Below are 72,089 nucleotides of genomic sequence, written 5' to 3' on the forward strand. Positions count from 1 at the left end.
CGTGGGTGGCGGCGCAATGGGCGGTAGAAGACCAAAATACCCAAATCGGAAATGTAGATGGTGGAGCTTCACCGGTGGCGGATCGGAGCTGGGGTTGGGTCCAATGGGTTGCCAAGAGGTCGAGGATGAAGTGGTAGGAAGATGGTGGCCAATGGTGGTGCGACGGCGGCGCAACGGGGCAAAGAATGCCGCGGCTTCGTGGGGTGCGTGCGGGCTACCGGCGGAGAGGTAGGGGCTGGGATTTTGGGGTTGAGGTCGCCGGAGGGAGGGGGAGCTGGTCGGTCGGGCGGTGTCGACCACTGCCGGCGCACGACGGCTGGCTGGGTGAAGGTGACAGACACGGGGAGAGAGAGGGAGAGAGAGGGAGCTGGGTCGCGCGCACGTGGAGGGGGAAAATAAGGAAGAAAAAAGAAAAGAAAGAAAAGAAAAGAGAGGAAAGAAAAATGGAGGGAAAAGAAATTAGGTCCAATCCTCATAACTTGGCTCACAAAAATGATCCAACGGAGATGATTTTAAAACCATAAGTTAAATAAAATAACTTAAACGTAATGGTAAAGTCAAATTGAAATAATTAAATCCCACAGTAATTAATTAAATATGAAAAACAATTTAAATGCACAACAATAAATAAATATTAAGAAAGCACATAAAAATTAATTTTCACCAATTAAAAATCCTAAAAATAATCCAATTAAAATCCAATAATTTTAAAACAAGAGAATAATTTTTTGAATAAAATAAAAATAATTCTTCAATAAAAATACACTAAAATACGGGGTGTTACATGCACCCATCCTCAGCCCCGATCTGCCACCGGTGAAGCACATTCATCAACATTTCCGATTTGGGCATTTAAGCCTTCAATCACCCTTTACGCCGCCACCCAAGGCCAACCACTACCACCATTAGCTTCACCGACATCCCTAAGCCATTTCCTATCAATCTCGGGTCTTGGTTTGTCACCATTCAAAAGTGAGATTTTGAGACCCATAACCATAATGCATTTTGCACTGTTACTTTGCTGTGCCGCCACTTCTTGCAACTCCGTGATCCTTTGAAAATTATTAGATAGCGCTGTAAGTATTTTTTCAAAAAACTATCGTGATTTAAATATATTTTTGCACTAACTCATTTTATTATGATATGGTTGGTTATGCCGGACTCAGTTTGAAGAGTAAGGGGGTGGGATGGATTGGAGGATGGAGTTATTTGTGTGTTTGGTTTGGGTTGTGAGTTGTTCGTTGTTGGATAATGCATCGTTTCGTGTACATGGCATATTTGCACACGTGATCATGTTTGTAAATGAAAATGGATTTTCGTGTAGTTGTATTCATGTTCATGTGTTTATTGAAAACTGGGTTTTCATGTGATAAATGATTTTTGGGTGCGTGCGTATCACGACCCCAAGCCGAGATGGGGCACTATCTCGATGGAGCATCTCTGGACACTCGGGAGCGGAATATACTGAGTGATGTCCCCTGGGTTGTCCCTGGGCGACAACGGGATCGGACTGGATGGTAACGCTCTCGTGCCAACTCCGTGGCTCCTTTGCTGGCGGGGGCTAAAGGATGCTTGGCCATGTACACGTTGGGCACGGAACTGGGCATCGCTCGTTATGAAGTCACACACACGGTCGTTACCCATGGTGTGGCGAAGGGAGCTAGGATGTGCGGATGGTCCCTAGAAGAGATCATGGTGCATACAGTAAAATTGGTTAATGGGCCATTTTCTGGGAAAATGGCGAGTTTTTGGATAAACGGTTATTTGAGCTATTTTCTGGGAAAATAGTATGTTGGATAAAATGGTTTCATGTGAGTCAATTTCTGGAAAAATGACGGATTATTATTTTTGGGCCAAATGGGATTTTGGCGTGTGTTGGAAAAATATCCATTTTCGGAAAAAAAATGATATTTTGGGTTTAACGCATATTTCATCATATGCATGCATGTTGATTGCATCGATATATTTTTATCTCGTGGTTGTTTGGTTTATACTTACTTGCGGTACCGTTTTATGGTAACGCAGATTTTGATCCAGAGGAAGATGAAGGTGAGCTTGAGGATTCGGCTCCGCCTGAGGAGTGATTGGGATCACTCGTATTTGTTTTAGACATGTATTATATTTTATTTTTGGATGATTGTATAACTCTTTTTAATCGTTTTACTTATATTAGTTTGTATTAAAAATTCTGGTACTTAGTTGACTTACTAAATTTATCCGCTGCGTTGTTTGTTGTACACTGTTGCATGCACACACACTTGGCACTATCATTGGGATGTTTGACCTTGTTGTCATCATCCTGGCATCTCGATTCCCATGTTTCGTTACGTGGGGGTCGGGGGCGCCAAAATTCACGAGTCACTACGGTGTTGGCTCTAACAATAGAGCTGAATTAAAGGTTTTGTTTGATGGAATTCGGCTATGCAAGAGGTTATCTTTCTTTAATGTAATTATTGAGAGTGACTCCAAAATTGTTGTGGACTAGTTTCGAGCAAGTAAATGCAATCTATGGTATTTAAGGGACTTTTGGGATGAATGTATTAAAGAGATGCAAGGGATGAATGTTAGGATTGCTCATCAATTTCTTGAGGGGAACCAAGCGGTAGATTTCTTAGCTAAGCTAGGCGAAAGTGGCAGTAATGTTATTTGAAGATTTCCAAGAGTGGCCGAGATTATTACAGCCTATTGTTCGAATTGATAAGTCGAGATTGCCGGCTATTAGACATTAATTTTGGTCAAATTTATCTTGGTTGGTTGCTCTTTTTGTTTATGTTCTTTGATTGTCGTTTTTTAAGGCTTGTTTAATGGTTATTGGTTTTATTATATAGGCTTGTTTAGTCTTGGTCTTATTATAGGCTTGTTTAGTTTGTTTACCTGCTTTATGTTTGTTGATTTGTATTTGGGAGGTTATTTGCTTATTTGTAATCTCGTAGATGCTTCGCTTGTAACCACAGTATTCTTTGGCCATAAGTGAGGGCATATTGATAAATTTAAGACGGGGCCGCTATGTGTGTGGCTATCGGCTCTTCAAAAAAAAAAAAACAATACTCTCCACTATTGTAGAACATAAACTATTACCAAGGATCAACATGTCTTTATTAAGCTTGTAAGATAAGGCTAGGGTGAGGGTGAGGGCTACAAAGAAAAGGTAAGATTCAAACAAAGCAAGAGAACTTAAGTTTAAACACCAACAGACAAATAGAGTATTCTCATTTCTAATATCTCTTCTCAATCATTGTAAATCTTTTAACATATCGCATTTTATTGTTCTTTCAAGTATCAATATATTTACCCCTTTACCCCTCTATTCGGCATGTTGGACCCTTTCTTTTCTTTTTTTCTTTTTTTTTTTTCATCTTGGAAATATTTCATACCTTTTCGACTAACTTTGTGGATGAATCTCGTCGGCCTTTTCTTGTTGGCCACATAGTAGACGAGTTGACTTTTCACACCCCTAAACTTATGACTTTGATAATATTGTTATAATTAACTTTACTTGCAGACCTTCTACTTCTCTTGCCTTTCATGCTCTTGTGAGTCCATGACTTTGTGTAAATTTAGTTCTCTTGAAAGGTAAGGAAATCAGTGTTTAAGCTCAAATAGGGTAGGGAATATGAGGTTTGCAAGAAAGAAAAATATAAGGTTAAAATATAATTCAATAAAGCTCAAAGGGGTGGCTAGGGATAATGATAATAAACAGGCAAACTTGAAAGGCCCAATCAGTCCAAAGAAATGCCTTAATCATTTATCCAGTAACATTCTGTCCAGGATTTCGCCTCGAGTGTAATCAAACAAATTCTAGAGTAAGTTGAGATCATACAAATTCACATAAAATTTATCTAGGTATGCAAAACGACTAATGATCATGAGAAGCATTAATTGAACATAGAAAACATCAAATTAAGTAAGATCAAGTAAATAATTAACAACTAGACTTAAGTAATGAGAATTTATCTTAAAAATTATATTCAATTTCAATCATATTCTTATCATAGGCTTTTTATTCATCAAACCATACTTTCTTCATCATCATCATCAATTATTATTATTATTTTAAATAAAGAAACTAATATCCTTTCCCCCCAAACTTAAATAACAAATTACCCTCAATGCAAAAAATGAAAAAAAACTAAAGTAAAGAATGAGAGAAGGTAAGAGATGCTCCCCTGATTTATTTTTTTTGTTGGTCTTCTAATTGAATATTTTTCTTGAAGGTGCAGCCGTATACACGTTGGAGATCTCCCCAGCCTCTTCGTTCCTTAAATTTGATGGAAGTGGTTTGAGTTATAGCTTGGGTGGTGCCTTAAGTGATAGCTTTGGAAATTCAGGTCTATAAGTCTCGTTAGTTATGACCACATCTCGGTCTCTTATTTGAAAACAAGAATGTACCTCGGAAGGGAATTCCACAAATTTAAATACGTCAAAAGTGACTTTCTCTTTGTCGACCCTCAAAATGAGTTTCCCTTGCTGGGCATCAATTAAAGTTCTCCCCGTCGCAAGGAAATGTCAGCCCAGTATCAAAGGGATCTCCTCGTTCTCCTCCATATCGAGTACAATGAAGTCAGCTGGGAAGATGAACTTATCAACTTTCACCAGTACGTCCTCAATGAGTCCTCTCGGGTATTTAATAGACCTGTCTGCCAATTGTAGATAGATGATGGTCGGCTTTGCTTCTCTAAGGCCTAGTTCCTTAGGCGGCAATTTCTTTTGTAAAATTGCATTGCTCTCCTCGGTCAGCATTACAGTCTTATGCTCCAACTTCTGGTTGTTTGATAATATATCCTTAAAAAATTTTGCATATTTAAACATTTGCTCTAAAGCTTCTCTAAGCGGAATATTAATATGCAGTTGGTTAAATATACTCAGTAATTTAGAGGACTGATTATCAATCTTATTTTTTGTTAATCTTTGTGGAAAATGAATTGGTGGATCATAAATTGAAGGAGAATAAGTTTCAGATATATGAGTGGGCATTAATAACATTCTAACAATATTTACTGTTCGTGGCTGGTCATATGTCCGCCCACTTCTCAATGTTATGGCTTTGACATGTTCCTTTGGATTGGTCACAGTGTTGCTTGGTAATATCCCTCTTGTCCTCTCGATAAATATGTTTGAGAGCTGACTGATTTGTGCCTCAAGATTACGGATTGAAGCCGAGTTGTTTTGAATCACCATATCAGTCTTTTGCATGTAAGCCAAGTTGTTTTGGATCACCATATCAGTCTTTTGCACGTACTGCATAATCATATCTTCAAGTGTCGACTTCTTCGTCTATTGTGGAAACTGTTGGGGTGGTTTAGCCAGCACTTTGTTATTGTTCCATAAAAAGTTAGGGTGATTTCTCCATCCGGGATTGAACGTATTTGAGTACGGATTATTTTGTCGTTGGAAACGAGATACATAATGGGCTTGTTCATTACTCGGTTGGGCAAACGGATTCCCCACATGGCAATCTACACTTGAATGATTTTCTGTGCAATGATCGCAAACAACATTAGTTTGAATAGCATTAACGTTTATCTTACCTAGTTGTTGTGATAGATTTGCCATCTGCGCCGCCAATGTGATAATAGAATCAAGTTCAAAAACTCCAGCCGTCTTTCTTGGCACTACTCTCTCCGTAGACCATTGATAGTTGTTGGATGTCAATTCTTCCAAAAGTTCATATATAGCTTCATGGGTCTTACTCCTTAATGCTCCTCCTGCAGCCACATCAACCATAGATCAATTTGTGGGTCCTAAACTATTGTAAAATGTTGGTACTTAAAGCCAAGATAGGAAGTAGTTGTAACACCCCGTATTTTTTTTAGTATATATATATTTTTTTAATTGAATGATTATTTGTTATTAATTTAAAATTTGATTATCTTGTTTTAAATTTTCAGATTTTAGTGGGTTTATTTTTTATGATTTTTTTAATTTGTGAAAATTAAATTTGACATCTTTCCTTAATATTAATAATTGTTATGCATTTAAATTCTCTTAATTTAATTAGTTTGTAGGTTTTAAAAATTAATGTGTTGTTGGATTTAATTATTTTATTTTACTTAGTCACTGTATTTAAATTTATTTTATTTAAAACTGTGGTGTTGAAATAATTTTTTTTGTTGGAATTTTGTGACCCAAGTTGTGAATTTTGGACCTCATTTCTTTTCTCTCTATTTTTTCTTTTTCTTTTCTTCTTTTCTTTTTTTTTCTCCCCTGGGTTCCCTTCCCGCGCAGACGTCTCTCTCTCTCTCTCTCTCTCTCTCGCCGTGCAACCGTCCCTCACCCAGCCCGCCGCCGTGTGCGACACCGCCCACCCCATCGTGCTCCCCACCGGCCGGCGACCTCACCCCTCCAATTTCAGCCCTCCTCGCGCCGCACCACACCAAGCCGCGGCACTCCTTGCGCCGCTGCGCCGCCGTCGCACCACCTCCGGCCACCATCTTCTCACCACATCATCATCGACCTTCTAGCAACCTAATGCACCCATCCTTGGCTCCGATCTGTCACCGGTGAAGCTCATCTATCTCCATCTTCGATTTGAGCTTTTTGGCATTAAACTGCCGCCCACGCCGCCACCCACGACCAACCACCACCACCACCACTAGCTTCACCGACATCCCTAAGTCCTACCCTATCAATCTCGGGTCTTCGTTTACACCCGTTCAAAAGTGAGTTTCTGAGACCCACGGCCACAGTGCATTTGGCACTGTTTTGTTGCTGCGTTGCCGCTTCTAGCACCTCCGTGATCTTTCAAAAATTATATTATAGCATTGTAAGTATTTTTTCTCGAAGAACTTTTGAGATTTAAATGTATTTTTGTGCTAATTTATATTTACTGTGAATTTGTTGCTTGTGCTGGACTGAGTCCGAGGAGTAAGGGGGTCGGTTGGATTGGATGATGGAGTTGTTTGTGTGATTGGTTTATGCTATGAAATTTATTGGCTGTTTCGGATTTAAATATTGGTGTTTTGAGTTTGACGTTGGTCATGGTGGATATTGGTGATTTTTTTAGGAAGTGGTGATATATTTTGGGATTATGAGGGTTTTAAGTTTTGAGAAATTAAGAAAGATTATTTTAGAAGCTTAGGCTTAAATATGGAAATCCGTGATTGGTTGAAAACTTAAGGAAATTGTGTGATTATTTTTTTGATAGGTGACAATTGTTAATTATCGACATTTTGAGGAAATTTCTGAAAAGTTAAGAAGTCCAGGTAAGCGGGGTTCATATACTAGTTTTGCATAAAAAAAATAAAATGAGGTTGACTTTGAGAATAAATGTATTTATTTTTTTTGAAAAGAGATGATCTGAAAACAACCTCATATGTTTATTCTGCATATGCATAAATTCTACATAAGAGAAAGTGTTGTTCTGTCATGACTGGTGTAGACATGAGCTAGTTTTGTGCACTTTGTTTCTGAACTATGTAAAAGAACGAATAAGGAATTCTAAAAGTTTTGTTATGAACAAATGAGAATATTTTGTTTATGTTTATCTCGAACATGTGAAATGATTTGAAGCTCTTCAGTGTTTTGTTTTGATTGATGTGTCATCTGAAATCCTTGGCATGAAGTTCTGATTCTGTATATGATTATAATCGGATTTTCGATGAAATCCGTTCTGTTTCTGTTAAGGCCCAGCCACGGGTATAATGGTGGTTTATAACCCTACCATGGGAGTGAAACATGGTATACGGCCCATCCACGGGTATAATGGTGGTTTATAACCCTACCACGGGGGTTAAACATGGTATTGTCCCGATGTGATATTAAACGATGATAAGATTATAATGTTTCAGTTTAGAAATACCAAAGGATTCTCTTTTTTGGAATAAGTATATTTTTCTGAAAATTTCGCTCTAATGTTTTTGTACAAGTTTTGTTTCTGCATTCTGAAAGTAAATGTTTTGTTCGGCTTATCTAATGTTATAAATGCTCATGTTTACATGCTAGTATATGCTCTCTGCTTACTGAGTTGTTGATAACTCACCCCTTTAACTCCATAATATTTCAGATGACATTGATGGTTCAGTTGAGGATCAGTATTAGAGTTTGTGGAGAAGATTAACAGTGAATGGTTGTTGGGTATCTCGTGGTATTAGTGTTGATGTTGGAAGTTATTTATATTTCTTAAGTTTGCTTCAATGGTTTTAGACGGTTTTTGGAGACTTATGTTAATGTTTCATTATTTCTAGTTTGTTATTTGAGACATGAAGATGAGTTGTTTTTATTTCAGTTGCTGGATTGAAAATTGGATAGATGAGTTTATATGATTTATTTAATTGAAGTATTTACGTTTGATTTGAGGTTTAGGAAAATATATATTCTTGAATTTGGAAGTACTCTAGCCTTATTAGAGTTGATTATCAGGGTATATGAGTTAACTCTCCGGACCCTCGGGGATGGGGCGTTACAGTTGGTATCAGAGACAGGTTTGAATTCTGCATACTATAAACCTTGGAGGTTTAGATTTCTGTGGGATCATAGGGTGTAAAGATTTCAGTGTAGGAACTTGATGAATTTAAGAATGATCATGTGGATATTTAAGTTCGAGATTCTAAAAACCTTATGATTGATTTTGATGGGATTTGAAGATTTAGATCTGGTAAGTTTATTCTGTAGGATGTAGGACATGACTTGGAAATAATCTTTATAAGATTTATGGTTTAGATTTTTGTGGTTTGGATTCTAAAGATGTACTAGAGTTTAGAGCGATGTTGGGTTTACAATATAAGATGATAGGAATGACTATATCTGCTGGTTAAAGATATGGCTAAGAATGGGTAAAACCATGTGTGCAGTACTAGAAAAGTTTAAAGGATTAATTGTAAATTATCGTTTTTATTTAAATTGAATTTATTGGTTTTGTTTAATTTTATTTTATTTGAATTGGAATTATGTTATTTTTATTTATTAAGTTTATTTTATTTTGTTCGTTTCGTTCGAAGCTGAAAAACGGGTTAAGGATTAAGTTATGGCAGGAAGATGGTACGACTGAGAACGCTATTGTTATATTTAGCAGAGTAGGCTTGAACTTTTATCGACTTGGTGTGCTTTTATAATATCAAGGTTTGAAAGGAACAGCATGGTCTGGGTGATCTGTTCGGGGAGTAAGATATTTGAGGTTTTCGATTTTATGGAAGTATGACACGAGGCTTTAGAATAGAAGATTGTAAGTTCAACAAACTTTAAGGATAGATTTATGGAAATTTCACCAAAATTTATTGATGATTAACTTTAGAAGTGACCATTACAAACTTTAAGGATTGATATGGAGTCAGAAATTCGTTGTACTGAAAATATCTGCAAGTGCACAGAATTGTAACAAGTAGTAAAATGTTTTTAAAGAAAACTGTAACACCTCGCTTCCCAAAAAGACATTTTAGAATTTTTGGGAAGACAGTGTGCTACTACTAACTTAAACTTTAAAGCTTTTCTTTTTAACAAATCGCCAAATGCGAAAGATTTTCATAAATAACAAACTTCAATAAATACTGAAAATCCAAAATAAAGTCTCCGGAAGCACTTATTTAAAAAAAAAATACGGAAGTCTCATGTGCTTATCAAAATAACTTATTTAAACTATAAACCATAGAAATAATCATGGTATAATCTATCTAGGCCTCTGCCTCGCCTCCTGGGGTCAAGTTCTATTCTGCAGTCTCATCCTCATAAATGTCATCACCTGGGTAGTTTCAAAACATAAAAACAACTAAAATGAGTCGAATACTCAATAAGCAACACATTATATAGTAAACATAATAAACATAAGATTTCTTAAAAAACGTGCATACTCACAAATACATATATAATTAATATGAACATGAACATGGACTTATATTTTCATTTATCATAGGACGTTACCCACTGTTGACCCCCGTGAGTTAGGGTTAGTGAATCTAAGTAGATTCCGATTTAGCCAGTGGCCACGGGTTGTGGAATCCATACATAAGGAAGACATACTGGGTGCACTACCAGCATGCACGACCTGGCAATGCAATATGCCCATAACATAGGTACCGTCTTCATATCATAACATAGGCCATTCCATATTTTATCAAAATCATACTTGCATACTTGTCATTTCAAAGATTTCAAAAGAAATCACATACATACTTGTCATATCGTATCATAAATTTCAAATGAAATCGCATTCTTTCATAAATATCGTGATACATGTTCCCTCACATAAATTCATGACTTTCATAGAAAATTTTATGCATAACTCTCACATAAAATAATTTTGTGCATAACTCTTACGTAAAATCATGCATTTCATAAATAATTTTATGAATAATCTCTCACATAAAATCATGTATGACTTCCCATAATTATTTTAATGCATAAATTATCACATGAGATCATCAATATTCATAAACTTTCACATAAAATCTTGGATTTTAATAAATAATTAAATGCATATATCTTCATATAAAATCATAGATTTTCATAGATATATCATGATTGGGTACGTAAAGAGGAGCTTCCAAAGAAGGGCATACACGCAAAATATTTTTATAAAAGACTTGCCGTTTACCATACATACGTGGGTATGATCATGCTACTTACCTTGCAGTGCTAATCCACTATTTTCGGCACGTAATCGGTCGCCTATAGAATAAACACGTAATTTGCATAAATTTCTAATTAAATATGTGATTTTATTTAAAACCTAAAATACTAAAATAGTCTATATTTCCTAAACCTAGATTCTTTCTAGCACTAAAATATTTTCATCTTTTAAATCCTAAATAGGCATGGGTATTTTTGGAAAACAATACAAAGGGCATTTTTGTAATTTAACTAACCCACTTAAAAAATGATTTTAGGGGCTGCATGCATTCGGGTTGGGTTTTACGCGAGTTGCATTTATTCGGGCAGGGGCTTACCGAGAGCTAGGCATGAGGCTTTCGAGCTTGGTGGTGCTGAACGACGGAGCTGGGTGGTTCCTCGATGGCTCAAGGCTGGAGAGATAGAGAGAACCAAAAGCTTGAGAGAGAAAGAGAGAGAGACCAAGTGAGAGAGACTAGATGAATGGGAGAGGGAGGACACAACATGGAAAAAAAAACAGAAACTTACCGTGAGACGAAGAGGAGGCGTGCGACGGTCTGGGGTGGCTTGAGGTGCTCGCCGGCTCTTTCTGTGCTGGTGGCGACGAGGTGGAGGGGCTAGAGAGGTGGAGTGGGGTGGCTGGGGTGTGAGAAGACTGGTGGTTCTTGGTGCTGCTGCGCGGATGTGGTGTGGAGGCCGTGAGATGTGAGGGAGAAAGGGATGGTTTCCGGCATGCGGGAGTCTTGTTTTCGTGGTAGTTCACGGCAGAGGGAGGAGCGGCTCGGAGGAAGAGGCTCACGGTGGAGGGCTGAGCTAGGAAACACGGTTGTTTTCAGTATTCACGGTGGAGAGAAAACGGCGTGATAGATTGGGGACGGGCTGAGCATTCGATGAGTTCGTGAAAGGTACTCTGCGTGCGTGCGTTTACTTTGATGTTGGCGGCAGTGGACTATAATTTTCATGCAGGAGGGCTAAAGCATCTTTATAAACATAGGTGGATGAGAAACAAAAGAGAAAAGAAAACTCTAGAGGTGATAAACGTGTATGCGGAGGAAGCGGTACGATGGAGCCGTGTATGCAGTGATAGACAGATAGCAACTAAACCGTGCATGAAGAGAAATCTACCCATGTGAGGAGTCTAGGTGATGGAGGGTTGTTGCGGCAACCATAGTTCGATAGCAATCAATAAGGAAGTTCTCGTATGTATATAAAAAACATGGTGGAAAACCCTAGAGAAAACAAAGGGAGAGACGTGCATGTGCATGCGAGTGGATTGTTTGAAATTTATAAAATAAAATCTGGTAGCTAGGAGTTTTATTATGAAGAGGAAATAAGAATAGTAATAGTGTTTGGACTCTAACACACACGTGCTTCGAGTAAAAATAAAAAATATGGAGCCTTAACTCTAGGTTTAAAAAAAACTACCTAATAATTCTCATATGGGCTCTAACTCATTTATTGAGCCTAAAAAGTTATCTGTACTTTATCACTAAAAATATAGGATCGGGTCGTTACAATCTCCCCTCCTTATAGAAATTTTGTCCTTGGAATTTGCTAGACCTCAAAAACCAGAGTACTTATTCTCCCCATTCTTTCGTCGTCTTTATTCTAAATCCTTGATCATTTAGTTGAACCTATTATTCTCATACTTTTAATCCTTCGATATTTATTCTTAAACCTAGCTAATTCTTCAAAATTGTAAACCTAAATAATGGATTCGATTACAAGCCTAAAATGATAAGCTCATTAGATGATTTTCTTAACTCCATATGAAGTAATTAAATTCTCCACATACAAAAATAAAACTCTCTACATGTAAAAATAATCTCAAATAAATCGTAACCTAAGACTCTCCAAATTCATATTCTAACTCCTATAATTCATGCTGAGATAGAATCGTGCAACCTATAGCACATGAAATATTTCCAATAGTCATCATGAATATTACAACCTACTTACCTAATATCCCAACAAAAATCATTATTTCTAGTTGAGGAAATTAGTTACCTGTGTTCTCATTGACGGGCGTATCAGTGTCACGCAAATGTGTCAGGGAGAAAACTCGAGCTGGTGCCATATTCTTTTGTTCGTCTCTTGTAGCTTGATTAGTAGCTATGTTCTTCCCAGGACAGTCTCGAAGATGATGTCCTTCCTTCCCACACTTGAAACATGTTCCGGTCCCCATCAAACATTTTCCTGCAAGCCTCTTACTACACTTCCCACACACGGGGAGCCATCCTGACTGACCCTGTTGTGGGCGTTGTCCGTTATCCTGAAAAGGCCTCTTATCCCTATGTGATGCTGGTTGGAGTTGTTGCTGCTGCTGTCACTTCCTTTGATTATTGTAGTCGATACTTTCTTGAATGTCTTCTTCAACAATGGTAGCATGGGTGACCAGTTCCGTGAAACTCCGATTCCTGAGAGTATGTACAAGCTCCCTAATCCTGCGATTTAGACCACGCTCAAACTTTTCAGCTTTCTTTTCCTTATTAGGAATTAAGTAACTGGCGAAACGGGACAATTCTATGAATTTGGTAGCATATTGGTCTACTGTCATTGTTCCCTGGGTAAGATCTGCAAACTGACGGGCCCTAGACTCGCGAAGAGTCTGAGGAAAGAAACGCTCCAAAAATATCTTCCTAAAACACTCCCATGTGATTGAGACTCCATCTCCTAGTTCCATCTGCAAAAGTGCTAGTGTTGACTTGCACCACTTGTTTGCCGCATCTGTTAAGTTAAAGGCAGCATAAGTCACCTTCTGATCGTCTGTGCAATAAAGTGCCTTGAAGATCTGCTCCAATCGTTCAATCCAGCTCTCTGCATCCATGGCATTTGATCTGCCGTTGAAAGTAGGTGGGTGCTGGCAGGAGAACTATTCTAATGTGCATCCTATATGTGGGGTTCTACCTACCACCATATCACCATTGACCATCATTTGAAAGAAACGTGTCGTTGCGGCAGCGAGTACTTCTGAATTACCATCTTGTAAGGTATCGTTCTCAGAGGGGGTACATGTGGTCTTCTTCCACGGGGTGCCATTCTAACATGCATGTTTCAACAATGTCAATCAAAATGCATTCAACTACTAAAACAAAAATTTATAACATACTTACTACAGAGTAGAACCCTGCCTTAGGGAGACCTTGGCCTAGACATTTCTTCCCTTCCTTTTTTATTTTCCATTTTGTTTTCTTTTTTTTTTCTTTTTTTTTTTTTTTTGCAAAATTTTTCTTTTCTTCATTTTGAAAAGTCTACAGAATCTTTCGAACCTGGCTCTGATACCAATTGTAACACCCCGCTTCCCAAAAAGACATTTTAGAATTTTCGAAAGATAGTGTGCTACTACTAACTTAAACTTAAAAGCTTTTCTTTTTAACAAAGCGCCAGATGCGAAAGATTTCCATAAATGACAAACTTCAATAAATGCTGAAAATCCATAATAAAGTCTGCGGAAGCACTTATTTAAAAAAATACGGAAGTCTCATGTGCTTATCAAAATAATTTATTTAAACTATAAACCATAGAAATAATCATAGCATAATCTATCTAGGCCTCTGCCTCGCCTCCCGGGGTCAAGTTCTGTTCTACAGTCTCATCCCCATAAATGTCATCACCTGGGTAGTTTAAAAACATAAAAACAACTAAAATGAGTCGAATACTCAATAAGCAAGACATCATACAGTAAACATAATAAACATAAGATTTATTGAAAAACGTGCATACTCACAAATACATATGTAATTAACATGAACATGGACTTATATTTTCATTTATCATATGCCGTTACCCACTGTTAATCCCCATAAGTTAGGGTTAGCGAATCTAAGTAGATTATGATTCCTCCCGTGGCCACGGGTTGTGGAATCCATACATAAGAAAGACATACTGGGTGCACTACCAGCATGCACGACCTGGCAATGCAATATGCCCATAACATAGGTACCGTTTTCATATCATAAGATAGGCCGTTACATATTTAATTAAAATCATACTTGCATACTTGTCATTTCATAGATTTCAAAAGAAATCACATACATACTTGTCATATCGTGTCATAGATTTCAAATGAAATCGCATTCTTTCATAAATATCGTGATACAAGTTCCCTCACATATATTCATGACTTTCATAGAAAATTTTATGCATAACTCTCACATAAAATAATTTTGTGCATAACTTTTACGTAAAATCTTGCATTTCATAAATAATTTTATGAATAATCTCTCACATAAAATCATGTATGACTTCCCATAATTATTTTAATGCATAAATTATCACATGAGATCATCAATATTCATAAACTTTCACATAAAAGCATGGATTTTAATAAATAATTAAATGCATAAATCTTCATATAAAATCATAGATTTTCATAAATATATCATGATTGGGTACATAAAGAGGAGCTTCCAAAGAAGGGCATACACGCAAAATATTTTTATAAAAGACATGCCGTTTACCGTACATACGTGAGTATGATCATGCTACTTATCTTGCAGTGCTAATCTACTATTTTCGGCACGTAATCGGTCGCCTATAAAATAAACACGCAATTGGCATAAATTTCTAATTAAACATGTGATTTTATTTGCAGACTTTATTTTGGATTTTCAGTATTTATTGAAGTTTGTTATTTATGGAAATCTTTCACATCTGGCGCTTTGTTAAAAAGAAAAGCTTTTAAGTTTAAGTTAGTAGTAGCATAGTGTCTTCCCGAAAATTCTAAAATGTCTTTTTGGGAAGCGGGGTGTTACAATTGGTATCAGAGCCCAGGTTCGAAAGATTCTGTAGACTCTTCAAAATAAAGAAAAGAAAACTTTTGCAAAAAAAAAAAAATAATAATAATAATAATGGAGCCTTAACTCTAGGTTTAAAAAAAACTACCTAATAATTCTCATATGGGCTTTAACTCATTTATTGGGCCTAAAAATTTATCTGTACTTTATCCCTAAAAATATAGGATCGGGTCGTTACAAAAATGGATGTTGAGCCCATAGGGATTAATTATGCTATCGAATACTGAAATTTACTAAATTAATTACTATTTGGAAAATCAAAATTTAAAGAATAGATTATCTAAACTAAACTGAAGAAAAGAGCATTAAAACTAAGATTTTAAAGATAATAAGAATAAATCTAGAGCGTTTAATTTCACCTAACAAATCCAACACAATTTATTTTTCCTCATTACAGAATTCTAATTATACCAAGTTGATAAAAATCCCGTAACTATTCAACATTTTCTCTTGAACAATACCAAAAATATCTCCGACTAATAACTTCATATCTCTATGTGAATTTAACTAATTGGAGACTCATTAAGTTTTTTAGATTTTTCTTGAAAATACACTAGTTGCACTAAAGTATCTCTTCTTTCGCTCAACTAATAGTGTTTAATCTTAGAGCTTTAATCACAAATTACCTATCGGTCTCATTGCGATTCAATAGATCGAACAATAATTAGCCAAAAAATTGTAAGCATTAAGAATAAGGAATAAACACTCAATTATAGAAATATTGAAAATGCAATAACTTAGAATATAAATTGTGTGTTCAATGCTAGACTGCATCAAAGCTCTAGAAAATAAAATTAATTCATAATGAAATTGAAAAGAACAAGAATAAAACTGGTGTTATTCGTTGGAGTCGGTTGACGAAGCATGCGACTCTCTCCTTTATCCTCCAGATCCGTCTCCTCGAAAGAAACTCAAAGAATAAACTTTAGAATATTTTTACTCTAAACTCAAACTCTCCTAAAAACTAACTACCCTATTCATCCCATAAGACGGGATTAAATAGATATCAAAACTTAAATCTGAAAACAAGATAAATGCAGCTACAATCTAGCCTAAAGATCTGGAAAATAGTTTCTAAAGATAAATGTTAACATAAAAGAAATTATCTCAAGAATAACGGGATTATCTAAAATGGAAAATTCAGTATTATGCGGTTTGATTTATGGAGTTCGGGAGGATTTGGTTGTCAACTAATTATTGTGGAACTCAGAAGGGTCCCACCAGGTAGATGCCGTGTGCATTGAATATAATTGGTCTTTTCGCCTACCGAGTGGAAAGACTCTGACTGGGATGATAGAACTCTCTCGCCAACCTACCGAGTGGTAAAGCTGCTCGCATTTGCTAGTTGGTTCCCTCGATGTCGTTTAGGTTGGTTGCTTAAGTTGATCGTTTAGACTGGTCGCCCAATCTAGTCACCTGGAGCCATACACTAAGTCTTCTCTCCCAGAAGGTAAAATATCTCTCTTGTCGCCTAACTCTTGTTGCACCTTCTGGTTGCGAATTCTAGTCGCAAATTTCCTAGTCCAAATCTCCTCGACTCTTTTTAGATCTTGCTGCCTCTCATTGGTCTGAATCCATAGTCTCTTCTTTTATACCAAAATGCTCTTCTTTCGTACTAAATCTTCACAATCTTTCAAATCTTAGAGAATAAAGAAAAATATATAGAAATAAAATAAAATCAATAGTATTGAAGAAAAAATGAAACTTTACATAAATAAAAGAGTAATAAAAATCACACTTATTTAACTACAATAGCGACAATATTCCTGATTCTTGGAACGAAGGTGATGAGGGCTCACGTTTTCAAGTGACTCTAGTTGAGAAGATGATGAACTAGAAGATGTGGTAGATTAGATTGAATTGGTATGATGGGAATGCAATGTCTAGAAGTGAGCCTCTTCTTGAACAAGGCTAAAAACAACCGAGTCCTATGATATAAGAGGCGTCCGATGCAAACGTTTCACTCAAAGTGGTTTTAAATCATCACGTAGTGCCATAAAAAACTGTTGTAGTCAAGTATGTTCTCTCTATGTATCATATAGTTTAGCATCCTCTGGATCCCTCCAAGTTGGATTTGAGAGAGAAAGCCGGTCAAATAAGAATTGCATATGGGCAAAACAGTCATTGATACTCTAGCATGGTTCTTTAGTTGATAGAGATCAAGTATCAGTAAGTAATCTTGGGAACAATCAACCGATAAGTAGGGAGTGACAAGCATATCCTAGGAAGACTATGACTCATCAAAAGGGCCAAACAAGAAACAATTCATGGAGTGGTAGTATTATGAAACTATGTGAGAATATGATAATGATTACTTTCCGAATCAATGAAACGAGTCCAAAAGGGGTCATCAGACTCAGTAGAGCCCTTTGTGGATGTCAATATATCTCCAATTACATAGAGCCAAAGTTTAAGACCCTTGAGAAAGCTACGCATAAATTAAGCCCAAATAGTGTAGTTTGTACCATCCAAAATAATGGGAATTGGACATGAAATACAATTTTGAGTCATTGCTAGAGATATTATGATAACATAGACTAGAAATATGAAATCAGGGCAAACATTTGAGTGGAAAACATCTGATTGACTGTTAGAGTCAATGGTCAAAAATCGACGATCAATGGTGCTGATGGAGGTCATGTGGATGCTTAGGTGATAGAGGGACATGTGCACATGGGTGAAGCAGACGTTCGGACGAACATGGAGGTGCAGGAAGGCATGGTAGAACTTCTTGCAATGCGTGAAGACTCTGGCAAGAGATCTGGATGCACCTTTGAGTAGTTCTTTGTTGGAGGATTCCAACAGTATGTTGAAACCTCTGAAAAAATACTAGAAAGAAGCTTAAAAGATCATTGGAATGACAAGTGGCACTGGAAAAAAGTTAAACAGAATAGCTCCCCCAGAAAAAATAAAATAGGTAGAATTTTGACTAGGTGATTAAGAAGCAATTCTTTGATACCATGTTGGGATCAATATTAATCAATCACAAAATGAATATTCTATACAAGGTGGCCTATATAAAGGAGACTAAAGGTTATACTAGAGACATTATCAAGGAAGATGATTCTATATATTTGTGGAGGGGACTTTCCCTTTTCAATATCTAGGGGTGCCTATAATTCCGTGGCGTCTTAAGCAATCTCATCTTGAAGGCATGGTGAATAAGTGAGGCAAAAAATCAATGTTTTGAAGATGAGGCTTTTGTCTACTGGAGAAAAACTTATTCTGTTAAGGCATGTTATATCTAGCATGGCCCTTCACCTTTTTGTTGTTTTACAAGTCCCTCAAGCTACTATCAACACGATTCATAGGTTGATAAGTTCTTTCTTTTGGGGAGAATCCAATGGGTAAGATAGAAAGAAATGAGTGGCTTGGAAACATATTTGCAACCTGGTGGAAGAAGGGGGACTCGGTTTACGGCATCTCCAGGATTCTTTGTGACCCTTGCATATGCGGTTTGCTTGGAACCTTCTACAAGGTACTTCTCTATGGGCTAATTTTTTCAAAGCTAAATATGTGGGATCGAAACCTTGGTTTCTAATAGATGCTACTAAAGGGTCAAGATTTTGGAGAACGGCTGCTAATTGTATTCCGTTGCTATTGAATAATTCCAAATGGAAGATTAGAGAAGGAGAGATTTTTTACTGGTATAATAAATGGAGGGATAATGGTCCTCTAATTAATGAGATGCCATTAGTGGGTTCAGCTCTGCTAAAAGTTAAAGAGTGTAGGTTGTCGGATAGTTGAGATGTGGATCTTCTTGAGAACTTAGTAGGTCAAGAAAATGTGGATGATAATATAGTCGCTTTATCTGGGCCTAATTCCGGAAACGATGTACTAGTTTGGACTCCTACAGAGATAGATATATTCTCTACCAAATCTGCATGCCATTATTTTCGTTTCAGAGGTTCCTCTCTTGATTGGCACGCTTGGATTTGGCATAAAAGCCTTCTGTTAAGAATGTCTATCCATTTTTGGATGGCTTGGCATATGGCCTTGAGTGTGGATGATAGATTGCGCCGTATTGGTATTCCCCTTGTTTCCAAATGTGACTATTATATTGTAGGCCATCATGAAGATATTAACCATGTTCTATTTGAGGGTGAATTTCCTCAAAAAGTCTGGTCTTTTTTTGGCAACATTTTTGGTATTCCTCTTGGTAAATCTTCGAAATCTAATTCTATCACTTGGTTCAGGCATGCTAGCTCTTCCTCCCAGGTGGGTTTTATAATCGGCATCATGCCCATCATTGTTACTTGGAGTCTTTGGAGGAGAGGATGTCTTGCTCGAATGGAAGGTAATTTGGAAACTCATGAAGCTGTTGTTCATTCTATTTGTGTGTGGATAGGCTCCCTTTATCATGCGGCTAAGAACCCCAATAGGTTGTTCTGCTGGGATAGCATGATCCTAGAGGCCAGTGGATTAAACTGGTTGCACCAAAAGCTAACTGTTGCAAAGTGGTAAAGTGGCTTAAGCCGCTGCCGGGGTGGTGCAAGTTGAACATTGATGGTAGTAGTCTCGGTAACCCGATCTCTTGTGGCATTGGTGGTGTTATTCATAATGATTTAGGTCGGCTTGCCTAGGCCTTTGCCTATCCTATTGGTTTTTGATCTAACAATAGAGCGGAACTCCTGGCGCTCCTTAAAGGTTTGAGGCTTTGCAAATCACTAAATATTTCAAATGTGATAGTAGAGATTGATTTGATGGTGGTTATTTCTTGGTGGAATAGAGGACGATGTGGTGTTTGGTACCTAAAGGATTTTTGGGAAGAGCTTGTTTGTTTGACTCGTACTCTCAATTGTCGTTTCCAGCATGTGTTCCGTGAAGATAATAAGGTGGTGGATTGGCTAAGCCAAGGAGGGTGCCTCAGGCGTAGAATTGGTCTACTCTAATAACTATAACATGCCTTGGATTCGTGGAGGATTGCTCCGGTTGGACTTCTCCGGCATTCCCTCTTTAAGGTGTTAGTAGCATTTTTTTGTGGTTTTGGTTACCTTATTTTGATATATAGGCTTGTTTAGTTTGTTTTCTTGGTTGTGGTCTTTTTGTGTTTTTTCTCCCATGGGCCTTGATTGTTTCCACGGTATTCATTCACCATAAGTGAGGGCTTTATGAATAAATTTGAGAGGGGGTAACTATTGGTCATTACTGTTGCAACTAATCTGTATACCGTTCTAGTCATTCAGGACACCTATATGGACCATGCTGAACTGAAGATCTATTTGTTCAAATATATAAATCACGTCGGATCTAGATTCAAAGTTTCAAGCACTACACCTATATGGATCATGTTTAAATTCAAACATTCAAAAACAAATATCCAACCCCATCAATAATGCTGTGACACCTATATTGACCAATGCAAGCAGGCAGGACAGAACATATTGTGGAAACATCGTAGTTAGAACAGAACTAAAATACTAATATTTTTTCATCACTTTGGGACCCAATCCAATAATGTGTACGGTGTATCAAAAAATAGACTTTCAATCAGATATTTCCTTGACAAAATCCTCATTTTCTTGCTAAAACTGTAACAAAAGCTCTAGTCGTGTAATTGGCCGATTTGGACTGGAACGCTGGGTAGTGATTTAAGGTTAAAAGAAAGTGCTTGGTTTTGCTGGTTGGTAATTCTGAAGTATTCCTATAGTACTCATGTAATGGTACCAATTAATTTTGATTTGATGACTCTTATTATATATACCTTCCTCACATAAGTTTGGGGATTAAATAGGTACTTAAACCGGTAAGAGACGACTGGAAGAAAGGACTAGAAAATTTGAACCCAAGGAATTATTTAAATGATGTGCCGCCAATACGAGTCTAATTTAAGAAGTTTATGTCACGGCCTCTACGTACCTATTTAAATATTATAGTAACGAAAAATCCACATTATAAAGAATAAAATACTCGATTCAAGATTAAAAACGGAATATGCTATTAAATTTTAATTATTCATCAAGGCCCATGAATTTATTACAACTTCATGGGAAATTATTTAGATCTCAACATACAAACATTACGATTGAGACCCATAGATACGCTTAAAACATGCTTGGAAAAAAGATGACTATAATGTTTTTGTTCTTAGGTGAAGAACTTTTGTATGGTCTCTGTAAAAGCTACATTGGTTGTGCTATAACCCCCATCCACGACTAGGTTGAGCCCACTCACGTACTTGGACTCCTCGCTCGCCAAGAACAACGCTGCCTCTGCCAAATCTCCTGCTTCCAAAACTGGCCCTTTCAAATTTGCCGCGGAGGATAAAATCTCTTCCGCCTTTTCCTTCTTGTCTATTCCCATCCCTTTTAGGAATATAGGGGTGGCCGCACCATATGGTGATATGCAATTGACTCTAATTCCGTACTGACCCAACTCAACACATAAATTCTTTGTTAGTCCCACAACGGCATGCTTGGACGCCGTGTAGCTGTGTGAGGCCAATCCATGTGACTGACTTGCACAGCTTGAGGTGAATAGAATGGTTCCCCTTTTCGCTGGAATCATTACTTTGGCCGCGTGTTTTGCCCCCAGAAATGACCCCAAGACATTCACATCAAAAACAGTCTTGTAATCCTGCTGCTCGTGGTCTAAGATGCTTACTTTGTTTTGGCCAGTACAGCCTGCATTGTTGAACATTATGTCGAGTTTTCCATGCTTCGACACCGCAGTATTGACAGCATTCTGGACATCAGACTCGCTAGTGACATCGCAGTGGACGTAGGAAATGGCACCATTGTTGCTTTTGTCTTGGGAAACTGAGAAACCAAGCTCGTCTTGGACGTCAGCAATGATGACCTTAGCACCATGTTCAGCGAATAGTCTTGCCGTACTCTCGCCAATGCCACTTGCACCTCCGGTTATCAAAGCAACCTTGCCTGCTAATCTGCATATTCCAAATTCTATTACGGGAGATTTCGAAATATCACAACGAATGATATAAACTATGGAGAGAAAGAGAATAATTATATAAAAGCTAGGAAATTAACTCAAATAGGTACCAAAAGCTTTGCTTTTTATTATTACCTCTTGGCAATGGGAGCTAGCAAGGACGATGCGCCGTTCATGATATTTGTTATTGGTTGTGTTGTCGTGGGGAATGCTAGCTAATTTGATGTAAGGATATGATTTTGTGATGATCTGGTGATGTTTTATAAGGAGAGAACTCAATTGTAGCGGTTCAGAAACGTTACCTATATGCTGTGTGAATCTCTATAAAAGTATTGTTGCATGACATCAAGCGTTTGAATTAGAAGTACTCTATTTGATTTTGTTTTATTAATTAAAAAATAAAAGGACTCTGACTATATCAGATTTGCGATTAATGTAACTTATATAGAAGTCAAACTCCAGACCGCGTCAAGAATCAAAAAAGAAAACTAGAACAACTTAATAGCAAGGCCAGACTCATTCCAACAATATACTTGTATATACAAAAACACGTACAAGAAAAATTATATCCTTCCAAAATATTACATCAAGATTGAGATCAAAGTAAAAATTATTCAAAACACGTGTGTTGTGATAATAATTTCTTTCACACAATTTTTTTTTTTAATACTTCGATGTTTATCTTTATCCCACTCTAGCTCCTAAAGTTTGAATAGAAATGCTAGAAGATTTGAATCCCCAAACTACTATTCCCTTGCTACCGCTCGGTCTTGCAATTCTATTTTAATGAAATAGGTCCTACACACAAGGATGATGAAAAATGGACCCTATCTTTTTCATTTCTGGTAATCGAAAATCCGATTACAGTGATTGTAGTGCTTAGAGGAAAAGGGGATAGACTAAAAATAAAACAGGCAATGAACCATGGCTCTCAGCCAATGTTCCTTGGCTTAGCCTAAAGGGGGTTCGCTTGATCCAACGAGTGAATGATCAGTCACTTGTGGTTTGACCGTAGGAAGATATTACGAGCGTCTATTTTGGCACATTTCTTAGGAGAACTCCGGTTCCAGTACTATCTCAATGTTCTTATTCAAGGAAAACAAAAATATACTAGGATAGCTAGAAACGAAAGGACTCGATCTTTGGCAAAAACCAATGAAAACCAGCGACTATACCAGCAAGCAAGGCTCAGGAACAGACCGGAATGGGCTAGCTAGGGCGGGATGTAGTTTGAAGCTTTGAGGTCAAGAATCTGCTGGTGCTGCACGTGCAACTAGGAAGTACACGTAGCAGTGCGTGGATCTAACTTGCGTGAGGCTCACTGTTGTTCTGATGGCAGCGGTTGATGCTTCGTTTGTAGATCCGCATTTGGAAATGCTATGAAATGACGCGTATAATCATTTGGTGATTGGAAAGTAATGGAATGAATATTTTCCGACCTATTAGAGAGAGGAAAAAGAAAAAAAAAAGGCAAAAAAAGGCAGTATCAATGTGTAATGAACCTTGCTCACAACTTACCAGAATCTGATGTAATTCGAGGTTATCAGCCTCCAGAATTCACAATAAATTAGGAATAGAAGAGAGTAAGAGAAGAATTAGAAGAAATATAGAGAAAGAGAACGAATTGCACTTGCATGCCGAAGTTGGCCTCCTTCCCAACTTACGGCATTTATAGATGACAAATTCAGTTACATGAAACGGTTATGGAAACTACACAGCTTGACTCAAACGACAACCACAACACGACACCGTTCTATTTATTCCTTCTTAGCACTAAACGACACCATTACAGACAGTTAAACAACCAACACTTAAACAAAACACTGCGTTTTGATCATTCCCTCTTTATGAATGTAAGACTTCAACCTTTGTTTATGCAAAACTCAGCCCTTCATCACGTTATTCTCGATCTACTATCTCATTCAACTGCTATCATTGCAACCCGTAACACAATGCTAGCCTGGGGAATGAGGAGAGGCAGTATTTGTCAGAGGAACTTCAATTCGTTCCTCTTTAAATACAAGATTCCTGGGTTCTGGCATTACCTTAAGAGCAATAAAATTTTAAACCCCTTGATCTCTTCGAGTATCCAACAAAATAGCAGACAATTGTTCTTAATTCTAGTTTCCTTTCATTAGGCCTATAGGGCCTAGCCCCAGGGGAAAATTCCAGACATGGTGTGACACCCCCATTCCCCACTTGGGATTGGATGGTGACCCAAGTACCGGGACAAGTAACTCAAGACTACATATACCTGTATATGATAGTTAAGATGCAATGCATCTATATATAATTAATGTTCTAACAGTATGTAATAATTCACAACGAAAATTCATGTAAATCTAACTAAGATTTAAAACAAATTTGTAAAATACTTGGGTAGTGCTAGTGTGCCGCCCAACTTTGACCGCTGGGCGTGCCCAACGGTACAAATTTCACTTTTTATTTTAATACTTGGGTAGTGCTAGTGTTCTAACACTTTTGATTTTTCAAATAGTAATTAATTTAGTAAATTTTAGTACTCAATAGAATAATTAATCCTTGTGGGTTCGACATCCGTTTTCTTTAAAAATACTTTATTACTTGTTACGATTCTGTGCATTTGCAGATATTTTCAGCACAACAAGCTTTTGGCACCGTTGTCGTGGATTACTTATTTGTTATTGATATTAATACTAGCTAGATTTTTACTACTTTGGATTTTATTTTATTGGTTTAAATTATATCTCAGTTTGATTTTTTCTTTTTAGGAATTAGAAGTGCATGCCCCGATCTAGATCATTAGAGCTTACATTTTTCGATCCCGAGATTGAAAGAACTTTACGTCAGATTAATAAAGAGAAAAAGAAAGAGGTCATGGCATCTAAAATTAATATGACCGACCAAGAGCACAAGGCGTTATGAGACTATGCTATACTCTCTGTCAATGAGGCGACATCTAGTATAAGATAGTGTAACACCCCACTCCCTAATAAAGACATTTTTAGAATTTTTGGAGAGACAGTGTGCTACTAAACTTAAACTTATGACTTTTCTTTTTAACAATGCGTCAGATGCGAAAGATTCTATAAATAAAATAAACTTTAATAAATACTTAAAATTAAAAATAGAGTTTATGAAAGCACTTATTTAAAAAGATACGAAAGTCACATGTGCGAAAGATTCCTAATGTCCATATTGCAAATTTCTTAAAAATTTGTGATACTTTTAAATACAACGGAGTGATAGATGATGTGATTCAATTGAGACTTTTTCCTTTATCACTTAAGGAAAAAGCAAAAGCTTGTTTGAACTCATTGCCACCCGGAATCATCACCACTTGGGAGGAGTTGGCCCAAAAATTCTTAGCAAAATATTTCCCTCCGGCCAAGACATCAAAGTTAACGAATGATATCACTACATTGACTCAATTTAAGGGTGAATCATTATATGAGGCATGGGAGGGATTTATTGCACAAGTGTCCACATCACGACCTCCCAACCCGGCTTCAAGTATAGGCATTTTACAATGGTTTGGGAACCAAAAATCAATCTATGGCTGATGTGGCTACAAGAGGAGCATTAATGAGTAAGACCCATGAAGCCACATATGAACTTCTGGAAGAATTGACATTCAACAACTATCAATGGTCTACGGAGAGAGCAGTGCCAAGAAAGACAGCTGGAGTTTTTGAACTTGATTCTATTACCACATTGGCGGCATAGATGGCAAATCTATCACAATAACTAGGTAAGATGAACTTTAATGCTATTCAAACCAATGTTGTTTGTGATCATTGCGAAAGAAATCACTCAAGCGTAGATTGCCAAGTGGGGAATCTGTTTGCCCAACCGAGTTATAAACAATCCCATTATGTGTCCAATTTCTAACGTCAAAATAATCCTTGTTCAAACATGTTCCATCCTCGATGGAGAAATCACGATGGAAAGATGGCGAGGGAGAGATCACGGGATGTGGAAGAAGATGTTACCGAGAAGAAGAGAGAGCAGTGGTTTGATGCGGTAGCCAAGCAGTATGGTGGCGACGTGGAGGTGGGAGTTGTCGGCGTGGGATGGTTGGTTTGTGGCACTCGGTGGAAGCAATAATTTCCTCTGTTTCGTGGAGCCAAAACAGAGGCCACTTGGACGTGCAATGGTAGCTTGGGCGGCGGTGGTGGAAGGCGACAACAATGTAGCAAGGTGTTGTAGGGTGTAGCAAGACCAGGTTGTGGCCGTTTCCATCGAGAATGGTGGCTAAACGTGTGCTTGGGAAGGAAGTTCTGGCTATGGAAGTGCTTTGTTTCTTGGTGCAAGAACAGAGCAGTTTCGGCTTCTTTCAGTGGTGGTCATGTTGCTTCCGGTGGAGGCTTGCAGTGGTTAGTTTTTGCTTCTAGGGGTGAGGTTGCTAGATGAAAGTGGGTTGTTCACGGTGGTCTTATTCTGGAAGTGAGGTGTGGAGAATACTACTGAACATAAACTAGGCAGTGAAGTTAGTGCTTCTGTTGGTGGCTATGTAAAAGTTAGTTGTTGTACTTGTTTCCTGGACACGTGGGGATGTGGGACTGAGTGTTGTGTTGGCCTCGTCGTGCTTGATAGAAATTTACGTAGAAAGTGTGGCTTGATTTACGTCCATGGGTCAAAATATATAGAAGCAGTGGTTTAAGAAATTTTATCACGAAGGGGACTCTAAAATTGTAACTCTAGTGTGCTTAAAATTGGACTTGTTAATGGGCTAGTACTCGATAAATAATTTAGGCAATACATGACCAAAATAAATCTCTCATCCAACATATCTTCGACGTTTAGAAAAAATTTATTAGGCCAAGTTCTAAATATTTCGACCTCCCCTTGGTCCGTGATTTATTATTTGGACCTTTGTCCAATATTGAGCCCAATAAAAAATTCGTACTTTGCTGAATAAATTTTTTGACCCCATAAGTTACTCTGACATTACTTGTTAAAATTCAAATGGACTTTTCATATATAAGCCCAAAATTATTTAACAGACTCGGGCTGGAACCAGGTGTTACACTTTTCCCCTCTTCCAAGTAAGTGCCTCCCATGCCAAAACCCTAGTTAGGGTTTTTTCCTAAGCCTAACGCCCTTGGTGATCGATTTTCACTAGCCCATGTTGGGCCCCTTAGTGAGCTCTGGCGCCTCTTCCTAAGATGGGCAAGGTCCTTGTTGCTTTCTAGGTTTTCTACGTGCCATAACTTAAAAAGATAACTAAGTGGGCTAAGACTAAAAATAATAAAAGTAATAGACGAGAACATGGCTAAGTCCAGGTTATCACACATGAAAATGCCTAATACTAGGTCTTTTGTCAGTCCATAACTCGTATGGAGTTTTAGCTACTCCTTTACTAGCTACTCGATTCAGAATGTAAACTACGGTCTTTATGGCATCTCCCCACAGTGACTCTAGTAAAAGCGAATAAGTTATCATACTCCTAACTATGTCCTCTAGGGTTCAATTTCGTCTCTCAACTACACCATTTTGGTATGGTGTCCCTAGTATGGTGTGTTGAGGAACGATGCCACATTCTTTTAAATACCTCACAAATGACTAGGACGTTGTTTACCTAATCCATCATACCTACCATAGTATTCACCACAATGGCCTGATCTAATAACCTTAATTTTCTTATCAAGCTAATTTTCAACTTCATCTTTGTAAGCCTAAAAAAGTCACATACTTGTGATTTTTCATGTATACCCATAATGACAATAGTCATCTATAAAAGTGATAAAATGTTGTTGACCATTCCAAGATGTCATAGTGAATGGACCAGAATGTCAATATGTATCACTTCTAAGATGCCTGAACTCCTATTGACACCTATTTTCCGTATATTTTTTTGTTTGCCTTATATGCATTCAACACAGATTCTAAAATCTGAAAAATCAAGAGGACCAAGAATTTCAATTGACACTAGCATTTAAATTCTCTCTTTCGAGATATGTCTCAAATACTAATGCCCGGGCATAGAAAAATTATCATTCATTAATCTTTGATCTGTAGCATATTATTTACATGCAAGGTTTATATTATGTTTAAGTGAGAGGCATGCAAGTCTAGCAAATGAAGATTATCAAAGAGAAATAGTACCAATAACACTTGAAACTCATAACAGACTAAATTCCTTGTTTCAAAAGAACAAGAATAACCGAATTTTTCTAAACAATAAGCATAATTAAATTATGTCTAAATGATGGTAAGAAAAAACTCGCATCCAAATCAAAATAAAAACCAGACTCTAATTTTAAACTATAGACTTCAATTGCCTCCACTCTAACATCATTGTCATCTCCCAAGTAAATGAAGTTTTTCAACCTCACTGGCTGTTCAACACTTAGGTACCCAACATGGTAACACTTATGTGAATAGTAGCTCATAAATCTATCCACCAAGTTTAGGTGGCACAAATTTCAGTAAAAACAATAGTAGAAAAATCATATTTCTTTGCAAGACACTTTTGATACTGGAGACAATTATTCTACACATAACTAGTCTTCTTGCAAAAGTAACAAGTAGAAATCTTATCGTACAATCAACATTATCAGCACACAAAATTGAAGAAAAATCACTACAATAAAATATATTATTGATTCTTGGTCGACGACCCTCTATATTTTAAGTGGTTTCATGTATTAATCACTTAAGTACCGTATTATGATATGCAAGTCTGAAGGACATAACTTTTATAAAAAAGAAAAAAAAAATATTAGGTTGCGTTTGGTTGGAAGACTCAATTGATTTCAGTCTAATTTTAAGCTGAGTCAAACATCTAAACAACTAACTCTCAAATTACTAAATTCATCTCAACTCAAAACCTTTTTATACATGGGACCCACAACCTTTTTCAAATTAACACATTTTTAAACGTGGGATCCACAACCTTTTTTAATTTCTCATAGGATAAAAGGAAATTAACACACAGGTACCAAAAGCTTTGCTTTTTATTATTACCTCTTAGCAATGGGAGCTAGCAAGGACGATGAGCCGCTCATGATGATATTTATTATTGTTTGTGTTGTCGTTCGAGGGTGTTTTGATGTGAATATAAGATCTTGCATGGTGATGTTTTATAAGGAGAGAACTCAATTGTAGAAGTCAATTCAAATTTTAATACCCTAGGTGCATGTGATGAAATTTGGTCCTTCTGTTCCTTTCCTGTTAACTCTCTTCCACGGTTCCAATAATGTATATAAACTTTGTACAAGCTTTTTGTTAAAATATGAGCTCCACCAAGAAGAAAGAAGTTTTTCACACTTTTTTATGGTAGAGTCTACTTTTTTATAAAAGGCTTTTCCGAAACATGTGCATTTTGGACTTGTATTTATCATTTTTCGTAAAAAAAAACAAACCAAGAACTATTAAAATACAAAAAAGAGAAAACATTAAAAAAAGAGATCAGACAGAAACGCCTTGGTGGTGGCAACTGTGCTCTCTGAAGAGTAAACGAGAAATGCGTGGTATAATTGTGAAAATTGGATACCCATTGAGTTTTCTACACAAATAAACATAATATAATAATATAAACACCTATTAATGTCAATTCAGAAGAAGAGTCAATATAATAAACACAGTCAAAAACGCCCCAATTACCAAAAAACACCTATTAATATAAACATGTCTCACCAAACCAATATTATAATAAGCATGATAGACAGGGGTGTAAAAGTCAACAAAATAATTTCAAAACACTGTAAGGAGACTTGGCAAAATGTCTCTTTCCATAAAAGAGAACAAAAATCTCTCTCCATTGTTATTTAAGTATTCTTTTAGTCTATCGGTTCGATATTTGGAACCGAGAGACGAAACCTCGTACTAATGAATCACAAATTGTTTGATTTGGAATGATGAAATTTGTAGTACGAGGATATATACGTGAATAAGTCGTGCTACAACTGAAGAACACATAAAAGAGATCCATAGCCCCGGCTCCCGCCTATTGCTTCAGCAGCAAAGGATGCTCACAATCACAAGATTGAGAGAAGCCAAATCGTCAGTAAATGATTTTCTTTTACTCAGTGCATGTTTGGGTTTGAGTTTGGAGGTTTAGAAAGTGTTTTTAATAGTTTAAAAGCTCTTTTAGGGAAGGTTTAGATATAGAAAGTCTTTTATCTAGTCATCTAATCATTACAACTTTTTCTACATTTCTTCACAAAATATAATAAGCAATTCAACTTTTTTCGAATCTCAAAACAATAATAATATTTTATTTAACTTTCATTTCAACTCATCTCATCTCAATTCATTATCCAAACCTCCCCTTAAAGAAAAGATAGTATGTTTGATAAATATATATAAAAAAAAAAAAAAAAAACATGATGATCATATTGTTGCTTACCCTTTTTCTATGTGTATCTTAGCCTTTTTCTCTCTAAAGAATAGGGTTCTTGCTGCCGCACGGGGTCTGGGCATTACGTGAGGCTGCATGGCAGCCGTAGAGGGTGGCACTGGTCGGCCTTCCTTTGCCGATCTGGTGGGTGCCATCCCTCAACCTATACCGGAGATGCTTCTTGCACCTAGGCTTCCAAATGGAAATGGGAATTGAACAGTAGAACTGTAGTTTCTGCCATGAGGAGACCGCGTAATGTCTTCGTTCGCATGGCTAATGAAGTTTATTTCACCAAAGCATTATCACGGGAGGTTTGTGAAATAAATGGGATCTTCTACTGTGCATTCAGATGGTCACCAGAATTCAATGAGGATGCCGAGCCATCAAGAGTCCCAGTATGGGTTTCTTTGCCAGGTCTTCCTCCAAACTTTTATCAAGAATCTTTCTTGAAGATTTTGATGGCACCGATTGGAACTTTCATTCGCCGTGATAATCCGACACGGTGCGCAACAAGAACGGATGGTGCACGGCTCTGTGTGGAAGTGGATGCTGCAAAACCGCCACTGTCTCATTTCTGGATTGGAGCACCTGGACTGTCTTCTAGCCGAAAGCAAGAAATATTTTATGAAACGCTCCCGGCTTTCTGTTCATCATGTAAGATGCAGGGTCATAATGCACGGACTTGTAATCCTGGAAAAGCTGGTAAGAAAGGGGGAAGAAAAGGGAGTAGGAAAGGCCTCTCGGATGATCACGGGGTAGAGCAGAATGATGATAAGGCTGAAACTCCTCCGCTGGTTCTTGTGGAAAATAATGCTGTGGGTGAACAGTCTATGCAGATGGACAAAGAAACAGAGGAGGTTGGGGTGGAGAAGGCGACAGAAGTAGCAGTTGCAGTTCATGTGCAGTTGGATGCCGAGAAGGAAGAATTGCCAGTGCAGGTGGCAGACCAAATGGTGCAGTTGGGCTCTGAGAATGGTGAACAACCGGAGCAGATGGGAGAAGCAATTCCTCCTGTGATTAATAAGGTGGTGCAGTTGACACCTCTTGTTGAAACAGAGGATGAAACAGATTTAATGTTACACGTTGGGGACGCAGTGTGACGCCCCGACTCCCACGTACAAAAACAAGGGAATCGTGACGTCAGGATGGTGACAACACGGTCACGCATCCAAACGAAGTGTGCTCGAGTGTGTGCAACATGCAAATGTGCACAATAAAAGTCGCAGCGGATAATATAAATAAGTCAACTAAGTACCAGAAATTTAAATACAAATATTCAACATAATTTATCTTTAAAAATATACAATCATCCCAAATATAATACAAAAGGTAAATACAGTAATTGATAAAAACATAACTCACTAAACAGGAGCAATCACAGATCACTCCTCCAACGGAGCCAAGCTAAGGCTCGTCATCATCATCTGCATCAAAATCTGCGATACCATAAAATGGTACCACAGGTAAGTATAAACCAAACAACTCTCGGGATAAAAATACATTAATGCAACCAACAATATAGCAAAATACATTTAGCCATCAAATACCATTTTTTCCCAGAAAAATAATTATTTTCAACACACGCCAAAAATCCCATTTGGCCCAAAATATCCGTAAAACATTTTCCCATAAAATGATTCACACAAACAATCCATTTATCGGACACTGTAGGCGGGAATCGCAGGCGGGACTCTACCACCGTCCCTGCTTACCACCATCCCTACCGCGTGCACCGTACGCGGGAATCACAGGCGGGACTCTACCACCATCCCTGCTTACCACCATCCCTACAGTTCCTTTACACATACTTAACAGAGCACTGTAGGCCGGAATCACAGCCGGGACACAACCACCATCCCTGCTTACCACCATCCCTACAGTCTGTTTTCCTTTTACTCACATGAGAATCCAATTCCAATAAACACATGAACATGTATGCAATCATGCGAAAACTCAGTTTTCTTTACAAACATGATCATGCATGCAATATGCGATGTACATGAACAAGCCATAACCAACAACCAACAACCACAATTCATAATGCAAACAAACACACAACTCCGTCCACAATCCATCCGACCCCCGAAACTCCTTGGACTCAGTCCGGCAAAACAAACCAATTCACAGATAATATGTGTTAGTGCAAAAATATATTTAAATCACGAAAGTTCTTTAAGGAAAATACTTACAGTACAATATAACAATTTCCGAAGGATCACGAAGTTGAAAAATGCGACGTTTGAGCAACACCACAGTGTAAAATACACTGTGGCCGTGGGTCACAAATACCAACTTTCAAACGGAGGCAAACGAAGACCCAAGATTGATAGGGTAGGGCCTAGGGAGGTCGGTGAAGCCAATGGTGGTGGTGGTTTGCCGTGGGTGGCCGCGAAATGGGCGGTAGAAGACCAAAATGCCCAAATCAAAAATGTAGATGCTGGAGCTTCACCGGTGGCGGATCGGAGGTGGGGTTGGGTCCAATGGGTTGCCAAGAGGTCGGGGATGAAGTGGTAGGAAGATGGTGGTCGGAGGTGGCACGACGGCGGCGCTGGAACGAAAGTGACGCCGCGGCTTGAAGGGCTACTGGTGGTTAACGGCGGCGCGAATGGAGGTGAGGTTGGTGGGGTGAGGTCGCCGGCGGCAGGGGAACACAATGGGGTGGGCGGTGAAGGCCACCGCTGGCTCACGGCGGCGCTGGCGTGAAAGTGGCCCGCGGCTTCGTGGGGTGCGTGTGGGCTACCGGCGGCGAGGTAGGGGCTGAGATTTGGGGGGTGAGGTCGCCGGAGGGAGGGGGAGCTGGTCGACCGGGCGGTGTCGCGCACGGCGGCGCGACAGCGGCGGGCTAGGTGAAGGTGACGGACGGAAGAGAGAGGGAGAGAGCTGGTTCGCGCGCACGGGGGTGGGGGAAAAATAAAGAAGAAAAAAGAAAAGAAAGGAAAGAAAAGGAAGGAAAGAAAAATGGAGGGAAAAGAAATGAGGTCCAATCCTCATAACTTGGGTCACAAAAATGATCCAACGGAAACGATTTTAAAACCACAAGTTAAATAAAATAATTTAAACGTAATGGTAAAGTCAAATTGAAATAATTAAATCCCACGGTAATTAATTTAAATATTAAAAGCAATTTAAATGCATAACAATAAATAAATATTTGGAAAGCACATAACAATAATTTTCACCAAATTAAAATCATAGAAATAAACTCACTAAAAATCCAACCAATTTTAAAATAAGAGGATAAATTTTTGAACAATCAAAAATAATCATTCAGTAAAAATACACTAAAATACGGGGTGTTACACGCAGATGGTGCAGGGATTGTCACGGGTGCGTGTTATGTGGCGTCTAATATGGACGTAAATCAGAGTTTGCGTGCGGAAGATAATGGTCCGATTATGGAGCAGACGAAACCAATGGTGGAAGAGGAAATAGATGAGGACGTTGATGAAGAAGTTGATGAAGGAATCATGATGGAAGAGAACTGTTCTTCAGAACCAGAACCGGAACAGCATCCAGAGGTTTTTTCACAAACTAAAGACTACTTTACTGAATCTGAGTTGAATGATGGTAAAAAGAGGTATAATAAAAAAACGTTTATTAAAATGCGGAGTTCTTCTCGGGTTCTTGCCCGAAATTCTAACATTGCTTAATGATTGATTCCATCTTGGTATGGAATATTAGAGGGGTGGGAACATCTAGAACCAAACTAAGGACATTGGTGGGAAGATATAAACCGAAAATTGTTGCACTTTTAGAACCGTTTCAAAATTTAGAAGGTGCTCCTAAATTGGCTAGAAGTCTAAATTTTGATATGGTTATTTCTAATGAGGTGGAAGGGGGGAAAATATGGCTTTTGTGGGATAGTATTTATAAGGTGCAAGTTGATAAGTTGGGTATGCAATTTATTTCCGTTGTTGTAGAGAATGGTGCGGATAAAATTTTGATTCATGTGATTTATGCTAAATGTTCCTGGGTGGAGAGGCGCTATCTATGGCAAGAGCTCAGTAGTAATCATGTGGGTGTAGATCCTTGTGTTGTTGTGGGGGATTTTAATATTATCAAGAATGATTCGGAAAGGAGAAGAGGAAGACTGATTCGGAAAGGAGAAGAGGAAGACCTCTGCCAAATGTGGCTTTGGATGATTTTAATGATTGGATTCATCAAATGGGTCTTATGGAAATGGCTACAAAAGGGAGTTGTTTCTCATGGTGTAATGGGCAGTCAGGATTGGCCCGTTCGTGGGCTGGGCTTGATCGTGCTCTAATGGATAATTCATTCAGTAATTTGTTCCCTAATACTATTTGTTCTTACTTGTCCTAGATCTACTTCAGACCATGCCCCCATGATCATTGAGTTCAAGAAAGATCCTTTCTCCTATGGACCGTCTCCATTTTGGTTTCAACAAATGTAGGTGGATCATCCTGATTTCCTGGATTGTGTTAGAGCTGCTTGGAATTTACAGATGGTAGGTTCTCCAATCCTGTGTTTAAGTAAGAAATTAAAACATACGAAGGTGGTGCTTCGGGAATGGAATAAAAGAGTATTTGGTCACGCAATAGGGCGTATTGATGCCCTTGAAAAACAGATTGAGGAGATTGAGCTACAGCTTCAATCAAATTGGGAGGTAAATTTGGAGAGAGAACTACATGAGGCAGTCTCAAATCTAGCTAGTTGGAGGCATCGGGAAGAGATGAGATTGGCACAAATGGCTAAGCTTAAATGGAAGTTGGAGGGAGATAGTAATTCAAAATTTTTTCATGCTTGTCTTATCAATAAAAGAAGGAAGAGAGTGCTGGAAATGAGATCAAATGGAATAACTTATGAGAGCCCGGAGAGTATTCATCGAGGGGCGGTGGAATTTTTTCAAGATTCACTTCGAGGAGAATCGCCCATAGAGCAATCTAGACTGGAAGGCCTTATTGAGACGGTCATACTAGAGGAGGAAAATGTTTCTTTGATTAGGCCGCCAACTTTAGAGGAAGTGTTTGAGGCAGTATCATCCATCCCAAATCAAAGCACTCTGGGTCCTGATGGGTTTGGAGCGGGTTTTTATAAAAATTGTTGGGAAGTGGTTAAGGTTGATGTTTGGAAGGCAGTAGTGGAATTCTTTATGATCAAGGATCTTCCAAGATTTTTCACGGCCTCATATTTGGTTCTTATACCAAAGATGGAGTCACCCACAGGTTTTGATATGTTCCGCCCTATTAGTCTTTGTTCTGTATTTTATAAAATTTGCTCCAAGATTATTGTTTCTCGTTTAACTGGTATTTTACCTCGCTTGATTTCTTTGGAGCAAGGAGCCTTTATTCCTGGAAGGAGTATTTTTGAGAACATTAGCCTCACTCAGGAGTTGGTGCAGTCTATTAATAAAAGAATACATGGAGGGAATATCTTGTTAAAAGTGGATATGGCGAAAGCTTATGATCGGGTGGATTGGGGATTCTTGATAATGGTTTTGAGAAGGTTTGGTTTCTCTTCTCAATTTTGTGAGTTGATTTATTCGTGTATCTCTAGCCCTTGGTATTCAGTCATGATGAATGGAACGGTTAAGGGTTTTTTTCCAGGTGGTCGTGGGCTCCGTCAAGGTGATCCTCTATCTCCTTATTTGTTTATCATCCAACAAGAGGTTCTTTCCCGTTTGATTCATAGGAGTGTGCAAGAGAATCAGTTTGGCCTATTCTCAGGCCCGAGGTACGCCTATTATCTCTCATTTGATGTATGCTGATGATGTTATGGTTTTTTCTAATGGAAGTCAAAGATCGGTGCGGGTTCTTCAAAAAATTTTGATTCAATATGAGAGGTGGTCAGGACAAACTATCAATGTTCAGAAATCTGCTTTGTATTGTTATAATAAAATTCCAAATCGGCGTAAGCAATGGATTTTAAGGCAGACGGGCTTTATGGAAGGAACTTTCCCTTTCAAATATCTAGGTGTGCCAATAATTCGAGGGCGTTTGAAACAGGCTCATTTAGAAGATATGGTGAATAAAGTGAGACAAAAGATTAGTGGATGGAAGATGAGGCTTCTTTCTTCGGGAGGAAAACTTGTTCTTTTGAGGCATGTTCTATCTAGTATGAATATCCATCTACTTGCTATTTTACAGGTACCTCAAGTTACTATTGCAAAGATTCATAGATTGATGAGTTCTTTCTTTTGGGGAGAAGCTGATGGACGGAACAAAAAGAAATGGTTGGCTTGGAATAAGATGTGTAAGCCGGTGGAAGAAGGAGGAATTGGGTTACGAAGCCTTGAGGATGTTCAGAAAGCCTTGCATATGCGCTTCGCTTGGAACCTTCTTCAAGGTAATTCTTTATGGGCAAATTTTTTCAAAACCAAATATGTTGGAACCTGGCCGTGGTATCTTATAGAAAATAATAAAGGATCTCGATTTTGGAGAATGGTTGCTAATTGTATTCCGTTGTTGTTAAATAATTCAAAATGGAAAATTAGAGAGGGTGATCTTTTTTTCTGGTATGACAAATGGAGGGATAATGGTCCATTGATTAATGATATGAATGTTATGGGTTCTCCTCTTTTGAAAGTTAAAGATTGTAGGTTGTCGAATAGTTGGGATGTGGAGTTATTGGAGGAGTTAGTAGGGCAAGATAAGGTGGATGAGATAATAACTGATTTAGCTGGATTGAAGAATGGAAAGGATGTTCTAGTTTGGACTCCTGCGGATACAGGTATTTTCTCTACAAAATCTGCATGGAATTGTATTCGTATTAGAGGTAATTCTATGGTTTGGCATGCATGGATTTGGCATAAGAATCTTCCTTTAAAAATGTCTATCCATTTTTGGAGGACATGGTTTATGGCCTTGAGTGTGGATGACAGATTACGCCGTATTGGTATTCCTCTTGTATCTAAATGCAATTGCTGTAATCATGGTCATATTGAAGATATTAATCATGTGCTTTTTGAGGGAGAATTTCCATACAGAGTGTGGTCTTTTTTTGGAAATCTTATTGGCATATCTCTTGGTAGAACTTGGAAACAGAATGTTGAGTTTTGGTTTAGGCGGGCTAGCTCTTCCTCACAGGTGGGCTTTATTGTTGGCATTATTCCCATTATTATTACTTGGCGCCTATGGAGAAGGAGGTGTCTTGCTCGAATGGAAGGTATAGTGGAATCGCATAATTCTGTTGTTCATTCTATATGTGTGTGGTTAGGGTCCATCTCACAGGCGGCTAAGCAAAATAAAAATCTGTCTCGTCGAGATGGTATGATTCTTGAAGCTTTGCGGAGAGTTCCGGTGGTTCTGAAAGTTCCAAGTTGTAAAGTGGTGAGGTGGGATAAACCGCCGCTGGGGTGGTTTAAATTGAATACGGATGGTAGTAGTATTGGTAATCCGGGCTCTTGTGGTATTGGTGGGGTTATTCGGGATGCTTCTGGTGGGATGGTTCAGGCTTATGCTTCTTATATTGGGTTTGGTTCTAATAATAAGGCGGAGCTTATGGCTTTCCTTTATGGGTTGAGAAGATGCAAAACGTTGAATCTCTCAAATGTGATAGTTGAAATGGATTCTATGGTAGTTATTTCTTGGTGGAGTAGAAGGAGATGTGGAGTATGGTACCTTGAGGATTTTTGGGAGGAAATTGTTGAGTTAGCTTGCATGGTTCAATGTCGGTTTTAGCATGTTTTTCGTGAAGGTAATAGGGTGGCGGATTGGTTAGCAAAGGCAGGGGCCTTAGGTTCTGAGTGGGATTTTTCGAGTAGTTATAATTTGCCTCGGGTTCTTAAAGGCCTGATCCGTTTGGATTCTTTGGGTTTTCCATCTTTGAGATGTTAGATTGTAAAAGTTGGGGTTATTTGTAAGCCTTGGTTTTGGGTTGTGGTGGGTTTTGTTTAAATAGTGGTCTATTATTTTTGTTCTAGATTTTTTTCTTGATTATGGGCCTGTTTTTCCATGGTCATTTCTTGGAACCACGGTATTCCTCCGTCATAAGTGAGGGCTTTATTAATAAACTTTGGGAGGGGTCACTATTGGACATGTGACTTCCTGCTCTTTTTAAAAAAAATATATATATATATATAAAAAACTGCTTTAAGCACACAAAAAAAGTTCCATATTCCAGAGTAAATCCCTTGGCCAAAAGTGGATTTGGGTTTGAGTTTGGCTACTGATCTTCATAATCAGTAATGTATTCTTGAGTAAATCTCTTGACCACAAGTCGGGCCTTATATTTATCAATAGTTCACTCGAGCGAGTTTTAATTTTGAAAACTCACTTAGACCCAACAATAGACTTCCTTGGAGGCAAATTGACCAGATCCCAAGTACCAACTTCCCCTTTTGTTGTAGCATGCTAAAGGGTGTTAGTGGAAGCCTTATGATAGGAGTGAGGTTCATGCAAGCTAGTTAAGGCATGCAAGGGTAGAGATCTTACCCGGGTGGAACGTCAGAGGTCTGAATGTGGATCGTCAACAAGATCCGCAGATTGGACAAACTTAGGGACTCGATTTTAGCGGTGTTAGGATCGACCATCAGCTGTGTGTAGTTCGAGTGAGCTTGATTAGGGGAAGATAATATCAGGGGGTTGAGCAAAGGTGTGTGTCTCTGTAGGGATGTCAATGGAAAAAATGGAAACGATGACATCAGAAATTTATCAACCCCATGGAAGAACGAATGTTACCAAAAAACCACATGATGGGAAATTCAAAGGCAATGTGACACAGGACCATAACAAATATAGCCTTTGTGTTCGATCCCATACCCAAGAAAGCAACAAAATTGAGAGCGAGGCTTGAGTTTGGTGTTCTTGTGTGGTTAATGTGAAATGAAACAGACCGAATCAAAAACTTGTAAGTGATGATATGCAGGAGTGGAGCCAAGTAGTCTCTTGTAAGGAGTATCAATATTAAGAATAGGAGATAGCAACCAATTGATGAGGTAGACCGACATGAGAGAGGCTTCACCCCAAAATGGAGTAGGCAAGGATGGTGATAGGAGGAGAGCATTTGTGGTATCTAGAATGTGGCCAAGTTTATGTTCGGCCCTCCCATTTTTTTGCGAGATACTTGGACATGAAAGGTGAAGAATAATGCGATAATGTTTGAGGATATCATGAAAGGCACGTTGTGTATACACTAAAGCATTACCAGCACAAAAGACTTCAATGCATTTTGAGAACTGAGTTTCAATCATTTTGGCAAAGTTGCGATAAATATCTAATAATTTGAAACCTTATTTCATTAAGAAATTCCAGGTATAATGAGAGAAATCATCCACAAAGATTATAAAATATCTTGAGGCACTTGTACTAGGAATGGTATTACCGAATCTACATTTACCAAATCGGAATGAATTAGATTGAAACAAGTAGATGCCATACGCTCACTAGTATTAAAAGGCAATGAGTTGTTTCCCAAGATGACAAGAAATGCAATAAAAAAGACTAGGACTAGTAGATGCATGACCAAGACGAGAGTGCCAAAAGGAAAATGAGGGTGAAGAAGCGGAGGAAGCAACTCTAGCAACGTTAGGGTTAGGAAGGTGGAGGGATGAGAGATGAAACAATCACCCAACTCTATGCCCAATCCCATGTATCTAACTAGTCCGAGGATCCTACATAACAATACCAAGGATGTCAAACACAATCTTGTAACCAGGTTCACACAATTGACCCAGAGAGAAGATTATAAAAATAATAAGAATACATCTAGAGCATTTGATTTGACCTAGCAAATCCCACACAATTTATTCTTCCTCTTTGTAGAATTCCAATTATCTCAAGTTGATGCTAAAAATCCTTTAACTATTCAATATTTTCTCTCGAATAATACCAAAAATATCTCCAACTAATAACTCCATATCTCTATGTGAATTTAACTAATTGGAGACTCGTTAAGTTCTTTGGATTTTTCTTGAAAGGCACACTAATCGAGATAAAGTATCTCTACTTTGGCTCAACTAATGGTGCTTAATCCTAGAACTTTGATCACAAATCACCTCTTGGTCTCATTGCGATTCAATAGATTGAACAATAATTAGCTAGAAAATTGCAAGCATTAAGAACAAGAAATGAACACTCAATCATGGAAATATTGAAAATACAATAACTTAGAATATAAATTGTGTGTTCAATGCTAGACTACATCAAAGCTCTAGAACATAAAATTAGTTCATAATGAAATTGAAAAGAACAAGAATAAAACTAATGTTCTTCGTTGGAGTCGGTTGATAAAGCATGCGACTCTCGCCTCTGCCCTCCAGATCCGCCTCCTAGAAAGAAACTCAAAGAATAGACTCTAGAATATTTTTACTCTAAACTCAGACTCTCCTAAAAACTAACTCCCCTATTCATCTCACAAGACGAGATTAAATAAATATCAAAACTGAAATCTGGAAACAAAATAAATGCTGCTACAATCTAGACTAAAGATCTAGAAAATAGTTTCTAAAGATAAATGTTAATATAAAAGAAATTATCCCAAGAATAACAGGATTATCTAAAATGAAAAATTTAGTAATAAGCGGCTTGATTTATAGAGTTTGGGAGGATTTGGTGGTCAGTAGATTGATTGTGGAACTCGAAAGGGTCCCACCGGATAGATGTCGTGTGCGCTGAATATAACTGGTCTCCTTGCTTATCGAGGGGAAAGACTCCCGACTGGGATGATAGAACCCTCTCGCCAGCCTACCGAGCAGTAAAACTGATAGCCTTTGCTAGTTTTTGCGCAAGATGTCATTTAGGTTGGTTGCTTAAGTTGATCGTTTAGACTAGTCGCCCAATCTAGTCGCTCGGAGCCTTGCACCAAGTCTTCTCGTCCAGAAGGTAATATATCTCGCTTATCACGCTTTCTAGTCATGAATTTCCTCGCCTAAATCTGCTAGGCTCTCTTCAGATCTCGTTGCCTCTAATCGATCTAGATCCGTAGTCTCTTCTTTTGTACCAAAATGCTCTCATTTCGCACTAAATCTTCTCATTCCTTCAAATCCAAGAAAATAAAGACAAATATATAGAAATAAAATAAAATCAATAGTATTGAAGGAAAAATGAAACTTTTCATAAATAAAAGAGTAATAAAAATCACAGTTATCAAATACCCTCAAACTTAAGCTTTGCTCGCCCTTGAGTAAAGTAGAAAAGAAAGACAATTAAAACAAGCATTGGTTTGATTCATAAAATTTATTGCCTCAAATATTGCCTAAAGTCTATAATTCAAAGGAATCATTTAAGATCAATCAAGTCTAAAAGTTAATTCAAAACTCAATTTAACCTTATTATCCATCACGCATTCATGCATACCCATCATTCTCACTTCATCATTAGCTCCCCGGATAGTTTTATGCAAACAAGTAAATAAATAATGGATCTCTAAACACTCCATAGGCTTGTTTTTCAAATGACTCTCCACTGTTTTAAATTTTTGGGTCTGTTTTGGAAATCCGTGATTTACGGTTTCCTTTTCTAGGTGGTTTTTGTGATTATGGCAGCTAGGGTTGGCCTCTTATGGTGCCCTTTGCCCTTCTGATGGCTTTGCCATCAGCGAGGAATGCCGGAAATAGCAATTCCTTGGTGCAGTCCTATGCACATGCGGCTGCTAAGCTAGTGGACAATCCTTCGTTTAAAATGACAATGCGATTTCCGGTGGATATTAACAGTGAATTGGGGTTCATGCGTGCCCGACCTTCGATTGATAACATTCAGTTGAACGTGGTAAAAAAGCGAGGTTCATTGGAAATTCCAACGATCAGTTTTATAGATGATTATCATGTCTTAATCCAGATGAAAAATGAACGTGATTTTGTTGATGGATGGGCACATGAAGGAAGAAGGATGGAAGGAAATTCATTTTGGTTGTTTAAATGAACTAAGGAATTCGATTTACATAGAGAATCTCCATCTCAATGGATTTTTTTACCTGGTTTACCAATGCATTTTTATCAACGTGATTGTCTCCAAATTTTTGCAACTCGTTTCGGCAGGTATCTTGGGACAGATAATGCAACAGTGAATCGAACGAGATCGACGAGTGCAAGAATTTGTGTGGAAGTGGATTTGACTATAGAACCAGTGCAAGGTTTCCCCATTGTGGTTTCTCTGACAAAATATATTTGGCAAGGGGCAAGATATGAGAAGCCAGGATTCTATTCCATGAAGTGACATCAACAAGGACATACTGCAGTTGTTTGTAGGGTCGGGGAGGGACGCAACGTTGAAGGGAAACTGAAAGAAAAGGAAAAAATTTGGCAGCTGAAAAACACTATAATAAGGGGTAGGCATCGGGGTCTAAAGATGGGCTGGAGATAGAGGTGAATACTATTTTATCTAATGGAAAATTGTCGATCATTCTAGAGGATAGTAACGAAAAGTACAATAATGTTGTGATTGAAGAAAGCAGTGATGAAGTCCCTATTCTTGGTGGTGCCATGATCGAAAAATCGTCTAATCAAGGTTTAACAAATTTTGCAGATAATTAAAAGGAAGATAGTGATGAAGAATGTGAGGAAGTTTGGTGTGATGAGGAATTGGAAGTGGTTTCGGAAACAGTGTAGACACAGATCGAGTAGTCTCTAGTGTTATTTGGGACTCCAGTTTCTGAACCAAAAAATGATGATTATGTAGGAAAACAAAAAAGGGAACTAGCTTTGGATTTCTCTTTGGATTGGGAGGAAGGAGAAATTACAGGATTGAAGGGTAAAGAAAATGCTTATGATTCTGATGGAGTTGCTCCTTCGGATTTTGAAAAAACAAATAATGGAGATAGAACAGTGAGGAAGTCACAGCAGGTTCACACCCGATCTCATAAATTGAATTTATGATAGACACCATTTTCTATTAGAATGATAGAGGGTTGGGGAGTTTGAAGGAGAGATTGAAGTCGTTACTCATTAAGAATAGTGTATCCATTTGTGCGATTGCTGAACCCTTAGCCAGAGAGAATCGTATGGCCGCAATGGGTAATTTTTTGACTTTTAATTATTTTTGCTCGAATGAAACTGTTGGGGGTAAGCTTTGGATTTTTTGGAAGGAACCAGAGGTTTTTCAGGAGTTGTTTTGCATTGCCCAAATGATTACTGGATGGCTTGTGTTGGCTAATCAAAGGCTGCTTCTCACCTTTTGTTTACGCCCAATGTACTTATACTGAAAGAAGGGCACTATGGGCTGATTTGGAACATAGACAGATGAATGATTGCCCTTGGATGGTGTTGGGTGATTGTAATGCTTTTCATATGGATTCTAAAAGAATTGGTGGTCAGCCGAGGCCATTGATTTCTATGTCTGAGTCACAAAACTTCAGACCATTGTCCCATGATTGTGAATTTGGAGAGGCCATTTTTATCTTATGGTCCGGCCCCTTTTGATTTTTAGAATATGTGGTGTCTACATGAGAACTTTTTGTCTTGTGTTCAGGAAGCTTGGCATCGACTAGACCTGGGATCCGGGATGTTGAAATTAGCTATTAGACTCAAGAGAACCAAACTTACTTTACGAGCTTGGAATAAGAATGTGTTTGGACGTGTTGATAGTAACTTAAAAGCCCTTGTGGAGAGGCTGGAAAATTTAGAGAATCAGCTGCAGTTAGGTTATGCCGAAGATGTGGAAGAGGATTACTTAGTGACCAAACTTGAAATTAATGTTTGTTGAAAAAGAGAGACAATTCGTTTGGGTCAAATTGCTAAGAAGAAGTGGCTGATTGAAGGTGATCAAAATACGAAATTCTTCCATTCAGTAGTTAACCATAGGCGAAGGAAGAGTCAGATTTCTCATAGGGTTCTTGATGATGGAACGATTCTTGATAATGCTGAAGAAGTACACTAGGCGCTGCACAGTATTTTTGAGAATTTCTTACAACGTTCGTCGAAGTGGAGCAACGTAATCAAGCTTCTATTCTTGATCATGTTATTACGGAAGATGATAAAAAAATGCTTTGCCTAGAGCCGACTGAGATGGAAGTTAAAGAAGCAATGTCTTCTATTCCCAAGCAAAGTAGTCCGGGACCAGACTGATTCTGCTCAGATATTTATATGAATTGTTGGGATTTCATTAAAGAAGATGTTATTGAGGATGCCAGAGATTTTTTTCAGGGGTCGGCGTTACCCAAGTTTTATTCATCTTCCTTCACTGTTTTAATCCCAAAAGTGCCTAATCCATCTAGTTTTGATAAATTTCGGCCTATCAATTTGTGTTCTGTGGCTTATAAAAAATTTTCAAAGATCATTCTAACTCGCTTGACTCGGGTGATTCATAAGTTGGTCTCACATGAACAAGGTGCCTTTGTTTTAGGACGGAGCATTTTTGAAAATATAACGCTCGCACAAGAAATTGTTCATTCCTTGAATAGGAAAATTATGGGTGGTAATGTGATGGTGCAAATAGATATGGTCAAGGTGTATGACAGAGTACATTAGGGTTTCCTTTTGGAGGTTTTACATACATTTTGCTTTTCTAATCGCTTTTGTAATTTGATAAGTCAATGTGTTTAGTCTCTGTGGTTTTCTGTGGTGATGAATGGGACATTTAAAGATTTTTTCCAATCAGCCCAGGGTTTGCGGGAAGGGGACCCTTTATCACCATACTTGTTCATTATTATGGAAGAAGTATTGACAAGGTTACTAAGAAAAAATTTTGAAGTAGGTTGGATTGGAAAATTCACTCATCCGATGGGGGCGCCTTTGATCTCTAATTCACTATATTCATTCTTTTGATTTTTGCTAATGGCCAGAAAAAGTCTATGAAGGGACCTGTTGACACTTTTGCTACGTATGAAAGATGGTTGGGTCAGAATTAGTAAGGAAAAATTGGCTTTATTTCCTTCTAAATTTATCAATCCATCTCGGAAACGTGAGTTGTTGAGAAGTATAGGTTTTAAGGAAGAAAAATTTTCGATTGCTTATTTGGGTGCACCTCTGGTTTCTGGTAGATTGTTATCTCGTATTGTTGAACCACTTGTTGTGAAGATCAGGAAAAAGGTGGCAGGCTGGAAATGTAGTTTGCTTTCCCAGGGTACTCGAATGATATTATTGTGGCATGTTTTATCTAGTATGCCTATTCACATTCTCTCTGTGGTTAATGTCCTGTGGGTCACTATAGATCGAATAAACTCTTGTCTGGCCAACTTTTTCTAGGGTGAAGGGGGGAGGGAAAGAGGAAATTGCATTGGCGAGCTTTGTCGAAAATTTGTAAGCCTACTACGGAAGGAAGTTTGGGATTGAGAGATTTACAAGAAGTACAAAAATCTCTCCACATGAAATTTGCATATAGGCTTATGACGTTTGAAGGCTTGTGGGCAGATTTTTTTAAATCCAAGTATCTAAGAGACGACCATCCTATGTCTTGTACTATGAAGGCTTCTGATTCACATTTTTGGAGATATATTGTGGCTAGTGTTCCAGAAGTCATGGAGAATCAGGTTCTGTTAGGGGTGGGAATTCATACTTTTAGTATGATAGATGGTTGGTGTCAGGACCGCTCTCAGTTAGGATTATTGATATTCCTAATAAGAAACTTTGTATTAAAGACTATTGGGTGGGTGAAGTCTAGAATATTGAGATTTTGAAGGATCTTGTGGGGGATGTGGTCATGGAAGAAATTATCCAGACGAGAATTAGTGGGCATGGTGGTTCAGACGTTTGCGTATGGGAGCCATCTCCCGATGGTAATTTCACTATAGCTTCTGTTTGGGAGGCTTTTTGGAAAAAACAGGATATAATGTCGTGGCATGACTGGTTCTAGAATAGGATTTTGCCAAAAAAAATATCTATATGTAATTGGAGAGCTTGATTCAATAGCCTTGCGGTGGATGAGAGAGTGCAAAATAAGGGAATATCGCTTGCGTCGGCGTGTGATTGCTGTGGTTCTCAAGTCAAGGTGTCCATTGATCATGTCTAAGTCACGGGTCATATTGCAACTCAGATATGGGAATGTGAGAGTAGATTATTGAATGTACCATGTTTGTTATTTGATACTTGGAAGGCAAGAATCTCAGTGTGGATGATTTTGGCTAAGAAGGTTTCTTATTTGGTAATCTAACTAGTGTGCTTCCGTGCATCATTACTTGGTGTTTATGGAACTGCAGATGCAAAGCTAGAATGGAGGGGTTGATAGCTAATACAAAGCAAGTGTGGAGGTCGGTTAAAATGTGGCTTAAAATTCTGGCAAGAGAATTGAAAGTGCATAAAAAGTTGACTTCTCAGTACACTCACCTATTGAATGAACATAACTTGGAGCTGCCCAGTGTTGCTGTCGGGAAATGCATGTTAGTGGGGTGGATTAAACCTCCTTGTGGATGGGTTAAAATTAATTGTGATGGGAGTGCTCGTAATAATCTAGGTTCTTCAGGGGGTGGTGGTATTTTGAGGGATGCTAATGGTAATTTCATCGAAGCATTCAGGAGTCATTATGGTGTTAGCTCTAACAATAGAGCAAAATTAAAGGCTTTGTTTGATGGAATTCGACAATGCAAGAGGCTATCTTACTTAGTGTAATTATTGAGAGTGACTCCAAAATTGTTGTGGACTGGTTTCGAGCACGTAAATGCACGCTATGGTATTTATGGGACTTTCAGGATGAATGTATTAAAGAGATGCAAGGGATGAATGTTCGGATTGTTCATCAATTTTGTGAGGGGAACCAAGCGGCAGATTTCTTGGCTAAGCTAGGTAAAAGTGGCAGTAATGTTATTTATGAAGATTTCAAAGAGTTGCCGAGATTATTATAGGGTATTGTTCGAATCGATAAGTCGAGATTGCCGGCTATTAGACATTAATTTTGGTCGATTTTATCTTGGTTGGTTGCTCTTTTTGTTTATGTTATTTAATTGTGGTTTTCTTAGGCTTGTTTAGAGGTTAGTGGTTTTATTATATAGGCCTGTTTAGTCTTGCTCTTATTATAGGCTTGTTTAGTTTGTTTACCTACTTTATGTTTTTTGGTTTGTATTTGGGAGGGTTTTATTTGCTTATTTGTAATCTCTCAGATGCTTCGCTTGTAACCAAGGTATTCCTCCGTCATAAGTGTGGGCATATTAATAAGTTTGGGACGGGGCCGCTATTTGTGTGGCTACCGGCACTTTTAGAAAAAAAAAAAAATCACTCTCCACTAATGTAGAACAGAAACTATCACCAGGGATCAATAGGTCTTTATTAAGCTTGTAAGATAAGGTTAGGGTGAGGGCTACAAAGAAAATGTAGGATTCAAACAAAGAAAGAGAACTTAAGTTTGAACACCAACAACAAATAGAGCATTCTCACTTCTACAATCTCTTCTCAATCATTATAAATCTCTCAACATACCTCTCTTTATTGATCTTTCAAATATCTCTCACTTTATCCCTCTGTTTAGCATGTTGGACCCTTTCTTTTCTCTTTTTCTCATCATGGAAATATTCCATACCTTTTCGACTACCTTTGTGGATGACTCTTGTCTGCCTTTTCTTGTTGGCCACACAGTAGACGAGTTGACATTTCGAAGCCCTAAACTTACTTTGATGATATTGCTGTAATTAACTTTACTTGCAGACCTATTACTTCTCTTGCCTTTTATGCTCTCGTGAGTCTGTGACTCTGTGTAAACTTAGTTCTCTTGAAAGGTAAGAAAATTAGTGTTTAAGGTATGGAATATGAGCTTTGCAAGAAAGAAAAATAGAAGGCTAAAATATAATTCATTAAAGCGGTGGCTAGGGATAACGATAATAAACAAGTAAATTGAAAGGTTCAATCGGTCCAAAGTAATGCCTTAATCATTTCCCCAGTAATATTCTGTATAGGATTTTGCCTCGAGTATAATCAAACAAGTTCTAGAGTAAGTTGAGACCATACTTTTTTTTTTTTAATCAATCGACCTGACAATAATTAATAAAACTAAAAACCCACCAACCAGACTACCAAGGCACCAGACTAATCCCGTGTATATGCCATACCCGACTTATCCAATCTATATAAGCCTCTTATTTCTATATCGAAAAGGCCAACATTACAGACAACCTTATTCACCCCTTGTGCACCAGCTTTTGCCATCAGATCAACAACGCTATTAGCTTCCCTAAACCAATCATTAATAGAATAATCAAATTCCTCTAAAAGAGTCGCTACTTTGTCCCAAAAATCCGAAACGTGCCAAACTGTACAGTTCTTGTCAACAATCCAATTAGCAACCACCAAAGAATCACATTCAATATCAATCTTAATAAAATCCCTATTTGCATAAAATCAATCCCTCTAGCACTGCTCTGAGCTCAGCTTCATTGTTAGAACAATAACCAAATATTTGGAAAAATCAAATATCAACTTTCCGCTATCATCCCTCAAGACCCCTCCTCCATTGCCTCCTCCAGGATTACCAAAACTACTTCCATCAATATTCAATTTAAATCTTCCCGGACTAGGCACAGACTAGCGAACAATATGTGGCATTCTTCTATATGTTTCCACAATTTTAACATCCAACCTTTTCCGAATATTCATATACCCCTTAGACAACTTTTTCACCTTTACTGTTTTCTTAGCTACATATTGAGCCCAGTATTTAACGGAACTCCAAACCACCCCCAAATTCTCATATTTACCTTCCATCCGAGCTGTACATCTCCTATTCCACAGTCTCCATGTTACAATAACAGGAATTAATCCCATTAACATCCCCACTTGTGACTGCCGTGATGCTTGATTAAACCAAGCATGGACCCTATCACGCCACTGTTGTTGAGGCTCAACCGGAATAGCTAATTTAGCCGAGACCGTGCACCACACAAATCTTGCAAACTGCCCGCTGCCCAAAACTTGGTCTAAGTCTTCAATTTGACCCCTGTTACAACAGTTGCAACATGAGGCTAGCGCTATACCAACCTTTTGTACTTTCTCATCCACACTAAGGCACCTGAACATTGCCTTCCACATACACAACGACATCTTTTTAGGAAGCATCTTATTCCAAACCCATAGATACCAATCATTCCTAGCTAATTTAACTCGAAGGATATCCAATGCCGACTTTGTGGAGAAAGTACCACTTTTATCTGGAAGCCAAATTAACATATCCTTCTTATTACTCAAATTCCCAGTGGTCTCCATAACATGTGTCACCAGCTGAGGACCTACCATTTCTTGCAATTTTTCAATATCCCAGAGATCATTAATCACCAGCTCTCTAATTCTAATCTTAGGAAACTCCATCTGGTGCACAATCACATAAAGGACCCTCATCTAAGAATTTGTCATACCAGAAAGACAAGTCACCCTCATTCACCTTTTACTTGGAATTTTCTAGAATAAAAGTAATCCTCTCCACAACTTTCTGTCAAAAACTGGAACCTAAGGTTCTCCCCAAGCACAAACTCAGCTGCTTATTCATCACATATTTGGCTAAAAACAATCTCGCCCATAAACTGTTTTGCATCAACAGTTGCCACCCAAATTTGTGAAATAATGAACGTTGCACTTCCCCAACTTCCTAATACCAATCCCCCCCCTCCTCCACCGAAACACATATTTTATTCCACGCCTTCCATCTTCTCTTACCTTTTCCATCTTTTTCTCCCCAGAAAAAGCCAGAAAATAACCTCTTTAACTTCTTGATCTCTAATTTCGGCATTTGGACTGCTAACATCAGATGAATTGGCATACTCGAAATTACATGTCGCAAAAGAATGATGAGTCTTCCTCCTTGTGACAATAATCGGCTCTTCCATCCTTCCAACTTATTTTCAACTTTCTCTACTAAATAATCTAAATGCCTGCCTTCCATCCATAATCGGTGCCCCCATGTATTTACAAGGAAACTCACCTTACGCAAAACCAATCACCCTCCAGATATCACTAACTCTCTGTGAGGATAACTTCTTAGAAAAATAAATCGCCGACTTCTCATAATTAACCTTCTGACCCGTCCATCTCTCATATTGCTTCAGAACATCCATCAGACATCTAATTGTTCCTTTCGAAGCATTCACAAACAATACAATATCATCAGCATATAAAAGATAAGAAACCACTGGAGAATTCATCGGATGGGAGAACAATTGAACTTTCTTTTCAGTCACTTTTTCTTTTATCATCTTCATAAGGACCTTCTCAATAATTACAAATAAATCTGGCGAGAGCGGATCCCCTTGTCTAGGTCCTCTCTTAGACTTGAAAAAACCTTTGAATGTACCATTCAGCATTATTGAGAACCACGGCGTTGTAACACAATTTTTAATCATGGCACGAAAATTTGCTGGGATGCCAAAGTTGTGCAGCACATGTAACAAAAATCTCCAATTCACCCAATCATACACCTTTGACATATCAATTTTCATAAAAACATTACCACCCCGAGCGTTCTGATGTAATAATTTCAGCATTTCCTAAGTGAGAGAAATGTTTTGAAAAATACTTTGACCCTTAACAAAGGCTCCCTGCTCCGGTGAGATCATATTGTCAAGAAATTGTGCTAATCTATTGACAATCAACTTAGCAAAAACGTTACAGATCGCGTTACACAAAGTAATCGGCCTAAATTTGACAAAACTTGTAGGGTGTTTCACTTTGGGAATTAAAACAATAAACGATGATGTGTAAAACCTCGGCAATTCCATACCTTGAAGAAACTCCATTACTACATTTCTAACATCCATACGAATTATCTCCCAACATGACAAATAAAATAGAGAACTGAAACCATGGCCCTAGACTCAAGTCCTTTGGGATAGATAATAATGCCTCATGAATCTCCTGATCAGATGGTGCCAACCTAAAACATCTTTCCTCATTATCGCCCACCACTGGACTAATTAGATGGGATGAATCTGACAGCTCCAAATTCTCCTCTTTAGACAAAAATCGTTTAAAGAACCTCGTAGCTTCCTCATGTATTTCCTCAAGTGATGCAAGAATATATCTCGGAAGGGAATTCTATAGATTTAAATACGTCAAAAGTGACCTTCTCCTCGCCGACCCTCAAAATGAGTTTCCCTTACTGGACATCAATTAAAGTTCTCTCCGTTGCAAGGAAAGGTCGGTAGTATCAAAGGGATCCCCTCTTCCTCCTCCATATCGAGTACAATGAAGTCCGCCAGGAAGATGAACTTATCAACTTTCACCAGTACATCCTCAATGAGTCCTCTCGAGTATTTAATAGATCTGTCCACCAACTGTAGAGAGATGATGGTCAGCTTTGCTTCTCTGAGACCTAGTTCCTTAGGCGATAGTTTTTTTGTAAAATTACGTTGCTCTCCTCGGTCAACATTACAGTCTTATGCTCCTCCAACTTCTGTTTGTTTGATAATATATCCTTAAAAAATTTTACATATTTAGGCATTTGCTCTAAAGCTTCAATGAGATGAATATTAATATGCAGTTGCTTAAATATACTCAGAAATTTAGAGAACGGCTTATCAATCTTATTCTTTCTCAATCTTTGCAGAAAAGGAATTGGTGGATCATAAATTGAAAGAGAATAAGTTCCAGATATAAACTCCCTGGATTTCTTAGGTTTTGCAACCCATTTATTATCTTTAGTCTCCTCAACTTGCTGGTCAGTTGCTTCCCGCCCTACTTCTTTCACCTTGAACTCAACTTCCTCCTTCTCGGACTCCACATTTTCGGCAGCTTCTACATCTCGCTCGGTATTTACTGTCTGTGGTTGGTTATATGTCCGCCTATGATACCCCGTATTTTAGTGTATTTTAATTGAAAGATTATTTTAACTAATTTAAATATTGGTTCTCTTATTTTAAGTTTATCGGATTTTTTGTTGGTTTATCTTTATGATTTTTAAGTTGTGAAATTTATTTTGATATGCTTTCTTAATATTAATTATTGTTATGCATTTAAATTGCTCTTTATTTTAAATTAGTTTATTGTTGGATTTAATTATTTTATTTTTATTTAGTCTCTACGTTTAAATTATTTTATTTAACTCATTGTTTTGAAACTCTTTTCATTGTATCAATTTTGTGACCCAAGTTGTGAGGATTGGACCTCATCTCTTTCCCTCGTTTTTTTCCCTTTCTCTTTTTCTTCTTCGCTTCTTTTTCTTTTTCCTTCAATTCTTTTTTTCTCCTATCCACTGCATCTCTCTCTCTTCCCGCCCGCACGACACCCTTCCCTTCTCTCTCGTCCATTTTCCTCTTACACCCATAGCTCCGCCGTGCGCAGTCCATTACCATCACCGCCCCTCCCATTCTTCTTCCCACTGGCCAACGACCTCATCCATCCATTTTTAGCTCCTCTCTTGCTGCCAATCGCCCCCACACGTAGCTTCAAGCCTCGACCCTCTTTCGTTCTAGCACCATCGTCACGCCGCCATTGGCCATCATCTTTTCACCATAGCACCAGTGGCCTCCCAGCTACCTAACCCACCCAAGCTCAACCTCGATCCGCCACCTTTGAAGCTCCTCTAACTCATTTTTTGACTTGAGTGTTTTGGCTTTCAACCGCCACCCACGGCCAACCACCACCACCATTAGCTTCACCAACACCCCTAAACCCTTCCCTAATAATCTCAAGTCTTTGTTTGTCCCCGTTCAAAAGTTAGATTTTTGAGACCCAAGGCCATAGTCCAAAATACATTGTTTCATTGTTGTGCTGCCACTTCTAGCATCTTCGTGATCCTTTGAAAAGTATATTATAGCACTGTAAGTATTCTTCCAAATAACTTTTGAGATTTAAATGTATTTTTGCACTAACTTATATTTACTGTGAACGGGTTGGTTGTGTCGGACTGAGTCCAAGGAGTAAGGCGGTCGGTTGGATTGGAGGATGGAGTTGTTTGTGTGATTGGGTTATATTGGGAGTTGTTGGCTTTTGGATATTTGTGTCATGTCATGTACATTGCATAATAGCCTGCGTGTTCATGTTTGTGAATGAAATCTGGGTTTTCGCATAATTGCATGCATGTTCATATGTATATTTGAAAACTGGGCTTCCATGTTAGAAATTGTTTTTGGGTGCGTGCGTATAATGACCCCAAGCCGAGATGGGATATTATCTTAGTGGAGCTCATCTGGTCACTCGGGAGCAGATTATACTAAGTGACGTCCTCTGGGTTGCCGCTAGGCGACAACAGGATCGGATGGGATGGTAACGGTCTCATGCCGACTCTGTGCCCCTTTTGCTGGCGGGAGCTAAAAGATGCTTGGCCACGAACGCGCTAGCCACGAAACTAGGCATCGTTTGTTACGAAGTCACTCGCACGGTCATTACCCGTGGTGTGACAAAAGGAGCTAGGGTGTGCGGTGGTCCCTAGGGGAGATCATGGTGTATACGGTTAAAATGGATGTTGGGCTATTTTCTGGGAAAATGGCAGTTTTTGATAAATAGATATGTGAACCGTTTTCTAGGAAAATGGTGGATTATTGTTTTGGGCCATTTTTAGGGAAAATTGTGGGAAATGTTTTTATGGATATCTTTTGGGCCAAAATGGGATTTTGGCGCGCGTAGGAAATATTCATTTTCAATAAAAATGATGTTTTGGGTCTAATGCATGCATAATTTTTGGTTGCATTAATGCATTTTTATCTCGTTGGTTGTTTGGATTATTACTTACATGCAGTACCGTTTTATAGTGTCGCAGATTTTGATGCATATGAGGATGAAGAGCCTGAGGATTCGGCTCTGCCGAAGAAGTGATTTGGGATCACTTGCTCATGTATTGGGATTTGTCTCCCACTTTTGGCTATGTATTTGGTTTGTATTATAATTATATTGCATAACTGTATAACTTTTTTAAAGGCATTTTATTTTGGAAATCAATATTTAAATTTCTGGTACTTAGTTGGCTAACTTTTAATTAACCGCTACGACTTTTGTTGTGCACTTTTGGCATGTTGCACACACTTGAGCACTTATCGTTGGGATGCTTGACCCGTGTTATCATTATCCCGACGTCATGATTCACGTGTTTCTGTACGTGGGAGTCGGGGCGTCACACCGTCCACTTCTCAATGTTTTAGCTTTGACATGTTCCTTCGGATTGCTCATAGTGTTGCTTGGTAAAGTCCCTACTGTCCTCTCGGGAAGCATATTTGAGAGCTAACCGATTTGTGCCTCAAGCTTGCGGATTGAAGCCGAGTAGTTTTGGATCACCATATCAATCTTTTGCATGTAAGTTCAGTTGTTTTGGATCACAATATCAGTCTTTTGCATGTACTACATAATCATATCTTCAAGTGTCAGCTTTTTCTTGTGCTGTGGAACCTGTTGAGGTGGTTTAGCTAGCACTTAGTTATTGCTCTATGAAAAGTTAGGGTGATTTCTCCATCCGAAATTAAACGTGTTTGAATAAGGATTATTTTGACGTTGGAAATTGGACACATAATGGGCTTGTTCATAACTCGGTTGGGCAAACAGATTCCCCAATTCGCAATCTACACTTGAATGATTTCCTGTGCAATGATCACAAACAACATTAGTTTGAATAGCATTAACGTTCATCTTACCTAATTGTTGTGATAGATTTACCATCTGCGCTGCCAATGTGGTAATAGAAACAAGTTCAAAAACTCCAGTGTCTTTCTTGGCACTTCTCTCTCCGCAAACCATTGATAGTTGTTGGATTCCAATTCTTCCAGAAGTTCATCTGCGGCTTGATGGGTCTTACTCATTAATGCTCCTCCGATAGCCGCATCAACCATAAATCGATTTGTGGGTCCCAAACCATTGTAAAATATCTATACTTGAAGCCAGGCTGGGAGGCCGTGATGTGGACTTGCGCAATAAATCCTTGTATCTCTCCCATGCCTCATATAACGATTCACCCTCAACTTGGGTGAAGGTAGTGATATCATTCCTTAACTTCACTGTCTTGTCCGGAGGGAAATATTTTGCTAAGAATTTTTGGCCCAATTCCACCCAGGTGGTGATGATGCTGGGCAGCAAAGAATTCAACCAAGATTTTGTTTTTTTCCCTAAGTAAGAAATAAAAAAATCTCAATCGAATCACATCATCTCTCACTCTGTTGTATATAAAAGTATCACAAATTTCTAGAAAATTTACAATATGGACATTAGGATCCTCTTGTGACAGCGCCTCAAACTGGACGGTTTGTTCAATCATTTGAATGATGGCTGGCTTGATCTCAAAATTATTGGCTTGCATAGCTGGCCGCCTTATACTAGATGTCGCCCCATTGACAAAGGGCATAACATAGTCTCTTAACGCCTTATGCTCCTAGTCGGTCATATTAAATTTAAATGCAGCGACCTCTTTCTTTTTCTCTTTAATAATCTGACATAAGGTTCTTTCAATCTCAAGATCGAAAAGTGTATGCTCTACTGATTTAGATCGGGGCATGCACTTCCAATTCCTGAAAAGAAAAATCAAACTGAGATTTAATTTAAACCAATAAAATAAAATCCAAGGTAGTAAAAATCTAACTAGTAGCAATATCAATAACAAATAACTAACCTCCAGCAATCGAGCCAAAAACTTGTTGTGCTAAAAATATCTGCAAGTGCACAAAATCGTAACAAGTAGTAAAGTATTTTTAAAGAAAATGGATCTCCAACCCACAGGGATTAATTATGCTATCAAGTATTAAAATTTACTAAATTAATTACTATTTGGAAAACCGGAATTTAAAGAATAGATTATCGAAACTAAACTGAAGAAAAGAACATTAAAATTAAGATTTTAAAGATAAAAAGAATTGATCTAGAGCATTTGATTTGTAACGCCCCGACTCCCATGTACAGAAACATGGGAATCGTGACGTCGGGACGATGACAACACGGGTCACGCATCCCAACAATAAGTGCTCAAGTGTGTGCAAAATGCAAAAGTGCACAACAAAAGTCGCAGCGGTTAATTAAAAGTTCACCAACTAAGTACTAGAAATTTAAATACAGATATTCAAAATAAATTACTTTTAAAAAGTTATACAGTTATCCCAAAATATATTACAAAGGGCAAATACATAAACGAGTGATAAAACAAATCTCGATACATGAGAGCAACCCCAAATCACTCCTCCAGCGGAGCCAATGCCTAAGGCTCGCCTTCTCATCTGCATCAAAATCTGCGATACATAAAACGGTACTGCAGGTAAGTAATAATCCAAACAACCCACGAGATAAAAATGCATTAATGCAACCAACAAACAGACCCCAAAACCTCATTTTTTTCCGAAAATGAATGTTTTCCAACACACGCCAAAAATCTCATTTGACCAAAACTCGCCATGAATAATATCCATCATTTTCCCAGAAAATGTGCTCATAACCATTAAATCATAAACAGACAACATAATCATTTATCAGACACTGTAGGCGGGAATCACAGGCGGGACTATACTACCATCTCTGCTTACCACCATCCCTACCAAGTGCACCGTAGGCGGGAATCACAAGCGGGACTATACCACCATCCCTGCTTACCACCATCCCTACAGTTCCTTTTCACACAATAGCTACTTATCAGAATGCTGTAGGCGTGAATCACAGGCGGGACTTTACCGCCGTCCCTACTTACCACCATCCCTACCGCGTGCATCGTAGGCGGGAATCACAGGCGGAACTATACCACCATCCCTGCTTACCACCATCCCTATAGTCTCTTTTCATTTCTCTCAAACCAGTCAATCCAATCATTTCAAACATACTCAAAATCATTTCTCACATGAAAATCCAGTATTTCAAGTATACACATGAACATGAATGCAATTATGCGAAAACCTAGTTTTTATTTACAACATGACACATGCGTGCAAGTATGCAATGCACATGAAACAACACAATATTCAACAACCAACAAATCACAACACACAACAACTCCATTCTCCATTCCATCCGACTCCCTTACTCCTCGGACTCAGTCCGGGACAACCAATCAGATCACAATAAAAATGAGTTAGTGCAAAAATACATTTAAATCACGAAAGCTCTTTGGGAGAATACTTACAGCGCTATAATATAATTTTTGAAGGATCATGGAAGTGCTAGAAGTGGCGACACAACAACGTAACAGTGCAAAATGCACTATGGCCGTAGTTCTCAAAATGCAAGATTTTGAACGGGGACAAACGAAGACTTGAGATTACTAGGGAAGGGCTTAGGGATGTCGGTGAAGCTAATGGTGGTGGTGGTTGGCTGTGGGTGGTGGCGTAGAGGGCGGTTGAAGTCCAAAAAGTCCAAAATGAAAATGGAGTTAGATGGACTTCACCGGTGGTGGATCGGAGCTGAGGATGGGTGGGTTAGGTAGCTGAGGGATAGCCGTTGATGTGGTGAAGAGATGGTGGCCAATGGCAGCGCGTGAACACAAAAGGTGCCGCGGCTTGAAGCTATGTGTGGGGACAAACGGCGGCAAGAGAGGAGATGAAATTGGAGTAGGGTGGTCGCCGGCTGGAGGGGAAGAGAAGGAGAGGGGCTGTGACGGCAATGGGTGGCACACAACAGCCCTGAGGGAGGAAGAAGAAAATGCACGGGGAGAGGGAGAGAGGGGCTCGTGCGCGAGGGAGGAAGTAGGGGAGGAAGGAAGAAAAAGAGAAAAGAGAAAAAGAAACGAGGAAAAAGAAAAATGGAGGGAAATAAATGTGGTCCAATCCTCACAACGTGGGTCATAAAATGATCCAACAAAAATTATTTCAAAAAAATAAATTTAAATAAAATAATTTAAACACAAAGACTAAGTAAAATAAAATAATTAAATCCAACAACACAAGAATTTTAAAACCCACAAACAAGAGAACAAGAGAATTTAAAGAACAATTTAAATGTAAAACAATATTTAATATTAAGAAGGCACACTAAAATAGATTTCACAACTTAAAAATCATGAAATAAACCAACGAGAAACCCAATAAATTTTAAAACAAGAGAACCAATATTTAAATTAATTAAAATAATCATTTAGTTAAAATACACTAAAATACAGGGTCTTATACGATTTCTCCTAGCAAATCCCACACAATTTATTATTTCTCGTTATAGAAGTCCAATTATCCTAAGTTGATGATAAAAACCCCTTAACTATTCAATATTTTCTCTCGATCAATACCAAAAATATATCCTACTAATAACTCCATATCTCTATGTGAATTTAACTAATTGTAGACTCATTAAGTTTTTTAGATTTTTTTTGAAAATCACACAAATCACGATAAAGTACCTCTACTTTTGATCAACTAATGGTGCTTAATTCTAGAACTTTAATCACAAATCACTTCTTGGTCTCATTGTGATTCAATAGATCGAACAACAATTAGCTATAAAATTGAAAGCATTAAGAACAAGGAATAAACACTCAATCATAGAAATATTGAAAATACAATAACTTAGAATATAAATTGTGTATTCAATGTCAGACTATATTAAAGTTCTAAAAAATAAAATTAGGTCATAATGAAATTGAAAAGAACAAGAATAAAACTTGTGTTCTTCGTTGGAGTTGGTTGATGAAGCATACGGCTCTCACATCTGCCCTCCAGATCCGCCTCCTCGGAAGAAACTCAAAGAATAGACTCTAGAATATTTTTACTCTAAACTCAGACTCTCCTAAAAACTAACTCCCCGATTCATCCTAGAAGATGAGATTAAAAAGATGCCAAAAGTCAAATCTAGAAACAAGATAAATGTAGTACAATCTAGCATAAATAGTTTAAAGATAAATGTTAACAGAAAAGAAATTATCCCAAGAATAACAAGATTATCTAAAATGGAAGATTTAGTATTAAGCGGCTTGATTTACGAAGTTCGGGAGGATTTGGTGGTCAGCAGATTGATTGTGGAACTCGGAAGGGTCCCACCGGGTAGATGCCGTGTGCGCTGAATATAACTGGTCTCCTCGCCTATCGAGAGGAAATACTCCCGACCGGGATGATAGAACCCTCTCGCCAACCTACCGAGCGGTAAAGCTGCTCGTCTTTGCTAGTGTTGCCCACGATGTCGTTTAGGTTTGTTGCTTAAGTTAGTCATTTAAACTGGTCGCCAATCTAGTCGCCCGGAGCCTTGCGCCAAGTCTTCTCGCCCAGAAGGTAAAATATCTCTCTTATCGCCTAACTCTTGTCACGCCTTTTGGTCCTGAATTCTGGTCTTGAATTTCTTAGGCTAAATCTCATCGACTCTCTTCATATCTCACTGCCTCTCATTGGTCTGGATCCGTAGTCTCTTCTTTTATACCAAAATGCTCTCATTTCACACTAAATCTTCTCATTCCTTCAAATCCAAGAAAATAAAGAAAAATATATAAATATAAAATAAAATCAATAGTATTGAAGGAAAAATGACACTTTTCATAAATAAACGAGTAATAAAAATCACATAAAAATCACACTTATCAATTTGCAATAGCGACAATATTCCTGATTCTTGGAAGGAACGCGACGAGGGCTCGTGTTTTCAAGAGGCTCTAGTTGAGAAGATGATGAACTAGAAGATGTGGTAGCTAAGACTGAATTGGTATGATTGGAAAGCAATGTCTACAAGTGAGCTTCTTCTCAAACAAGGCTAAAAACAAACGTGTCCGATGATAGAAGAGGTGTCCAATGCAAAAAATTCCCTCAAAGTGGTTTAAAATCATCACGTAGTGCCATAAAAACCTATTACATTCGAGTTTGTTCTTCTGTGTAACATATAGTTTAGCATCCTCTGGATCACTCCAAGCTGGATCTGAGAGAGAAAGCCTATCAAATAAGAATTGCATGCGGGCAAAATAGTCATTGATACCCTAGCATGGTTCTTGCTTTAGTTGATAGAGATCAAGTATCAGTAAGTACTCTTGGGAACAATCAACCTATAAGTAGGGAGTGACAAGCATATCCTAGGAAGACTATGAGTCATCAACAGGGCTAAACAAGAAACAATTCATGGAGTGGTAGTATTACGAAACTATGTGAGAATCTGATAATGATTACTGTCCGAATCAATCAGATGAGTCCAAAAGGTGTCATTAGACTCAATATAGCCCATGGTGGATGTTGTGGCGCCCCCAATCCCCCTTATATAAATACACAGGGATCGTGACGCCAGGATGGTGACAACACGGTCACACATCCCAACGAAGTGCCAGTGTGTGTACATGCAACAGTGTACAAATAAAATAACGCAGCGGATAGTCAACTAAGTACCAGAATTTATTTACAATCAAACATCAGTAAAAATTTAAATAGCAGTTATACAGTCATCTATAAAATATATTACAATAGTTTCAGATAAACAAACGAGTGATCCCAGATCACTCCTCAGGCGGAGCCGTCTCCTCAGGCTCGGCCTCCTCCTCCTCATCTGTATCAACATCTGCGTTACCACAAAATGGAATCGCAGGTAAGTATGACCCCAAATAACAACGTAAAATAAAATGCATTAAATGCAACTAACATGCATGCACATGATGAAATATGCATTTTTCCCCAAGACATCATTTTCCCCGAAAATGATAATTTTCCAACACACGCCAAAATCCCATTTTGGCCCAAAATATCCCTAAAACATTTTCCCAGAAAATGATTTACCCAGAAATCCAACTCGCACTATTTTCCCAGAAAATAGTGCATTAATTCCATATGTACCATGGCCTCCCCTATGGACCATCCGCACGTCCTGGCTTCGTAGCGATGCTCAGTTCCGCGCCCGGCGCGTACATGGCCAAGCACCCACACTACGCAACGAGCGATGCCCAGTTCCGCGCCCAGTGCGTACGTGGCCAGACATCCTCTAGTCCCCGCCAGCAGAAGGACCACGGAGTTGGCACGAGACCATCTCGTCCGATCCCATTGTCGCCCGGCGACAATCCAGGGGACGTTACTCAGTATATTCCGTTCCCGAGTAACTAGAGGAGCTCCACCGAGTTAATACCCCATCTCGGCTTGGGGTCGTGATACACTCGCACCCAAAATCCATTCTCACATGAAAACCCAGTTTTCATAAATACAGGAACATGAATGCAATACACGAAAACTCAATTTTCTTTACAAACATGATCATGCATGAAATAATGATATGAACATGCACCAACACTGATCCAACATTCATCCAGAACCAATCCCAACAAATCCAATCAAAACAAATAAACCAAACCAACCAAACAACTCCAATCACAAATCCATCCGACCCCCGAACTCCTCGGACTCAGTCCGGCATGCCAAAAATACAGTTAAATGGGTTAGTGCAAAAATACATTTAAATTACGAAAGTTCTTTGGAGAAATACTTACAATGCTATATAATAATTTTCTGAGGATCACAGGTGCGCTCGAAGTGGAAAAATAGCTGTCGAACAGTGTAAAATACACTGTGGTTGTGGGTCACAGATACCCACTTTTCAACGGTAACAAACGAAGATTCAAATTTGATAGAGTAGGGCCTAGGGAGGTCGGTGAAGCTAGTGGTGGTGAAGGTTGGCCGTGGGTGGCGGCGCAATGGGCGGTAGAAGACCAAAATACCCAAATCGGAAATGTAGATGGTGGAGCTTCACCAGTGGCGTATCGGAGCTGGGATTGGGTCCAATGGGTTGCCAAGTGGTCGAGGATGATGTGGTAAGAAGATGGTGGCCAATGGTGGTACGACGGCGGCGCAGCGGTGGAAAGAGTGTCGCGGCTTCCAGCCGTGCGTAGAGGCTCACGGCGGCTCAAGGGAGGCTGGAATTGTTGGGGGGTGGTCGCCGGCCGGTGGGGGAGCTGCTGGGCTGGGCGGTGCAGGCCACAGCGGTGCGACGGCGGTGGGTTGAGGGTGAACGACGGACGCACGGGAAGAGAGAGGGAGGGGCTGGGCTTCGCGGGCGGGAGATGGGGAAATAAGGAGGAAAAATGAAAACAGAAAAGAAAGAAAAGAAAATTAGAGGAAAAAAAAATGGAGGAAAAAGAAATGAGGTCCAATCCTCATAACTTGGGTACAAAAATGATCCAACGGAAACGATTTCAAAACCATAAGTTAAATAAAATAATTTAAACGTAATGGTAAAGTCAAATTGAAATAATTAAATCCCACAGTAATTAAATAAATATTAAAAGTAATTTAAATGCATAATAATAAATAAATATTAAGAAAGCACATAAAAATAATTTTCACCAAATTAAAATCATAGAAATAAACTCATTAAAAATCCAACAAATTTTAAAATACGAGAATAAAATTTAAATAAATAAAAATAATCCTTTAGTAAAAATACACTAAAATGCAGGGTGTTACATCCTCCCCCCCTTAAAAAAAATTTCGTCCTCGAAATTAGCAAGGTCAAACATTAAATCAAGACAGGATCAAGATTCAACCGAGAGCATACTTAGAACATACCGTCAAAATCAATCAAACAAGTACGGATATTGCTCCCTCATGTCGGCTTCTCTCTCCCAAGAGAAATCTTGAGCCAACGGATCACCCCATAACACTTTCACCAAAACATTAACAAAACCTCCTTGTTAACTCGCCCAGCTACTTCTACTCCTATAAGCTAGTATTAGCACGACTAGCTCATTCAATAACACATCACTATTAAACCTCAAGGCAAGCCCTACTGCTCAAATCATCCATCCACCAAAAGTCAATGCAAATCACCCAAGGATTCTAATACTTGATTAACTCACATACTTGATCATATTATTCATCGCTAATGTCTAAACTTCAACTTCCAAGATCTTATCATACACCAAATGTGACGACCTATCAATCTCTCTTCAAGTTAAATAACAATGTCCTTAATTCAACCAACTGGATGCTCAATCTCCAAATAAAGTATAACCTCAAAATTTAAATTCCTGGAGATAATCACAATAACTATTCCCAACCATGATTCATTGAGTAACCCACTTCAATTGCACACTTCGATCAACTCACCAAAAACTCCAAGCCAAGGTCTCTTGAATTACTACTATACATCAATCTCACGCACCCTTAGCCAAAACCAATAATCCTCCAAACGTGCAGGTGATCGTCATAATCATTTCCATCACTAGACCTATATCCTCGAAATCAATAAGAATCATTTCCTAAATCCGCACCATCTATTTTCCTTAAAATTTAATATGGATTAAATCATTAACCTGTCACTGTAACACCAAGCTAAAAATAATTATTTAACCAAATTAGATCAACATCTTCAATCCTCAGAAAATAAACAAACTAGATCATTATCTTCCATCTCCAAGAAAATTCTCGCCTGAAAAAATATTCTCATATCAGTAACTCAACTCTCATCAATCCTATTTTAATTCAGCCCTTCAACTCTGCAATTCTAAAACCTTAACCCAGATATAAATCATTTCCTGAAATCCTCAAGATAGCTAATCTTAAATCTAAAACATTCTCCTTATAAAACTGGTAAATTCTAAAACTCCAAATGTTATCAAATTGCTTATCGAGGTCGGCAAGATCAAAAACTTCTAATTTAAGTAATCCCTTAATTGCTTGTTGAACCTACCAGCTTAAATCCCATAAACTTATTTCCTAAAAACTATGGGGCCACAAACCTTAGATGAACTTCTCATAAATCTAACATTGACATTCGTTGAACTTACAACCTCCTACCCATAGACTCACTACATAAATTCTACAGAACCTAAAACCTCAATTATTCTAAGCAAGTAAAAAAAACTATTTCCCTCCTTAGCAGCAACTTGAGTACCTAATCCAAAGAGTTCATCCAGACCCTGATGTTCAAGCCTTGATATTAAAACAACCAATCACCAAGAATTCAGGCCTACTACACCAAGTATTCAAGCCTAACAATGGCCTTCTCAGTTGTACCATCTTCCTGTCATAACATAACCCTCAACCCGCCTTTCAATTTCGAACAAAACAAGATAAAATAAAATTTCATAAATAAAATAACATACGACAAAATGCATAAAACCAATGAAGTAGTTCACAATAAAATAAATAAAACAATAAAATAATCCGCCATAAAATAAAACAATTAAATTAAAATGACATACAATAAAATAAATAAACAACAAAATTATTATACAATAAAATAAATAAACACCAAAATTATTATACAATAAAATAAATAAACAACAGAATTATTATACAATAAAATAAATAAACAACAAAATTATTATACAACAAAATAAATAAAGCCAATAAAACCATACTCAATCAAAGGTAAACACTAATTAAAGCAATAAAATAAAATAAATCAAATAACATCAATTAACATAAACTAAAATAGCAATAAACTCATAATATAAAATAAATAACTTAACTTACACCACTTAAACAAAAATTTTATTATTTTAAAATAATAAAAATAATTTTCTGGTACTATCCTAAAGGACGTGTGGTTTTACCCAGAGACGAACTACTCTGATATCACCTGTGGCGCCCCCAATCCCCCTTATATAAATACACAGGGATCGAGACGCCAGGATGGTGACAACACGGTCACACATCCCAACGAAGTGCCAGTGTGTGTACATGCAACAGTGTACAAATAAAATAACGCAGCGGATAGTCAACTAAGTACCAGAATTTATTTACAATCAAACATCAGTAAAAATTTAAATAGCAGTTATACAGTCATCCATAAAATATATTACAATAGTTTCAGATAAACAAACGAGTGATCCCAGATCACTCCTCAGGCGGAGCCGTCTCCTCAGGCTCGCCCTCCTCCTCCTCATCTGCATCAAAATCTGCGTTACCACAAAATGGTATCGTAGGTAAGTATGACCCCAAATAACAACGTAATATAAAATGCATTAAATGCAACTAACATGCATGCACATGATGAAATATGCATTTTTCCACAAGACATCATTTTCCCCGAAAATGATAATTTTCCAACACACGCCAAAATCCCATTTTGGCCCAAAATATCCGTAAAACATTTTCCCAGAAAATGATTTACCCAGAAATTCAACTCGCACTATTTTCCCAGAAAATAGTGCATTAATTCCATATGCACCATGCATTAATTCCATATGCACCATGGCCTCCCCTATGGACCATCCGCACGTCCTGGCTTCGTAGCGGTGCTCAGTTCCGCGCCCGGCGCGTACATGGCCAAGCACCCACACTACACAACGAGCGATGCCCAGTTCCGCGCCCAGCGCGTATGTGGCCAGACATCCTCTAGTCCCCGCCAGCAGAAGGACCTAAGAGTTGGCACAAGACCATCTCGTACGATCCCATTGTCGCCCGGCGACAATCCAGGAGACGTTACTCAGTATATTCCGCTCTCGAGTAACCAGAGGAGCTCCACCGAGTTAATACCCCATCTCGGCTTGGGGTCGTGATACACTCGCACCCAAAATCCATTCTCACATGAAAATCCAGTTTTCATAAACACAGGAACATGAATGCAATACACGAAAACCCAGTTTTCTTTACAAACATGATCATGCATGAAATAATGATATGAACGTGCACCAACACTGGTCCAACATCCATCCAGAACCAATCCCAACAAATCCAATCAAAACAAATAAACCAAACCAACCAAACAACTCCAATCACAAATCCATCCGACCCCCGAACTCCTCGGACTCAGTCCAGCATGCCAAAAATATAGTGAAATAGGTTAGTGCAAAAATACATTTAAATTACGAAAGTTCTTTGGAGAAATACTTACAATGCTATATAATAATTTTTCGAGGATCACAGGTGCGCTCGAAGTGGAAAAATAGCTGTCGAACAGTGTAAAATACACTGTGGCCGTGGGTCACAGATACCCACTTTTCAACGGTGACAGATGAAGACTCAAATTTGATAGAGTAGGGCCTAGGGAGGTCGGTGAAGCTAGTGGTGGTGAAGGTTGGCCGTGGGTGGCGGCGCAATGGGCGGTAGAAGACCAAATTACCCAAATCGAAAATATAGATAGTGGAGCTTCACCGGTGGCGGATCGGAGCTGGGGTTGGGTCCAATGGGTTGCCAAGAGGTCGAGGATGATGTGGTAAGAAGATGGTGGCCAATGGTGGTGCGACGGCGGCGCAGCGGCGGAAAGAGTGCCGCGGCTTCCAGCCATGCGTAGAGGCTCATGGCGGCTCAAGGGAGGCTGGAATTGTTGGGGTGTGGTCGTCGGCCGGTGGGGAGCTGCTGGGCTGGGCGGTGCAGGCCACAGCGGTGCGACGGCGGTGGGTTGAGGGTGAACGACGGACGCACGGGAAGAGAGAGGGAGGGGCTGGGCTTCGTGCGCGGGAGATGGGGAAATAAGGAGGAAAAAAGAAAAAAGAAAAGAAAGAAAGGAAAATGAGAGGAAAGAAAAATGGAGGGAAAAGAAATGAGGTCCAATCCTCATAACTTGGGTCACAAAAATGATCCAACGGAAAGGATTTCAAAACCATAAGTTAAATAAAATAATTTAAACGTAAATGGTAAAGTCAAATTGAAATAATTAAATCCCACAGTAATTAAATAAATATTAAAAGCAATTTAAATGCATAACAATAAATAAATATTAAGAAAGCACATAAAAATAATTTTCACCAAATTAAAATCATAGAAATAAACTCATTAAAAATCCAACCAATTTTAAAATACGAGAATAAAATTTAAATAAATAAAAATAATCCTTTAGTAAAAATACACTAAAATGCGGGGTGTTACAAATGTCATTATATCTCTAGTTACATAGAGCCAATGTTTAAGACCCTTGTGAAAGCTACACATAACTTAAGCCCAAATAGTGTAGTTTGTACCATCCATAATAATGGGAATTGGACATGAAATACAATTTTGAGTCATTGCTAGAGATATTATGGAAACATAGACTGGAAATATGAAATCAGGGCAAACATTTGAGTAGAAAACATCTAATCAACTGTCAGAGTCAACGATCAAAAGTCGACGATCAATGGTGTTGATGGAGGACATGAGGATGCTTACGTGGTAGAGGGACACATGCACATGGGTGAAGCAGAAGCTCTGACGGACATGGAGGTGCGAGAAGGCATGGCAGATTCTTGCAATGCGTGAAGACTCTGGCTGGAGATCTGGATGCAGCTCTGAGTAGTTGTTTGTTGGAGGATTCCAACGGTATGTTGAAACCTCTGAAAAGATACTAGAAACAAGCTTAAAAGATCGCTGGAACGACAAGTGGCACTGGAAAAAAGTTAAATAGAATAGCTCCCCCATAAAAAATAAAATAGGTAGAATTTTGACTAGGTGATTTAGAAGCAATTCTCTAATACCATGTTGGGATCAATATTAATTAATCTCAAAATGCATATTCTATACAAGGTAGCCTATATATAGGAGACCAAGGTTATACAAGAGACATTATCAAGGAAGATGATTCTATATATTCGTGGAGGGGACTTTCCCTTTTCAATATCTAGTTGTGCCTATAATTCTGGGGCATCTTAAGCAGCCTCATCATGAAGGCATGGTGAATAAAGTGAGGGAAAAAATCAGTGGTTGGAAGATAAGGCTTCTATCTACTGGCAGAAAACTTGTTCTGTTAAGGCATGTTATATCCAGCATGGCCCTTCACCTTTTTGTTGTTTTACAAGTCCCTCAAGCTACTATCAACAAGATTCACAAGTTGATGAGTTCTTTCTTTTGAGGAGAATCCAATGAGCGAGATAGAAAGAAATGGGTGGCTTAGAAACATATTTGCAACCCGGTGGAAGAAGGGGGACTCGGTTTACGGCATCTCCAGGACACTCAGAGAGCCTTACATATGCGGTTTGCTTGGAACCATCTACAAGGTACTTCTTTATGGGCTAATTTTTTCAAAGCTAAATATGTGGGATTGAAATCTTGGTTTCTAGTAGATGCTACTAAAGGGCCAAGATTTTGGAGAATCGTTGCTAATTGTGTTCTGTCACTGTTGAATAATTCTAAATGGAAGATTAGAGAAGGAAAGATTTTTCGGGTATGATAAATGGAAGGATAATGGTCCCCTAATTAATGAGATGCCATTAGTGGGTTCACCTCTACTGAAAGTTAAAGAGTGTAGGTTGTCGGATAGTTGGGAAGTGGATCTTCTTGAGAACTTAGTAGGTCAAGATAATGTGGATGATATTTTAGTCGCTTTATCTGGGCCTAATTCCAGAAAGATGTACTAGTTTGGACTCCTACGAAGACAAGTATGTTCTCTACCAAATTTGCATGGCATTGTATTCCTTTTAGAGGTCCCTTTCTTGATTGGCAGGCTTGGATTTGGCATAAAAGTCTTCCGTTAAAAATGTCTATCCATTTTTGGATGGCTTGGCATATGGCCTTGAGTGTGGATGATAGATTGCGCCATATTGGCATTCCCCTTGTTTCCAAATGTGATTGTTGTATTGTAGGCCATCATGAAGATATTAACCATGTTCTATTTGAGGGTGAATTTTCTCAAAAAGTATGGTCCTTTTTTGGCAACCTTTTTTGGTATTCCTCTTGGTAGATCTTGAAAATTTAATTATGTGACTTGGTTCAGGCGTGCTAGCTCTTCCTCCTGGGTGGGTTTTATAATCAGTATCATGCCCATCATTGTTACTTGGCGTCGTTGGAGGAGAAGATGTCTTGTTCGAATGGAAGGTAATTTGGAAACTCGTGAAGCTGTTGTTCATTCTATTTGTGTGTGGATAGGCTCCCTTTGTCATGCGGTTAAGAACCCCAATAGGTTATCCCGCCGGGATGGCATGATCCTGGTGGCCCAGCGGATTAAACCAATTGTGCCAAAAGCTAACTGTTGCAAAGTGATAAAGTGGATTAAGCCACTGTCGTTGAACACGGATGGTAGTAGTCTCGGTAACCCAGGCTCTCGTGGCATTGGTTGTATTATTCGTAATGATTAAGGTTGGCTTATCCAGGCCTTTGCCTATCCTATTGGTTTTGGATCTAACAATAGAGCAGAAGTCCTGGCGCTCCTTAAAGGTTTGGGGCTTTGCAAATCATTAAATATTTCAAATGTGATAGTAGAGATTGATTCAATGGTGGTTATTTCTTGGTGGAATAGAGGGCGATGTGGTGTTTGATACCTGGAGGATTTTTGGGAAGAGCTTGTTCGTTTGACTCGTACTCTCAATTGATGTTTCCTGCATGTGTTCCGTGAAGGTAATAAGGTGGCGGATTGGTTAGCCAAGAAGGGTGCCTCAGGCGCAAAATTGGTTTACTCTAATAACTGTAACATGCCTCAGATTCTTAGAGGATTGCTCCGGTTGGACTTATCTGGCCTTCCCTCTTTAAGGTGTTAGTAGCTTTTTTTTGTGGTTTTGGTTACCTTATTTTGATATATAGGCTTGTTTAGTTTGTTTTCTTGGTTGTTGTCATGTTGGGTTTTTTCTCCCATGGGCCTTGATTATTTCCATGGTATTCCTCGGTCATAAGTGAGGGCTTAATTAATAAATTTGGGAGGGGTCACTATTAGACATGTGACTTCCCGCTCTTCATTAAAATAAAAAAAGAAAAAAAAAAGAGACATTATCATGGAATGTTGAATTCTAACATTGACACACATACTATTGTAACAGCATTTGGAGTCGAGGTTGTAGAAACAGAATAATGGTTATCCCTTGCTATAGCCATTACGATCATCTTCTTGCATGCTTGATGAAAGTGCATGCCCTTAAGATGTCAACTTGTTGCAACTAATCTGTATACCGTTCTAGTCATTCAGGGCACCTATATGGACCATGCTCAACTGATGACTATCTGTTCAAAGATATAAATCACGTCGGATCTAGATTCAAAGTTTCAAGCACTACACCTAGATTCAGAGGAGTCCAAGTGTTTACATACAAGGAGCTTGAAGTGGCCACAGATAAATTTAGTGAACCAAATATAATAGGAAATGGAGGGTATGGAGTGGTGTACAGAGGAGTCCTAAGGGATGGGACCGTGGCTGCAATTAAGATGTTGCATAGGGAAGGAAAGCAGGGGGAGCGTGCCTTCAGGATTGAGGTGAATGACTTCATTTATTAGTTTTTGTTCCTATTTGCTATTTCTCCCTAATTTGTTTCTCTCTGGGCTTTTCTTCTTTCTATGTTTTCTGTAGACAAACTTAGTAAAGATTGTCATTTTGTCCTTACAACAGCTTATAAGCAGTAGCACTATATGAGAGGGATAAAGAGAGGTCGTCTGCTGCAGTTTCTTAGGCAATTTCTTTCTCCATCTTCTCTGATCGCATAAACAGTTTTCCTTGACCTTCTGACATCACTTTCTTAAGCAATTTGGGAATGTTAGACTCATAATTCTCTCTCTCACACACACAAGCGCACGCACATACATAGGCATATGTTAGGGTAATGCTGCAGTTTCTGAAATTCGGTCTGGCTACGTTCTAACAATACACAATATATTTCCGAAGAACTTTTTGTTCTGAAATATTAATCATCTTCCTTCAATCTGTTCTTTTGGCAGTATGCATTTATGAAGTCTCCATCCTTGTACAGTTGCACATGGGTGTATGTACCACTAAAAGACAATTTGTTTTTATCTCTTTCTTTAATGTAGGTGGATCTACTAAGCCGCTTACATTGTCCTTATCTGGGGAATTACTTGGCTATTGTGCTGACCAACACCATAGGCTTCTAATTTTTAAGTTGATGCCCAATGGCACTTTCCAACACCACCTCCACCCCTCTAATAATCAACTTAAGCCTTTGGATTGGGCTACTCGATTGAGGATAGCCCTTGATTGTGCTAGGGCCCTTGAGTTTCTCCACGAGCATTCAATCTCAACCCCAGTTATCCACCGTGACTTCAAGTGCACCAACATTCTACTAGATCAGAATTTCCGCGCCAAGGTGTCGGATTTTGGATTGGCCAAGATGGGTGCAGACAAAATCAATGGTCAGATCTTGACACGTGTGCTCTGGACCACCGGATATCTGGCACTAGAGTGAGTCCTCCGTCACCCTATCATACACCCTTTCTTTCATTATACAGCAATACCAGTGAAAATGCATCGTTAAATACAAGCATGCACATGCACATGCGCATGCTAAGGTCATTGTTAGGCAGGACTTCATTTTCCTAGCAAAACAAAAATTGAAAAATCTCATGAGGACGAAAGTCTACTTTGTACTCATGATTTCATTTCAAATGCCTTTCTATTTATGTATAGGCCTTTAATTGCAGATGAAAATATTTTGAAGCACAAGATAAAGCATTAGCTCTGGAGTTAATTCCATTTTAACATTGTTTAGTTCTTAAATTTCGGATGATGTAGGTATGCTTCCACGGGTAAGCTTACAACAAAATCTGATGTATATAGCTATGGTTGTCACGGCATGTTTGTTCTCCAATTTATGAGCTAACCAACTTCAAATATAACTCTCCTCAATTCATTGAGGGAAAATCTCGATTCAATTACTGTGCTATTGCAGAATTATCCACCTTGCACATACCTGGCCTCTACGTACCTATTTAAATATTATAGTAACGAGAAAACCACTTTATAAAGAATAAAATACTCGATTCAAGATTAGAAACGGAATATGCTATTAAATTTTAATTATTCATCATGGCCCATGAATTTCTTACAACTTCATGGGAAATTATTTAGATCTCAACATACAAACATTACGATTGAGACCCGTAGGTACGCTTAAAACATGCATATATATATGCTTGGAAAAAAGATGACCATAATGTTTTTGTTCTTAGGTGAAGAACTTTTGTATGGTCTCTGGAAAAGCTACATTGGTTGCGCTATAACCCCCATCCACGACTAGGTTGAGCCCACTCACGTACTTGGACTCCTCGCTCGCCAAGAACAACACTGCTTCTGCCAAATCTCCTGCTTCCAAAACTGGCCCTTT

The 72,089-nt window shown here is 38.5% G+C and overlaps 4 protein-coding genes, 1 non-coding gene and 1 pseudogene across 6 annotated transcripts in view; 2 read left to right on the top strand and 4 right to left on the bottom strand.

Moving 5' to 3' along the window:
- Window positions 1-12,865: 12,865 nt before the first annotated feature.
- On the bottom strand, window positions 12,866-13,366 carry LOC121240825. The gene has a single exon (XM_041138352.1). It carries the CDS (start codon window positions 13,364-13,366, stop codon window positions 12,866-12,868), a length of 501 nt encoding a protein of 166 aa, XP_040994286.1.
- Window positions 13,367-21,406: 8,040 nt separating this feature from the next.
- On the bottom strand, window positions 21,407-29,386 carry LOC121241712 (secoisolariciresinol dehydrogenase-like). Of its 2 annotated transcripts, XM_041139599.1 has the most exons (3): window positions 29,262-29,386; window positions 22,362-22,427; window positions 21,407-22,221 (listed from the first exon to the last, which is right to left on the bottom strand). In XM_041139599.1, exons 1-3 carry the CDS (start codon window positions 29,279-29,281, stop codon window positions 21,423-21,425), a joined length of 885 nt encoding a protein of 294 aa, XP_040995533.1. In that variant the 5' UTR covers window positions 29,282-29,386; the 3' UTR covers window positions 21,407-21,422. The 2 variants fall into 2 exon arrangements, with proteins under 2 accessions (XP_040995533.1, XP_040995532.1); XM_041139598.1 differs by lacking the exon at window positions 22,362-22,427 and having other exon boundaries at window positions 29,175-29,386.
- Window positions 25,604-25,702, bottom strand: LOC121241739 (annotated as a pseudogene).
- Window positions 29,387-30,818: 1,432 nt separating the features above from the next.
- On the top strand, window positions 30,819-31,649 carry LOC121240826. Its single transcript, XM_041138353.1, has one exon. It carries the CDS (start codon window positions 30,819-30,821, stop codon window positions 31,647-31,649), a length of 831 nt encoding a protein of 276 aa, XP_040994287.1.
- Window positions 31,650-55,165: 23,516 nt separating this feature from the next.
- Window positions 55,166-55,270, top strand: LOC121241741. The gene has a single exon (XR_005935770.1). It is a non-coding gene; the product is annotated as a small nucleolar RNA R71 (small nucleolar RNA).
- A 16,482-nt stretch (window positions 55,271-71,752) lies between these two features.
- The window catches only part of LOC121240317 (secoisolariciresinol dehydrogenase-like), a 1,215-nt gene continuing 878 nt past the window's right edge, over window positions 71,753-72,089 (bottom strand). Inside the window, exon 2 of the mRNA XM_041137722.1 lies at window positions 71,753-72,089. This exon is cut by the window's right edge and continues 640 nt beyond it. Coding sequence (XP_040993656.1) covers window positions 71,931-72,089 — 159 coding nt within the window. The 3' untranslated portion in view covers window positions 71,753-71,930.

Source organism: Juglans microcarpa x Juglans regia, chromosome 7S (genome assembly GCF_004785595.1).
Source record: "Juglans microcarpa x Juglans regia isolate MS1-56 chromosome 7S, Jm3101_v1.0, whole genome shotgun sequence".
NCBI lineage: Eukaryota > Viridiplantae > Streptophyta > Magnoliopsida > Fagales > Juglandaceae > Juglans > Juglans microcarpa x Juglans regia.

What these genes read in the sequence shown, in the direction of transcription:
- LOC121240825 (XM_041138352.1), bottom strand. Translation starts at nt 13,366, where the DNA reads ATGGATGCAGAGAGCTGGATTGAACGATTGGAGCAGATCTTCAAGGCA.
- LOC121240826 (XM_041138353.1), top strand. Translation starts at nt 30,819, where the DNA reads ATGGCTAATGAAGTTTATTTCACCAAAGCATTATCACGGGAGGTTTGT.
- LOC121241712 (XM_041139598.1), bottom strand. Translation starts at nt 29,281, where the DNA reads ATGCAAGATCTTATATTCACATCAAAACACCCTCGAACGACAACACAA. An exon ending in CTAGCTCCCATTGCTAAGAG is followed by an intron (nt 22,222 to 29,174) that starts GTAATAATAAAA and finishes TGGAATATGCAG; the next exon opens with ATTAGCAGGCAAGGTTGCTT.